Source organism: Leptodactylus fuscus, chromosome 1 (genome assembly GCF_031893055.1).
Source record: "Leptodactylus fuscus isolate aLepFus1 chromosome 1, aLepFus1.hap2, whole genome shotgun sequence".
In the NCBI taxonomy this organism is placed as follows: Eukaryota; Metazoa; Chordata; class Amphibia; order Anura; family Leptodactylidae; genus Leptodactylus; species Leptodactylus fuscus.
In genome coordinates this window covers 240,863,904-240,935,992 of record NC_134265.1, presented here as the reverse complement: position 1 = coordinate 240,935,992, position 72,089 = coordinate 240,863,904, and the positions used below count along the sequence as shown (strand labels likewise).

At 42.6% G+C, this 72,089-nt stretch overlaps 2 protein-coding genes across 2 annotated transcripts; both read left to right on the top strand.

The window, feature by feature from the left end:
• The first annotated feature begins 5,279 nt into the window (after positions 1 to 5,279).
• On the top strand, positions 5,280 to 8,983 carry LOC142195377 (uncharacterized). Its single transcript, XM_075265124.1, has 2 exons — positions 5,280 to 5,336; positions 7,638 to 8,983. The coding sequence occupies exons 1-2, from the start codon at positions 5,283 to 5,285 to the stop codon at positions 8,739 to 8,741; spliced, it is 1,158 nt and encodes a 385-aa protein (XP_075121225.1). The 5' UTR covers positions 5,280 to 5,282; the 3' UTR covers positions 8,742 to 8,983.
• A 31,019-nt stretch (positions 8,984 to 40,002) lies between these two features.
• LOC142217132 (uncharacterized) lies at positions 40,003 to 50,665 on the top strand. Its single transcript, XM_075285326.1, has 6 exons — positions 40,003 to 40,056; positions 41,373 to 41,423; positions 44,662 to 44,742; positions 46,037 to 46,078; positions 49,573 to 49,710; positions 50,273 to 50,665. Exons 1-6 carry the CDS (start codon positions 40,003 to 40,005, stop codon positions 50,663 to 50,665), a joined length of 759 nt encoding a protein of 252 aa, XP_075141427.1.
• The last annotated feature ends 21,424 nt before the right edge of the window (positions 50,666 to 72,089 follow it).

Below are 72,089 nucleotides of genomic sequence, written 5' to 3'. Positions count from 1 at the left end.
TTGTAGCCGCAACTGAATACCAGTGCAATGCACCGGCATCCAGTCGCGCACTCCGCTCCGGATTAGGCCCAATGAATGGGCATAGTCGGGAGGAGGGAGTGTCTTCAGGCAGAATCACGAGGCAAATCAACCTGAAGAATGAGCATGAACTGACCGGCTCCCATTGATTTCAACAGGAGCTGTCTTTTTGGTCAGGATTTTGAGGCGGATACGGCCTCAAAATCCTGACCAAAAAACCCTGTGTGAACTTACCCTAATACTTAAAGGTGTAGGTCCCATAGGTGGAACCTGTAGCTATTACACATCACGTTACGTCTAAGATGGGAATTGCCCTTTATTTGTGTATGTTGTGTACGGGATATAATGGTTTCCCTTGTCACATTGTATCTATTATATATCAACAACTGCATAAATAAAAACAAAGTGTCCGATTCTACTTCACATTGAATTTTTAGAGAAAAGTTTGCAACTGTTAACTTTGATAAAGCCCCTATTGATGTGTTCTCCTGACTGTTCCTCATAGAAGGCCGGGGTGGCTGAGCGCTTGATTTGATGAATATGCCAAAAAGCATAATTAAACTGTAGAGGTCTTTGGAAAGTAGCCTAGTGAGTAATGTCATGCCAGGAAGCAAACAATTGGAATGATTAGTATGTACAATGTGGATTATAACAATGATTACAACAACCTGGTTGGATTGGTGGATGGCAGGATTACACAGAGTTTAAATGTGCCCGCTTACCTGCAATAAACCTGTGTGTAGCCAGCACTGTGAGCAGAACAAGCACTGCCTGTAGCATTGGATGAGCAGGTATGTTTGGAACATATTTCAGATTCTGATATTAAGATATTTTGAGTTTATTTTTTGGAAAATACTTTGTTACTAGTTATATGGGCCATCTAGTAGAAGTTATGAGGTTTTCATAAACATTGTAAAACAATCCCAAAATAGTTAATGTTTAATGTTGCAACAAACCTCTGTCATATGTGTTTCCTACAGAAATACTGATTTATAGTTACACATCTGTAACAAAATTAGTTTTATAGCATAATATATATATAATGCTCTGGAAAACTAGCAAAGATGAGAAATGCACTAAAATTCTGCAAAAATTGTTTGCAAAGGAGGACACCACATGACTTACTTCATAGTGACATAGAGCACATGAAATGACATGCAGTTTGTACATCATGTTCAGCCAGGTATAGGGTTGGTGTTACATTATGACCTTGTTAACATTATAATTTGTTTTAAAATATAAATATTGGACATGACTTTTGTTTGTTCTACTGTTCTGCGACAGAGTCATATGTCACTCACCTTCCCTCTTATCCTCTCTTCTTCCTTCCAGATGTTATCTCCCCTGCAGCCTTCTCCCCGTCCATTCCACACTCCCTCCACCAATATTCTTTCCAGTTAATAGTCTTGTATTTATTTATCTTTATTGTAAAACCAATAAAAATTTTAATGAGAAAACATTTCTAAATATTATTTGTAGGATCAAACCATGCCTCATAAGATACCACTGTTAATAAGCCCTAAGTTTTCATATTTAACAGTACGTAAAAATAAACTCACCCAGATACTAATTTTATGTGACAACAGTCTATGCACTGACTTCCTAGTGAGCTTGGTCTTGTGTGTATACACAGCAGCCAATCAGAGAAGGCAGAGGAAAGGAGGCGTGTCTTAGACTACCTAAGCCTTCATGTAGGCATTGTAGTTACGGATCATTGCTCTACACTAATGGAGCTTAGCTAAATAGCAGGCTAGCAGTAACCTGTAAAATAATAGCAGGTAAGCATTACCTATAGAAAATAAGTGAATAGAAGGTACACATCATCTATAGTTACCAATGTGTGTATAATTTGGGGGCTAATTGACCTGTCAATATAGCACCAGAAGGTTATATCCTTCACAGTAATATAACACCTTTACATTTTATAGACTGAGGCTTAAATTTTATAATTCCAGGCAAAATATTGTGAAGATAGCCTATACCATGGATAAAGTGGAGGAAGCCTGTTTAGTATCATGTTTAGTATCTATCCATAACAGTATACTCTGATATATTTTTTTTCTAATAATTATATGACCTTTTATAAAATATAATAAGATAAATAGATAAAGAATTATAAAACATTATTGTGAGGCTATGTTTGCTTTTTAGACTTTCTTAGTGCCACAGAAACACACAGTAAGTATGGCATTCATCTCATTTCTTAGAGGACAATCATTTCTAGCATCCCACAGGCAGCCTCCAGTATTTATACATCCAGCACCCATGTCTCCAAAATCCCTAGAGATGAATTTCCCTCATGACATGACACAGTTCACATAATTGGCCATCCATAATCTTAGTGACCAGCAATGTAGGGGATTGTAGAGTTATAGGATGGACTGATGTCTTCATCCAACCTCCTCTACTATGTAACTATGTTTCTTGACAATTTGTATTATCTGGTAACCCTATGGTAATGTGTCATATTCCTAGTAATTGTCAGATTCAGCTTTTCCTCTTTGTCCAGTTATACACACATAAACGATGAGAATGCTCCAGAAGATTATCGGGCATACAATAAACTTTGTACATGTTAATCTTCCAGTGTAGTCGCACCCTCATGTGGTGATGCCATTTTGGCTATGTCTCAGTAATTCAATTGCTTTGTGAACTTATTCATCTGTACCTTTGCTTTTAGCTTCTAAAAATGACCACACAGATGCTTAGTTCAGAACCACAGAGAGTGACCATGTCATACAGTTGTTGGTTAACTTTTCTGTGTTTGGGACACTGTTTGCCATTTGAAGCACATGGTCCAACCATTAAATTCTGAGATACATTTCAATATTAACATGTCTACTTGTGGAAATTTGCAAAAAAATAAGATTTTGCTTGTCAGCTTTTGATGTAAGGAACTCAGATATATTAGGAGTGTATAACATATATTTCAATGGCTTTATGATCATGCCAAGTGGTAATGTAATTGGTGGCATTGCCCTATAATAGTCTCAAGCGTACCACACACATAGTTGTTGTTGTGTACTTCCAAGGATAGTCCCAGTAATTACAGACTTCTCTGTACTAGTTCTTAAAGTGACAAAAGCTGAACTTCACTTGTACACATTGACCAGCTCTTTCATGATGTGAAAGATGTAATTATCAGAATCATCTCTAATTCCGTATAGAAGAAAACAATATGAGTACACACATGGAGGTCTTAATATGATACTGAAGGAGACAACAGCATTCACCAAATTATGTCAAGGACTGATATAAGATTATACCTATCAATAGCAAAATCGTGACCAGCAAATCGCCAGTGAAGTGCTCCTAAAAAATCAATATTGCCAGGAAAGTATGGTGGTATAATCTTATGGCAGTCTAGAGTAACAAGTTAAAAGTTCTAGACCGAGAAGAGAAAAAATGCACAGCACTAAACACTGATAGTGTGATACTGTAGCTGATATGGAAATATAAAAATCAATAAATTGAAGGCTCACCTTCTGTGGTTGTGACAATAGTTCACAGCCACTATGTAGACATGTAAGTGAGGACCTCCAAGGTAAGGGAGGAACCTTTCCAAGTGGACTGACCCCAGTAAGCAGCAGAAAAACCTCTGTAATGCCGAATACGTGGTACAGGCATCTGGAACATCCAATGGTCAAGGAAAAAGGAGGCAGAAGGTGCGCTGGTCCAAGTCAATTCTTTATTCAACACAACGCATTTCAGGTTAATCACCCTTTTTCAACTTGAAAAAGGGTGATTAACTTGAAAAGTGTTCTGTATTGAATAAAGAATTGACTTAGACCTGTGCGCCTTCTGCCTCCTTTTTCCTTGACCATTGGAAGTTGAAGGGTCTGTCCCTGATGATCTAGAATAATAAAGTAGTTATTGTTGAATTGTCACCTTTTTTTTTTTTTTTTTGAAATACTGTAGGTCTGAAATTTTGCACATATAAAAAAAAAAAAAGACTAATAATAATAATGAGTGGGGGTCTGACTCCTGGGCCCTGCACCAATCAACTGTTTTTAGCACAGTGTACGAGGCCTGAAGCTGTCATAGCGTAGCACTTCTGTATGTTCTGCTAAAAACAGCTGGGCTGGGTGTTGGACTCCCACTGATCTCAAATTAGTGATCTATCCTAAGGATAAGTCATTGATTTTCAGTCTTTGACAAACCCTTTATAGAGGTCAAAGACGCAAGTATAGGGATAAATGATAAACTTCTGTCTGTCTACCATAGCCACTAGATAGAGCTCACTGCATATAAACGTATACATTTCTCACTGGAACTAATGGGAACTGAACATTTTCAGTCATCTATCATAGTAGAAGGAGGTGGAATCTCCCCCCCCCCCCTTTTCCCCTCACCACTTCAAATGGTTTATGCTAGGTTCACACTAGCGTTCACCTGTCTGTTCTGAGCTTTCTGTCTTCTGCATTCTAGAAGTTGGAAAGCTCAGACCGGGTCCGGCCGGACACTGCATGTCCGACTCTGTGTCCGGATTAAAAAACCCGGTTTTGTGGCGGAGAGCCTAAAACGCTCACCGCCGCTCACGGCTGGACAGCTTTCTCACCCATTCAAATGAATGGGTGAGAAAGTCTCCTGCAGGTTTCCATCTCCTGCCTCTGTTTTAGGCAGGAAACGGAAACCTGAACTACGGAGAGGAGAACGCTGATGTGAACGAGCCCTTACACGCAATATGTATCACTTACTGATATGCTGTATCCTGGATGCCTCTGTTAGTCAGTCTAGGAGTCACATAACTATGCTCTTTGCTGTATTGGATGTTACCCATGTTTCTTTTCCATTGGTTTCCCTCTCCACTGTCTCTGCAATGATTGTGTTTCTCATGCTGTGCAGCAAAACAATAGAACTGCAGCGAGTAACAGAAAAGCAGAGGCCAGTTGTGGATAAAGACTATGAGTATTTACAGCACTACCTTATACTTTGTAATAAGGAGGCATGCTTGCAGAGATAAATGAAAACAATGTATATGGCAGTAGAAAGGAATCATGGGAACGTTAGTCCTTTACAAGGTAATTCAATCCACAACAAAACCCTCACAGCCTAAAAACTAGGGTGCTACACAGCTGGTAAGTTAAGGAAAATGAAAAATACCTGCTATACATCTGATCTATGGTGTAGCACCTGGTGGACACACATACAGTATAGATACTTTCCTATATTTTTTTTATTTCTTATCATGGACATTTATTTATTCATGTATTAATAGAATCATGTAATTGAAATAAAATATTTTTTACCTTCCTGTTTCAAGAATGAAAACCCTTTTCATCTATGGATATGTCCTTGGTTTAACCCTTGCATCACCAGTAAGTAAAATTAAAAGTAACAAATAAACATTACCAATTTTTTTTTACTAAGTCAAAGTTTATCTGTTTCGAGTTACGAAGTCTACATTAAAGTGCGTATCACCAAAATGCTTTGTTTACTGTGGCTTTGAAGCGATCATTATAAAATCATATTATTATATTTGTGCTTTTTTTTACATAGCATTACTCTCACATGCATAAAGGGGCTCTATCAGCAAAATCATGCTGATAGAGCCCCACATATGCGTGAATAGCCTTTAAAAAGGCTATTCAGGCACCGGTAATGTTATATTAAACTACCCCACCCCCCCACCCCCCGTTTTAAAATAATACCCTAAAAAAGAATGTGATCAACTTACCCATCGTGCACGGTGGGCGGGCATTCAGGGTCCGCCGTCTTCTTCATCCACGCCTCCTCTTCCTGCGATGTCCTCGGGTCCTGTCTTCCTCCGGCGCTTGCGAACTGACATTGCTAAAAAAAAATGGCGTGGGCACATGCGCAGTAGCCGTAGTAGAAGCAGCATGCTACTGCGCATGCGCCCAAGCCATTTTTCTTTAGCAATGGCAGTTCGCGAGCGCCGGAGGAAGACAGGACCCGAGGACATCGGAGGAAGAGGAGGCGTAGATGAAGAAGACGGCAGACCCTGAATGCCCGCCCACCGTGCACGATGGGTAAGTTGATCACATTCTTTTTTAGGGTATTATTTTAAAACTGGGGAGTAGTTTAATATAACATTTACGGTGCCTGAATAGCCTTTTTAATGGCTATTCACGCATATCTGGGTCTCTATCAGCATGATTTTGCTGATAGAGCCCCTTTAACATATATTCCAAGTAAGCCCTGTTACATATAGTGCTGTGTACATTTTTTAGGCAGTTGTGGAAAACTGCTGCAAAGTAAACTATAGTATACTGTCAAATAGCAGTGTTAAAAGTTTATCTTTGTCAAAAAAACTAAATTAAATAAATTAACATAATTGAAATCTAAATCACATTAATATTTGATGTGAGTAACCTGTGGAAATGATGATACGGCCCCCACAGAGTCCTGATCTCAACATCATAGTCTGTCTGGAATTACATGAAAAGACAGAAGGTTCTGAGCAAGCCTACAATAGAAGATCTATGCTTAGTTCTACAAGATGTTTGGAACAACCTCCCTGCTGAGTTCCTTCAAAACCTGTGTGAAAGTGTATCTGGAAGAATTGATGCTATTTTGAAGGCAAAATATATATATATATATATATATATATATATATATATATATATATATATATATATATAATTTAGATTTCTCTTTTGTTCTTTCATTTTGCATTAATAATCTATTAACACTTCTTTTTTTGAAATCATTACTTTGTAGCATTTTCAAGCACATGCCTAAAACTTTTCCGCACTACTGTACATTGAATGGATGGTGCTTACTGATACCTAAAGGTGGCATTCATGGTCCATATTTCCATTTTTTTATATTGTGTGTGGTATATGAACAATTTATAATAATTCACTTTTTTTTAGCCTAATCTATTTTATGTATATTGTCAGGATCTGGGGTTCTAGGTGGGGTGGCATAGACACACAAGTCCAGTTTCTTTAGTCCAAAACAAAGGTAGAGTTTATTTTCACTCAAAAAGGTAGTGCAGCAACAAAAGGAAATAATACAAAAATAAATACCTGCCTGGCTAGGCTCTAACTAAACATAGAATAGCTTACCTCACCTAGAATAACAGAAATCAAAAGCCAGTAGAATCATTCAGGACACAACTCCAAAAATATGACCTCTCTGTCAGCTCCCCAGCCAAGCTCTGCCCAAAGTGTTGCTGCTGGAGCTGACTTCTTAAGCCTCCTTGATGAGGAAACTCTCAACAGCTGAGTTGCTGCCAGAACATCCCCAAAGTGTGGACTGGAGGAGGGTGGAATGACAGGTTCCACTACCAACCTACCTGCCATTCCTAAAAATCCAGCCCAGAAACAGGAACTTTGAAATAACACTCAGCAGACAAAATGATCTGCTGAGAAACATTCCTTCTGGAGTTTTTTCATCTCACCCACCTTTAGTAGTCTGGATGAGATGTACACCCCCTCCATTACCTGACCTGCCATGGGCTTACAGTATACATTATTAAAAGTTAAGTTTTAGTTGTTCTATTATGTAACATAAGGCAAACTTTCAAGACAACTCTCCACATAATAAATAAATTCCATATAATACAGTAGAGATACATCTTGCTTGGCAACATTTTAGTTTACTTTTGTGATAAATAACATATATATATATATATATATAAATTTATTTTTAAGATTACAAGATTTCAAGAATGCAAAGAAGGAAGGAACATCAACAATACTGAGAATGGAGATCATCAAGAAAAAACTGCACACATACAAATGCAGCCACATATAAAGGCAAAAACATCTAAAGCATACGCCACGATGCAGCGGTCATTAAATTTCTCTGTTACTAGTATGCAAGAAAAGAAGGATGATTCAGGGGTTAAGAAACAAACATCAAACACTGAGATAAAGAGTCCTATAATAAAGTACCACCATAGAAGAGATCTGAGTCATATAACACAAAAAATTCCAAAAAGGCGAAATGGTGGAAAGAAACATAGACCAAATAAAATCAGTCAAGGTCCCACTGTTTACAACACATCAAGAAAAATACAACGCATGTTCAAACATAACCTGGAAAAAGGAAGCATCATAAAACAATTACAGAAAAGAAGCATTGACTATGAAGACACTCCCAATGATCCATACCACTCACCAGACATTTCTTATGATTGGGACATGCAAGAAGACGTCAATGAAAATGATAATTCACAAGAACAGAAAGACTTAACCATAAGTACAGAAGATTCCACATTAGATATGAATGAAAATACTGACACCACCGACTCAGATGAATCTGATCACACAAGTTCGAATGAGTCAAGTGACCCCAGAGGATCCCCCGAATCTAGCAGCCCTACGGGGCCAAATGAATCTAGTAGTTCAAATGAGTCTAGTCCCAATACTAGCTCCGAGGAATCCATCAGTGATGTCACTACTGAACCAATTGTTTTAAATGAAGCAAGTGACTCTCAAGGATCATCTGAGCTGAATGTTCAAGACAGCGCTTTCACAACTCCAGTCTCTGAGACCACCAATGAGCTAAGTGAATCTAAGCTTTCACATGAGTCAGGGAGCTCAGACAACTCAAGTCAGTCTAATGAACAGAACAAATCTAGTAATTCAAGTGATTCTAGTTCCAATGAATCTAGCGATTCAAGTGATTCTAACACGTCTAGTCATTCTTCAGAGTCCACTGCACAATCAGATAACAGCACAGAAAACAGTAGTCAGAACATAGAAGACACCATGATCACAGATGACACTGAAGAAAATGAGATACAGAGTTGATTTTTAACTTACCTCTAACATGAGTGTTACTTTAAGTGGATGGGGTTAGAAACCAAGCCATCGATACTTGTTATATCAGAGCATTGTGCACCAGTCGGTAGATGGTAGATCATCATTATGTAAGTTTATATTAATCAAGTGATCTATTTGTCACACATGTATATCCGACACTACAAAATATATCAATTCCAATAAAAGCATCCTATAAAGTTTGAGATTCACTTACTGAACCTTTCTATTTACAGGAAATACTCCACAGAGTTCAGATTTCTTTCTATACTGTTCTATAAAGTTCTATAAAGTTGTTTGAACTGTTCCTTATACAGTGGTGGTACGATATCTGGTAGCTGCTTTGACAAGTCACCCCTCACAGAGACCCACATATCCATTCATGTGGCCTGGTATTGTGTTTAGACAAGCCCTTCTCTTGGTCATGCTGCCCTGAGGTCAAGAAGCAGCTCTGTCTTCCATGTAGAGATGGAGGATGAGGATGAGAAGGGTACGTTCTCCTCTCATTTGCTTGTGCTCACAATGTCTTCTGTCTGCCATTACTTATCTACAGTCCATAAGTACAGACAGTATTGAGTGTGTATAGGTAAGGTGTTGATTCAACCATTATATATATTCCTGTTTCTAATCCATGGAAATTGGAGAGCCCAGAGGATCCCCATGTTTAATAATACTGCTTCAAGCGCTCTTGACCTGGGTGTCGCATAATGGCTTTCTAATCCATATGGTGCTCAGCTAACAGCTTTCATATTACATACTATTATATAGATGCAAATTGGTGTTACACTAATAATACTGCTGTAGTATATGGTCAGCTCATACAGTCCTATGAAAAAGTTTGGGCACCCCTATTAATCTTAATCATTTTTAGTTCTAAATATTTTGGTATTTGCAACAGCCATTTCAGTTTGATATATCTAATGACTGATGGACACAGTAATATTTCAGGATTTAAATGAGGTTTATTGTACTAACAGAAAATGCGCAATATGCATTAAACCAAAATTTGACCGGTGCAAAAGTATGGGCACCTCAACAGAAAAGTGACATTAATATTTAGTACATCCTCCTTTTGCAAAGATAACAGCCTCTAGTCGCTTCCTGTAGCTTTTAATCAGTTCCTGGATCCTGGATAAAGGTATTTTGGACAAACAATTCAAGTTCAGTTAAGTTAGATGGTCGCCGAGCATGGACAGCCCGCTTCAAATCATCCCACAGATGTTCAATGATATTCAGGTCTGGGGACTGGGATGGCCATTCCAGAACATTGTAATTGTTCCTCTGCATGAATGCCTGAGGATTTGGAGCGGTGTTTTGGATCATTGTCTTGCTGAAATATCCATCCCCGGCGTAACTTCAACTTCGTCACTGATTCTTGAACATTATTCTCAAGAATCTGCTGATACTGAGTGGAATCCATGTGACCCTCAACTTTAACAAGATTCCCGATGCCGGCATTGGCCACACAGCCCCAAAGCATGATGGAACCTCCACCAAATTTTACAGTGGGTAGCATGTGTTTTTCTTGGAATGCTGTTTCTTTTTCGACGCCATGCATAACGCCTTTTTTTATAACCAAACAACTCAATTTTTGTTTCCAAAATGAAGCTGCCTTGTCCAAATGTGCTTTTTCATACCTCAGGCAACTCTATTTGTGGTGTACGTGCAGAAACGGCTTCTTTCTCATCACTCTCCCATACAGCTTCTATTTGTGCAAAGTGCGCTGTATAGTTGACCGATGCACAGTGACACCATCTGCAGCAAGATGATGCTGCAGCTCTTTGGAGGTGGTCTGTGGATTGTCCTTGACTGTTCTCACCATTCTTCTTCTCTGCCTTTCTGATATTTTTCTTGGCCTGCCACTTCTGGGCTTAACAAGAACTGTCCCTGTGGTCTTCCATTTCCTTACTATGTTCCTCACAGTGGAAACTGACAGGTTAAATCTCTGAGACAACTTTTTGTATCCTTCCCCTGAACAACTATGTTGAACAATTTTTCTTTTCAGATCATTTGAGAGTTGTTTTGAGTAGCCCATGATGCCACTCTTCAGAGGAGATTCAAATAGGAGATCAACTTGCAATTGGCCACCTTAAATACCTTTTCTTATGATTGGATACATCTGGCTATGAAGTTCAAAGCTCACTGAGGTTACAAAACCAATTTTGTGCTTCAGTAAGTCAGTAAAAAGTAGTTAGGGGAATTCAAATCAATAAAATGATAAGGGTGCCCATACTTTTGCACCGGTCAAATTTTGGTTTAATGCATATTGCACATTTTCTGTTAGTACAATAAACCTCATTTCAATCCTGAAATATTACTGTGTCCATCAGTTATTAGATATATCAAACTGAAATGGCTGTTGCAAACACCAAAATATTTAGAACAAAAAATGATTAAGATTAATAGGGGTGCCCAAACTTTTTCATAGGACTGTAAGTGGTATAATGCATGCAATAGCTATCTCATGCTGCTCTCCTCCAGGGAAAGCTCCCATAGTCTAGTGGTATACATTGCAATTGCATGAGGTAGAATTTATGGGAGATACACATGGGTTATCAGCAGCCACATTTCATGGCAAAGCTCACATTGTTTTAGGATAGACCAGCTGAAAAACACATGGGCTTGTACTGTATGTAGTGTATACACACAAAACCATGCAGCCATTAACATTGAACAGTCATTAAACAATCATTTTTCATGATGTAATAGATCAGTGGCGGCTGATTTGGCCATGTTGTTTTCGGTTACATCCAGTCAGCACCATAGCCACATCATGGTCTGGCCTTGCCCTAAAGAAGCACTTAAAAAATTAAATTAGGTACACTAGGTACTCAGATTGTGTAGCATTGCTGAACTGCCTACTCTGTTCTGGATTGACCTCATAAGTAAGTATACCAAGCTATACTTGCATGACAGGGTCTCATTTGGTCTTCTTTGGGTACATGCCTACAGATAAGATATGAGATATGATCCTGGAGCTTTCCCAGAACATATAGCAAACAGACACTGGAAACTGCTACTGCTACTATAGACTTACAAGTGAGGAGAGACAGACTGATCTCTTCTCACTAGAGGTACAATGGTCAAGGATCTGCGGGAGACTGTTTTGTGTCAAGAGGCCTAGACTTGGGATATTTTAACAGAAAGTGGCAAAAGGGGAGATATTACTTGACCATCGCATATTCCAGGTTGAATAGAGACATATCTGTCCCTTTTGGCCTTCCTTGAGTTCTTTCCAAGTGCTTCCAGACTGTGCTCAGCCTTCACCTAGGCTAACCCTGTGTCCTGTTGTTTTTCAATACTATTCAGTAATGCAGAAGGTATGGACCCACTGTGCCACAAAACCAGTTTGGCTTTGGGCTACTCCTAAGTGACTTGTCTGCATGGTCAAAACTCCCTTGATATTCACCTTTTAACCTCTGTACATGAATTTGGACTTTACTGCAGAGTACCACTACCACAGCCACTACCTCTAGAAGTAGTCCCGGTCCTAGTAACAGCTGACCCAGACACGTCAAAAGAACATTGTGCACAGCATTGAGGTACAGGCAGAAATATTGTTAAGGAACAATCTTAGGTCAGTGTAGGCAGGATACTTATATTATAAATGTGAACGTTTGAGTGTTTGTTCCTCAATCATGCAAAACCGGCTGAACAGATTTGAATGAAATTTGGCACACAGATAGATTGTAACCTCAATTAAAATATACAGTCCTATGAAAAAGTTTGGGCATTAATCATTTTTAGTTCTAAATATTTTGGTGTTTGCAACAGCCATTTCAGTTTGATATATCTAATAACTGATGGACACAGTAATATTTCAGGATTGAAATGAGGTTTATTGTACTAACAGAAAATGTGCAATATGCATTAAACCAAAATTTGACCGGTGCAAAAGTATGGGCACCTCAACAGAAAAGTGACATTAATATTTAGTAGATCCTCCTTTTGCACAGATAACAGCCTCTAGTCGCTTCCTGTAGCTTTTAATCAGTTCCTGGATCCTGGATGAAGGTATTTTGGACCATTCCTCTTTACAAAACAATTCAAGTTCAGTCAAGTTTGATGGTCGCCGAGCATGGACAGCCCGCTCTCAAATGATCTGAAAACAAAGATTGTTCAACATAGTTGTTCAGGGGAAGGATACAAAAAGTTGTCTCAGAGATTTAACCTGTCAGTTTCTACTGTGAGGAACATAGTAAGGAAATGGAAGACCACAGGGACAGTTCTTGTTAAGCCCAGAAGTGGCAGGCCAAGAAAAATATCAGAAAGGCAGAGAAGAAGAATGGTGAGGACAGTCAAGGACAATCCACAGACCACCTCCAAAGAGCTGCAGCATCATCTTGCTGCAGATGGTGTCACTGTGCATCGGTCAACAATACAGCGCACTTTGCACAAGGAGAAGCTGTATGGGAGAGTGATGAGAAAGAAGCCGTTTCTGCAAGCTCGCCACAAACAGAGTCGCCTGAGGTATGCAAAAGCACATTTGGACAAGCCAGCTTCATTTTGGAAGAAGGTCCTGTGGACTGATGAAACAAAGATTGAGTTGTTTGGTCATACAAAAAGGCGTAATGCATGGCGTCCAAAAAAACAGCATTCCAAGAAAAACACTTGCTACCCACTGTAAAATTTGGTGGAGGTTCCATCATGCTTTGGGGCTGTGTGGCCAATGTCGGCACCGGGAATCTTGTTAAAGTTGAGGGTCGCATGGATTCCACTCAGTATCAGCAGATTCTTGAGAATAATGTTCAAGAATCAGTGACGAAGTTGAAGTTATGCCAGGGACGGATATTTCAGCAAGGCAATGATCCAAAACACAGCTCCAAATCGACTCAGGCATTCATGCAGAGGAACAATTACAATGTTCTGGAATGGCCATCCCAGTCCCCAGACCTGAATATCATTGAGCATCTGTGGGATGATTTGAAGCGGGCTGTCCATGCTCGGCGACCATCAAACTTAGCTGAACTTGAATTGTTTTGTAAAGAGGAATGGTCCAAAATACCTTCATCCAGGATCCAGGAACTGATTAAAAACTACAGGAAGCGACTAGAGGCTGTTATCTGTGCAAAAGGAGGATCTACTAAATATTAATGTCACTTTTCTGTTGAGGTGCCCATACTTTTGCACCGGTTAAATTTTGGTTTAATGCATATTGCACATTTTCTATTAGTACAATAAACCTCATTTCAATCCTGAAATATTACTGTGTCCATCAGTTATTAGATATATCAAACTGAAATGGCTGTTACAAACACCAAAATATTTAGAACTAAAAATGATTAAGATTAATAGGGGTGCCCAAACTTTTTCATAGGATTGTAAATCTCAAGTATGGGATGTCCATAAACCAAACAAAGTTGCACCTTCCAGGAAGCATTCAACTTTGGAATTCAATAGTGCAAAACATTTTTCTGGTTTCCTTGCTCTGTGGTCCAATATTATGCAGTGCTTCACTACTGTGGTTATGTACCTTCATTTTCTACTACAGTGAGCTTGGCTAGTGTTTTCCTTGCAAATAGAGGAAGACTGAAAGGGCTGGACTTAGATCCCCTCACCATATAAGCTCATTAATTCTCCAGAAGGTAGAACATATGTATCCATTTTGCGCTGTTCTTTATTTTTTCACAATGTGCTATTATAATGTGAAAGAGTCAGGAGGACAGAGCAGACTGTACACAGAGGGCTAATAGAACTATACTACAGTATTTATAGGGTTAATAATACTTACAAAACAAAGGCATAAAAACCAAAAGTTGCTGGTATTAGATCTTATGGGATCCTTTTTCAAAGGTCAAACAGCCTTTTCAGTGGCGTAACTACTGGGGTAGCAGGGGTAGCGGCTGCCACAGGGCCCAGGACATTAGGGACCTGGCGATAGCCACTACCGCTGCGTTTTTTTCCTTTTCTTAATAGGCCGTTACAGGCTGTAGTTACTCCAGCCGGTAACGGGCCCTATTTACTTACAAATCCAGACAGTGGCCGGGATTGGTAAGTGACGCTACGGGCCCCACAAACATCATTATTATACTCAGGGGTCTTTTCAGACCTCAGAGTATAATGATTGGAGGTCCAGGGGTGGTAAGTAGAGATGAGCGAACAGTGTTCTATCGAACTCATGTTCGATCGGATATTAGGCTGTTCGGCATGTTCGAATCGAATCGAACACCGCGTGGTAAAGTGCGCCATTACTCGATTCCCCTCCCACCTTCCCTGGCGCCTTTTTTGCTCCAATAACAGCGCAGGGTAGGTGGGACAGGAACTACGACACCGGTGACGTTGAGAAAAGTAGGCAAAACCCATTGGCTGCCGAAAACATGTGACCTCTAATTTAAAAGAACAGCGACGCCCAGGTTCGCGTCATTCTGAGCTTGCAATTCACCGAGGACGGAGGTTTCCGTCCAGCTAGCTAGGGCCTAGATTCTGGGTAGGCAGGGACAGGCTAGGATAGGAAGGAGAAGACAACCACAACAGCTCTTATAAGAGCTAAATTCCAGGGAGAAGCTTGTCAGTGTAACGTGGCACTGATGGGCTCAATCGCCGCAACCCAGCTTTCCCAGGATCCTGAATGGAATACACTGTCAGTGTATTCCCGTATACCCGATATATACCCCCGATACCCGTTCCAACGGTGTGCCCCCCACCTTCACCCCAGAAATACCCTGCAAGTCCCCTAGCAATAGAATTGGGGCTATATACACCCACAATTTTTACTACTGGTATACAGTGCCATTGTCTGACTGGGAATTCAAAGAATATATTGGGGTTATAAATACCCTCATTTCTTGCTACTGCCATATAGTGCCAGTTTCTGACTGGTAATTCAAAGAATATATTGGGGTTACGTGCACCCACAATTTTTACTACTGGTATACAGTGCCATTGTCTGACTGGGAATTCAAAGAATATATTGGGAATACAAATACCCTCATTTCTTGCTACTGCCATATAGTGCCAGTTTCTGACTGGTAATTCAAAGAATATATTGGGGTTACGTGCACCCACAATTTTTACTACTGGTATACAGTGCCATTGTCTGACTGGGAATTCAAAGAATATATTGGGGTTATAAATACCCTCATTTCTTGCTACTGCCATATAGTGCCAGTTTCTGACTGGGAATTCAAAGAATATATTGGGGTTACGTGCACCCACAATTTTTACTACTGGTATACAGTGCCATTGTCTGACTGGGAATTCAAAGAATATATTGGGGTTATAAATACCCTCATTTCTTGCTACTGCCATATAGTGCCAGTTTCTGACTGGGAATTCAAAGAATATATTGGGGTTATAAATACCCTCATTTCTTGCTACTGGTATATAGTGCCATTGTCTGACTGGGAATTCAAAGAATATATTGGGGTTACGTGCACCCACAATTTTTACTACTGGTATACAGTGCCAGTTTCTGACTGGGAATTCAAAGAATATATTGGGGTTACAAATACCCTCATTTCTTGCTACTGCCATATAGTGCCAGTTTCTGACTGGTAATTCAAAGAATATATTGGGGTTACGTGCACCCACAATTTTTACTACTGGAATACAGTGCCATTGTCTGACTGGGAATTCAAAGAATATATTGGGGTTATAAATACCCTCATTTCTTGCTACTGCCATATAGTGCCATTGTCTGACTGGGAATTCAAAGAATATATTGGGGTTACGTGCACCCACAATTTTTACTACTGGTATACAGTGCCAGTTTCTGACTGGGAATTCAAAGAATATATTGGGGTTACAAATACCCTCATTTCTTGCTACTGCCATATAGTGCCAGTTTCTGACTGGTAATTCAAAGAATATATTGGGGTTACGTGCACCCACAATTTTTACTACTGGTATACAGTGCCATTGTCTGACTGGGAATTCAAAGAATATATTGGGAATACAAATACCCTCATTTCTTGCTACTGCCATATAGTGCCAGTTTCTGACTGGTAATTCAAAGAATATATTGGGGTTACGTGCACCCACAATTTTTACTACTGGTATACAGTGTCATTGTCTGACTGGGAATTCAAAGAATATATTGGGGTTATAAATACCCTCATTTCTTGCTACTGGTATATAGTGCCATTGTCTGACTGGGAATTCAAAGAATATATTGGGGTTACGTGCACCCACAATTTTTACTACTGGTATACAGTGCCAGTTTCTGACTGGGAATTCAAAGAATATATTGGGGTTACAAATACCCTCATTTCTTGCTACTGCCATATAGTGCCAGTTTCTGACTGGTAATTCAAAGAATATATTGGGGTTACGTGCACCCACAATTTTTACTACTGGTATACAGTGCCAGTTTCTGACTGGGAATTCAAAGAATATATTGGGGTTACAAATACCCTCATTTCTTGCTACTGCCATATAGTGCCAGTTTCTGACTGGTAATTCAAAGAATATATTGGGGTTATAAATACCCTCATTTCTTGCTACTGGTATATAGTGCCATTGTCTGACTGGGAATTCAAAGAATATATTGGGGTTACGTGCACCCACAATTTTTACTACTGGTATACAGTGCCAGTTTCTGACTGGGAATTCAAAGAATATATTGGGGTTATAAATACCCTCATTTCTTGCTACTGCCATATAGTGCCAGTTTCTGACTGGTAATTCAAAGAATATATTGGGGTTACGTGCACCCACAATTTTTACTACTGGTATACAGTGCCATTGTCTGACTGGGAATTCAAAGAATATATTGGGGTTATAAAGACCCTCATTTCTTGCTACTGCCATATAGTGCCAGTTTCTGACTGGGAATTCAAAGAATATATTGGGGTTACGTGCACCCACAATTTTTACTACTGGTATACAGTGCCATTGTCTGACTGGGAATTCAAAGAATATATTGGGGTTATAAATACCCTCATTTCTTGCTACTGGTATATAGTGCCATTGTCTGACTGGGAATTCAAAGAATATATTGGGGTTACGTGCACCCACAATTTTTACTACTGGTATACAGTGCCAGTTTCTGACTGGGAATTCAAAGAATATATTGGGGTTACAAATACCCTCATTTCTTGCTACTGCCATATAGTGCCAGTTTCTGACTGGTAATTCAAAGAATATATTGGGGTTACGTGCACCCACAATTTTTACTACTGGTATACAGTGCCAGTTTCTGACTGGGAATTCAAAGAATATATTGGGGTTACAAATACCCTCATTTCTTGCTACTGCCATATAGTGCCAGTTTCTGACTGGGAATTCAAAGAATATATTGGGGTTATAAATACCCTCATTTCTTGCTACTGGTATATAGTGCCATTGTCTGACTGGGAATTCAAAGAATATATTGGGGTTACGTGCACCCACAATTTTTACTACTGGTATACAGTGCCAGTTTCTGACTGGGAATTCAAAGAATATATTGGGGTTACAAATACCCTCATTTCTTGCTACTGCCATATAGTGCCAGTTTCTGACTGGTAATTCAAAGAATATATTGGGGTTACAAATACCCTCATTTCTTGCTACTGCCATATAGTGCCAGTTTCTGACTGGTAATTCAAAGAATATATTGGGGTTACGTGCACCCACAATTTTTACTACTGGTATACAGTGCCAGTTTCTGACTGGGAATTCAAAGAATATATTGGGGTTACAAATACCCTCATTTCTTGCTACTGCCATATAGTGCCAGTTTCTGACTGGTAATTCAAAGAATATATTGGGGTTACGTGCACCCACAATTTTTACTACTGGTATACAGTGCCATTGTCTGACTGGGAATTCAAAGAATATATTGGGGTTATAAATACCCTCATTTCTTGCTACTGCCATATAGTGCCAGTTTCTGACTGGGAATTCAAAGAATATATTGGGGTTACGTGCACCCACAATTTTTACTACTGGTATACAGTGCCATTGTCTGACTGGGAATTCAAAGAATATATTGGGGTTATAAATACTCTCATTTCTTGCTACTGGTATATAGTGCCATTGTCTGACTGGGAATTCAAAGAATATATTGGGGTTACGTGCACCCACAATTTTTACTACTGGTATACAGTGCCATTGTCTGACTGGGAATTCAAAGAATATATTGGGGTTATAAATACCCTCATTTCTTGCTACTGCCATATAGTGCCAGTTTCTGACTGGGAATTCAAAGAATATATTGGGGTTATAAATACCCTCATTTCTTGCTACTGGTATATAGTGCCATTGTCTGACTGGGAATTCAAAGAATATATTGGGGTTACGTGCACCCACAATTTTTGCTACTGGTATATAGTGCCAATTTCTAACTGGGAATTCAAAATGCTCAAGGCTCCCGGAAAGGGACGTGGACGAGGCCGTGGGCGAGGTCGGGGGAATGGTTCTGGGGAGCAAGGTAGCAGTGAAGCCACAGGGCGTCCCGTGCCTACTCCTGTGGGGCAGCAAGCATTGCGCCACTCCACAGTGCCAGGGTTGCTTGCCACATTAACTAAACTGCAGGGTACAAACCTTAGTAGGCCCGAGAACCAGGAACAGGTCTTGCAATGGCTGTCAGAGAACGCTTACAGCACATTGTCCAGCAGCCAGTCAGACTCTGCCTCCTCTCCTCCTATTACCCAACAGTCTTGTCCTCCTTCCTCCCAAAATTCCCAAGCTTCACAGAACAATAACCCCAACTGTCCCTGCTCCCCAGAGCTGTTCTCCGCTCCTTTCATTGTCCCTCAACCTGCCTCTCCACGTCACGATTCCACGAACCTAACAGAGGAGCATCTGTGTCCAGATGCTCAAACACTAGAGTCTCCTCCATCTCCGTTCGATTTGGTGGTGGATGACCAGCAACCCACCCTCATCGACGATGATGTGACGCAGTTGCCGTCAGGGCATCCAGTTGACCGGCGCATTGTGCGGGAGGAGGAGATGAGACAGGAGTTGGAAGAGGAAGTGGTGGATGATGAGGACACTGACCCGACCTGGACAGGGGGGATGTCAAGCGGGGAAAGTAGTGTGGATGTTGAGGCAAGTGCAGCACCAAAAAGGGTAGCTAGAGGCAGAGGTCAGCAGCTTAGGCGAAGCCAGGCCACACCCGGAATCTCCCAAGATGTTCCAGTTCGTACCCAGCCCCGAAAAACTCCCACCTCGAGGGCACGTTTCTCGAAGGTGTGGAGTTTTTTCAAGGAATGCGCCGAGGACAGATATAGTGTTGTCTGCACAATTTGCCTCTCGAAATTGATTAGGGGCTCTGAGAAGAGCAACCTGTCCACCACTTCAATGCGCCGTCATTTGGAATCCAAGCACTGGAATCAGTGGCAGGCAGCAACGGCAGGACAAAGGCCGCCTGCCGTTCACGCCACTGCCACTGCCTCTGCCACTGCCTCTGCCTCTGCCACTGCCACTGCTGACTGTGCTGGCGATGCACTCCAGAGGACAAGCCAGGACACCACTTCATCTGCCTCCGCCACTTTGTTGACTTCTCCCTCATCCTCCCCTGTTCCTGTCTTATCTCCTTCTCCTGCACCATCAAAGGCACCATCAGGCGCTTCTTTACAACAACCCACCATCTCTCAGACATTGGAGCGGCGGCAGAAATACACTGCTAACCACCCACATGCGCAAGCCTTGAACGCCAACATCGCTAAACTGCTGGCCCAGGAGATGTTGGCGTTCCGGCTTGTTGAAACTCCCGCCTTCCTGGACCTGATGGCAACTGCGGCACCTCGCTATGCCGTCCCTAGCCGTCACTACTTCTCCCGGTGTGCCGTCCCCGCCTTGCACCAGCACGTGTCACTCAACATCAGGCGGGCCCTTAGTTCCGCGCTTTGCACAAAGGTCCACTTGACCACCGACGCGTGGACAAGTGCATGCGGACAGGGACGCTACATTTCACTGACGGCACACTGGGTGAATGTAGTTGAGGCTGGGACTGCTTCCCAAACTGGCCCGGTGTACCTCGTCTCCCCGCCTAACATTCCTGGCAGGGACACGAGAAGAACACCCCCCTCCTCCTCCTCCTCTACCACCTCCTCCTCCGCCACCGCCTCCTCCTCCGCCACCGCCTCCTCCTCCGCTGTTAGATTGACCCCAGCTACGAGTTGGAAACGTTGCAGCACTGGCGTTGGTAGACGTCAGCAGGCTGTGCTGAAGCTGATCAGCTTGGGGGACAGACAGCACACTGCCTCCGAGGTGAGGGATGCCCTCCTCGATGAGACGGCAATATGGTTTGAGCCGCTGCACCTGGGCCCAGGCATGGTCGTTTGTGATAACGGCCGGAACCTGGTAGCAGCTCTGGAGCTTGCCGGACTCCAACATGTTCCATGCCTGGCCCACGTCTTCAACCTAGTGGTGCAACGTTTCCTAAAGAGCTACCCCAATGTTCCAGAGCTACTGGTGAAAGTGCGGCGCATGTGCGCCCACTTTCGCAAGTCGACAGTAGCCGCTGCTAGCTTAAAATCTCTCCAGCAACGCCTGCATGTGCCACAACACCGGCTTTTGTGCGACGTCCCCACACGCTGGAACTCAACGTTTCAGATGTTGAATAGAGTGGTTGAGCAGCAGAGACCTTTGATGGAATACCAGCTACAAAACCCTAGGGTGCCACAAACTCAGCTGCCTCAGTTTCACATCCATGAGTGGCCATGGATGAGAGACCTTTGTGACATCCTACGGGTCTTTGAGGAGTCCACAAGGAGGGTGAGCTCTGAGGATGCGATGGTGAGCCTTACAATCCCGCTCTTGTGTGTTCTGAGAGAATCCCTGATTGACATCAGGGATAACTCAGATCACACAGAGGAGTTAGGGATAGCATCCAATCCGTCACAGCTGGAGAGTAGGTCCACACATCTGTCCGCTTCACTGCGTTTAATGGAGGAGGAGGAGGAGGAGGAGGAGGAGGAAGAAGAGTTGTCCGATGATGTGATGGTGATACAGGAGGCTTCCGGGCAACTTCGAATCGTCCCATTGTTGCAGCGCGGATGGGTAGACATGGAGGATGAGGATGAAATGGAGATTGAACTTTCCGGTGGGGCCAGAGGAGTCATGCCAACTAACACTGTGGCAGACATGGCTGAGTTCATGTTGGGGTGCTTTACAACCGACAAGCGTATTGTCAAAATCATGGAGGACAACCAGTACTGGATCTTTGCTATCCTTGACCCCCGGTATAAAAACAACATCTCGTCTTTTATTCCGGTAGAGGGGAGGGCCAATCGCATCAATGCTTGCCACAGGCAATTGGTGCAGAATATGATGGAGATGTTTCCAGCATGTGACGTTGGCGGCAGGGAGGGCAGTTCCTCCAGTAGGCAACCAAGTTCTCACCGGTCCACACAAACGAGGGGCACACTGTCTAAGGTCTGGGACACCTTGATGGCACCCCCTCGCCAAAGTGCCGCCACGGAGGGTCCTAGTGTCACCAGGCGTGAGAAGTATAGGCGCATGTTGCGGGAATACCTTTCCGACCACAGCCCTGTCCTCTCCGACCCCTCTGCGCCCTACACGTATTGGGTGTCGAAGTTGGACCTGTGGCTTGAACTTGCCCTATATGCCTTGGAGGTGCTGTCCTGTCCTGCCGCCAGCGTCCTATCTGAGAGGGTGTTCAGTGCAGCCGGTGGCATCATCACTGACAAGCGCACCCGTCTGTCAGCTGAGAGTGCCGACCGGCTCACTTTGATAAAAATGAACCACCACTGGATAGAGCCTTCATTTTTGGGCCCACCTGTGTAAAGCACCCCAACATGAAACTCCATGTCTGTACTCAACCTCTCCAATTCCTCCGCATCCTCATACTCATCCACCATAAGCGTTGCACAATTCTGCTAATACTAGGCTCCCTCCACCCTGATTTCCCCAACTCTGCTGGTTAGAGGCTCCCTCCACCCTGATTTCCACCAACTCTGCTGGTTAGAGGCTCCCTCCACCCTGCTTTCCCACAACTCTGCTGGTTAGAGGCTCCCTCCACCCTGCTTTCCCACAACTCTGCTGGTTAGAGGCTCCCTCCACCCTGCTTTCCCACAACTCTGCTGGTTAGAGGCTCCCTCCACCCTGCTTTCCCACAACTCTGCTGGTTAGAGGCTCCCTCCACCCTGATTTCCACCAACTCTGCTGGTTAGAGGCTCCCTCCACCCTGCTTTCCCACAACTCTGCTGGTTAGAGGCTCCCTCCACCCTGATTTCCACCAACTCTGCTGGTTAGAGGCTCCCTCCACCATGAATTGGTCCAAACTGGGCTGTTTAGCTGCTCCCTCCACCATGAATTGGTCCAAACTGGGGTTTTTAGAGGCTCCCTCCACCATGAATTGGTCCAAACTGGGCTGTTTAGAGGCTCCCTCCACCATGAATTGGTCCAAACTGGGGTTTTTAGAGGCTCCCTCCACCATGAATTGGTCCAAACTGGGCTGGTTAGAGGCTCCCTCCACCATGAATTTGCCCAAACTGGGCTGTTTAGAGGCTCCCTCCACCATGAATTTGCCCAAACTGGCCTGTTTAGAGGCTCCCTCCACCATGAATTGGTCCAAACTGGGGTTTTTAGAGGCTCTCTCCACCATGAATTGGTCCAAACTGGGCTGTTTAGAGGCTCCCTCCATCATGAATTGGTCCAAACTGGGGTTTTTAGAGGCTCCCTCCACCATGAATTGGTCCAAACTGGGGTTTTTAGAGGCTCCCTCCACCATGAATTGGTCCAAACTGGGGTTTTTAGAGGCTCCCTCCACCATGAATTTGCCCAAACTGGGCTGTTTAGAGGCTCCCTCCACCATGAATTTGCCCAAACTGGGCTGTTTAGAGGCTCCCTCCACCATGAATTGGTCCAAACTGGGGTTTTTAGAGGCTCCCTCCACCATGAATTGGTCCAAACTGGGGGGTTTTAGAGGCTCCCTCCACCATGAATTTGCCCAAACTGGGCTGTTTAGAGGCTCCCTCCACCATGAATTGGTCCAAACTGGGGTTTTTAGAGGCTCCCTCCACCATGAATTGGTCCAAACTGGGGTTTTTAGAGGCTCCCTCCACCATGAATTGGTCCAAACTGGGCTGTTTAGAGGCTCCCTCCACCATGAATTTGCCCAAACTGGGCTGTTTAGAGGCTCCCTCCATCATGAATTGGTCCAAACTGGGGTTTTTAGAGGCTCCCTCCACCATGAATTGGTCCAAACTGGGGTTTTTAGAGGCTCCCTCCACCATGAATTTGCCCAAACTCTGCTGGTTAGAGGCTCAATCCACCCTGATTTTCAAAACAAATGTTGGTGCCAACCTCAACTTACTACAAGGGCCAAATTCACTGCTGGTGACAAGCTCTCCTCACTGCAAGTGCCAAATACACATGTTTCAAGGTGTTTTCCTACTGTCAGAGAGGTGGTATTGAGTGTGTAAAGTGTGTAGTTGTTAGGCTGTGATGTTGGGGTAATAGAGGGTCTTTGGTGTGTTAGATGCCCCCAGACATGCTTCCCCTGCTGTCCCAGTGTCATTCCAGAGGTGTTGGCATCATTTCCTGTGGTGTCATAGTGGACTTGGTGACCCTCCAGACACGGATTTGGGTTTCCCCCTTAACGAGTATCTGTTCCCCATAGACTATAATGGGGTTCGAAACCCGTTCGAACACACGAACAGTGAGCGGCTGTTCGATTCGAATTTCGAACCTCGAACATTTTAGTGTTCGCTCATCTCTAGTGGTAAGGTAACATAAAAAACTGTATTACTTATCTCTCCGGGCAGGGTTCGCGCCTACTCCTGTTACTCTACCTGACGTCACATGACCCGGGTCTGCATCCCAGGTCATGAGACATCCCGGACGTCATTGAAGATGACTGACACCACCGAGGACTGCACCAGAGCCAGAGATAGGTGGAGGGAAGGAGGATGAACCGATATCCAGAGCGCCGAGATACAGGCCCTGGAAGCATTTACCATATGCTGTATGGAGGATCTATGGTAGGCCTTAAAGGAAAAATCTGAGAGGTGGTCAGGAAGAAGGCAGGCATCTCCCACTAGGAGGGTACCCTCTGCAAAGTCAGCAAATCTAGCTAAGAAACCATCTAGAACTTCCGCCTGGTTAGGGTTAGGAAGAGAAAGATCGGCAGAGTTAAACATGGGGCCTGCCAACTCCCCCTCAACAAACAGGAATCAACCTGAACTATCAGAGGAGGCAGAATTAAACTACCATGAGACACAGCGCCCTATCACGATACTAACTTCCTTGGACTTGGACTCTGGGTAACAACTGTGATACGCATCAGGGTACCTGGGGGATGAGAAAGTGGGGGCAGTGCCCTTACAGAAATGCGTCTCCTGGATAAACGCGACATGGGTTATCTAAGTCCACCGTAGGTGGAGCAAGGAGGATCACCTATCGGTGGTGTTGAGACCGTCAACATTGAAGGAGAAAAACACCAAGAAGTCCATCACCGGCCACCAGAGAACTACAGAGGGGAAGAAACAAATAAACAACACACAAAACAACAACATTAGAGAGAAAAGAAATAAAAAGGGGGGAGAGGGGGGGGGGGAGGAAACAAAAAGGGAAAGGCAAAGGAAAGAGAGAAGCACAGAAAAACCCAGCAACAATAAACACTAAATCCTGGTCTAAACTAACCTAAGAACGGTCACAAAAAACAGTGGGAAAACCCACTAAAGCAGGTCTCGGGAGCACAGCACCGCAGCAGGCGCCCAGAGAGCTGCCAAATCTAACTACTAGGGGGGAACGTAATACAACAACATGGTGCTACCCATTCCCCAGGCAGTAAAACTTAGATGCCCGTAAGGCAGAGAATGAAAAACAGGGGTCCAGAACCGGAGACGGGAGGACGGCCCGAGAAAACAAAAGGGTGGGATAAACTACAAAAAGTGATCCACACAACGAACAACAGACCCCAAACAGCGGGTCAACCAGTCGCAACATGGAGCCACAGAGCAAATGATTGGTCAGGTCCCACCGACCATCATGAACTGAGGCCAGCCGCGGCCCCCGCCAGGGTAAAAATACTAACGGACAGAGAGGAAGGAAAGCACAAAGATAAGGCACAGCAAAATCCAGCAGCAAATCAAGTCAAAGTACCGGAAGAACAACAGTGCTGTCTATTTCTGAGTTTTTGTTGCATTGTGCATTTGGAAGAGTGTCGGACTCCATTTTGGTCATGCACGCCACTCATCTTCATAAAGCTAATTTTAATTAGCGCATGATATGGTTAAATTACACTTACATCCCTTAATTCATTTATAGGCTCAGGTCCTGAGAGAGTACATTTTTTGGTATATGCTAAGTATCATATGGCTTAAAGAGGACATTTCACTATCTCCACCAAGTCCAGCTCCTTACATCATTTAATAGCTGCTGCTCCACTGATTCTGGAACACTTAGAATGTTTTCTCTAGCCCCCACCATTCTCAAGCATTCAATGATGTTAGTTTTGGTGCCTGATATGCTATTTAGACTCTGTCAGGAGGGCGGTATCAGGCACAAACAGACAAGGGGGTGTGATTCTGAGCTCTGACACTGGCTGCCTGATTGGAGCTCTGAATCTCACCCCCTGCCTGACACTGTCCTTCTAACATTACAGAGCTTAAATAGCACATCAAGAACCACAGCTAACTGCGCTTGTTGCTCAGGAATAGTGAGGGCTCTTTAAATACACTGGCCTGTAATTTACTGGAGACAAAGGTCCATAGAGAGATGTCATTATAGTGCAGAGTCCCACCTAAAATAGGTTGCCTTGGCAGATGGACTTATACAGTTGTATCAAAATTTTAACCAACAACCTCATTTTCATGTATTTTTTATATAAAGTATATATTAGCAGTAATGGCTGGTGGTAGCAGAGTGCTATTGTGATGTAGAAATGCCCCATTTTATGTGAGAACGCCCCAATGTTATTTTACTTAGCTTATGTTGCATTTACCAATTCAAAAATCCCCACTGATGTTAAAAAAATTACTTATTGCAATGACACAATGCCTCATTGTGATGTCACAATAACACATTGTGATTTCACAGATCCCACTTTATGTCACAAAAAACTATTGTGATATCAAAATACTCCATTGCGATTTCAAAATTAGCCATTGTGATGCAACAATTAGATAAGATAAGTTAATCCTTTAATAGTCCCACAGTGGGGAAATTTCAGTATGTTACAGCAGCTTAGTAATACAGATACAGGGATAATACACAGTAATATATTACGGAAGCAGACACACATAAGCTGAGAAGAGAAGATATACTAGGAGTCCATAGCAGCTAAGGAACAGAAGAAGAAACAAGGAAGACTTCATAATTATAATCATTAGTTTTCTGTATGGAGTGATGTTCGCTTGGTCTGATGTAGATTATACAGCCTGATCGTGGTTGGAAGGACTTGTGATAGCGCTCCTTCTCACACTTTGGGTGAAGCAGACGGTCACTTACAGTACTGCCAAGTGCCATCAAGGTCTCATACATGGGGTGGGATTTATTCTCCCGCATGGAGGTCACCACAGACAGTATCCTTCTGTCACCCACCACCTGTACTGGGTCCAAGGGGCTCCCCAGGACAGAGCTGGCCCTTCTGATCAGCCTGTCAAGTCTATTTCTGTCCCTGGTTGATATACTGCTCCCCCAGCAGGCCACACCGAAAAAGATGGCTGAAGCAACCACAGAGTTGACAAAGTCCCTAAGAAGTGGCCCCTGGACTCCAAAAGCCCTCAGCCTCCTGAGCAGGTAGAGTCTGCTGTGGCCCTTTCTGTACAGCGCCTCCAGGTGATCAGCCCAGTCTAATTTATTATTGAGGAGCACACCCAGATACTTATAGGTCCTGACTATCTCAATGCATGTTCCTTGGATCTCCACCGGGGTCCGAGCACTTCTCCATTTACTAAAGTCCACCACCATCTCCTTGGTCTTCCCAGCATTAATCCTGAGGTGGTTCCGCTGGCACCATTCAACAAAATCCTGGTTTAAGTCTCTGTATTCCCTATCGTCAACATCAGTGATAAGGCCTACTAGTCTGTAGTGTACAGTGTGAAGAGAAATGGGGCAAGAACTGTACCTTGTGGTGCCTCCATACTACAGATCACAGTGTCAGACACACAGTCCCAGGCTCTCACATACTGAGGGCGGTTTGTGAGGTAATCTAGTATTCAGTTGGACAGGTGCTGGTCCACACCACCAAGGTTCAGCTTCTACCTCAATAGCCCTGGCTGAATGGTGTTGAACGCACTGGAGAAATCAAAGAACGTTATCCTCACAGTGTTCCCGGGTTTCTCCAGGTGAGAGAGAGCTCTGTGAAGAAGGTGGATGATGGCGTCATCTACCCCAATGCCCAGCCGATAGGCAAACTGGAGGGGGTCCAGAGCGGAGCTCACTAGGGGGCGTAGGTATGTCAGGACCAGTCTCTCTAGGACCTTCATCAGGTGGGATGTCAGTGCTACAGGTCGGCAGTCTTTGTAGCCCATCTCTACACACTTGAGACTCTTTGAGGATCAGATAGTCAGGTTGCAGTTGACTGCAAGTCCATGGGGGTTGGGTCTTGGTGTGTGAGGGGAGGGGGGTTGGCTTGACCAGCATGTGAAGGGACAGTTGGTTTGGAGTCAAATCTATTGAAGAATAGATTAAGCTCATTAACCCTGCTGTTCTGTTCGGGTCAATATGACCCGAAATGATTTTTGAGACCCTGCAGATTTTTTTTAATGAGGATTTGAAACTAGTGGTTCCTTGACTTTTCCTCATTTGTGGAGCTCTACATTTTTTTTTTGTTTTTGTTTTGTTTTTTTGTTTACTTTTTGCTACACGCTGATTGTTACACTTGTACTGTTCGGGTCAATATGACCCGATAGCATTTTATACTGTTCTACAGGTCTCTGATTATTTCTGACTGCAAAAGTTATGTTTTTTTATGTGTACTTCATCTCCAAATGGTGGTGGTTTCACTATTCTTATCAGTAAGCAAGTAATTATCTAGTCTGTTTGTGAGAGAGCAGACTGGTTGTCTATCATTCAAAGGGTAAAAGTTTGTGGAATTGCGAAACTGGTCGCCACATATTTAGAGCTACAATGTGTCTTGAAAGGTTTCATGACATTTCGAGAGTACTGCGGTTTGATTCTAAAACAGATAGAATGGAAAGAAGAGCTAAAGATAAACTAGCCCCTATTAGAAATGTTTGGAATCAATGGGTAGAGATTCTACCAAAATTGTATAACAGTGGTGAAAATGTAACTGTTGATGAGCAACTGGTGGCACTCCGAGGTAGGTGCCCATTCAGACAATATATACCAAGTAAGCCAGCAAAATATGGCATCAAGATCTGGACACTTTGCGACAGCAAACGTTCATATGCTCTAAATGTTCAAGTGTATACAGGAAAAGCCCCCGATGAAAGACCTGAAAAAAATCAGGGTATGCGTGTTGTTCTAGATTTGACTCATGGACTAAAAGGACAAAATGTCACATGTGACAACTTTTTTACATTCTATCAACTAGGCCAGATGTTGAAGAAAAAACAACTTACAATGCTGGGTACGATGAGAAAAAACAAACCTGAACTACCGCAAGGTATCCTTAGCAAGAGAGAGGTGGACAGTTCAACTTTTTATTTTTCTGGAAATACAACTGTTGTTTCTTATGTTCCGAAAAAAACCAAACAGGTAATTCTCATGAGCACAATGCACCATGACAATGCCGTAAGTGATAGAGAAGACAGAAAGCCTGACATTATTTTGGATTATAATGCCACAAAGGGAGCAGTTGATACTTTAGAGCAAGTAATATCAACATATACATGCAAACGCAAAACCAATCGGTGGCCAATGATTTTATTTTATAACATACTGGACGTTTCTGCATACAATGCATTTGTCTTATGAAGAGAAATCGACCCCGAGTGGAACCGGAATAAGCTGCATAAAAGAAGATTATTTCTTGAGGAATTGGGAAAATCCCTGGTGAGGCCATATATTGAGAGCAGAAAAGTGACCCCCAGAAGTGAGGGAGCAGCAGCCATTGTAAAAAGTGTCCAGTATGCTCAAGAAAGAGACTCCACATCCACGGCCTCCACCAGCACAGCTACCAGCAAAAAAAAGGAAGAGATGGAGCTTCTGTCCATCCTCCTGTGACAATAAGACTAATCTGACATGTGCTGGATGTTCAAAATATCTGTGTAAAGGACGTGTGTCTTATTATTGTGCTCAATGTAAAAACTAGAGATGAGCGAACACTAAAATGTTCGAGGTTCGAAATTCGATTCGAACAGCCGCTCACTGTTCGAGTGTTCGAATGGGTTTCGAACCCCATTATAGTCTATGGGGAACATATACTCGTTAAGGGGGAAACCCAAATTCGTGTCTGGAGGGTCACCAAGTCCACTATGACACCCCAGGAAATGATACCAACACCCTGGAATGACACTGGGACAGCAGGGGAAGCATGTCTGGGGGCATAAAAGTCACTTTATTTCATGGAAATCCCTGTCAGTTTGCGATTTTCGCAAGCTAACTTTTCCCCATAGAAATGCATTGGCCAGTGCTGATTGGCCAGAGTACGGAACTCGACCAATCAGCGCTGGCTCTGCTGGAGGAGGCGGAGTCTAAGATCGCTCCACACCAGTCTCCATTCAGGTCCGACCTTAGACTCCGCCTCCTCCGGCAGAGCCAGCGCTGATTGGCCGAAGGCTGGCCAATGCATTCCTATGCGAATGCAGAGACTTAGCAGTGCTGAGTCAGTTTTGCTCAACTACACATCTGATGCACACTCGGCACTGCTACATCAGATGTAGCAATCTGATGTAGCAGAGCCGAGGGTGCACTAGAACCCCTGTGCAAACTCAGTTCACGCTAATAGAATGCATTGGCCAGCGCTGATTGGCCAGAGTACGGAACTCGACCAATCAGCGCTGGCTCTGCTGGAGGAGGCGGAGTCTAAGATCGCTCCACACCAGTCTCCATTCAGGTCCGACCTTAGACTCCGCCTCCTCCAGCAGAGCCAGCGCTGATTGGCCGAATTCCGTACTCTGGCCAATCAGCACTGGCTAATGCATTGTATTGGCGTGATGAAGCAGTGCTGAATGTGTGTGCTTAGCACACACATTCAGCTCTACTTCATCGGGCTAATAGAATGCATTGGCCAATTAGCGCTGGCCAATGCATTCTATTAGCTTGATGAAGCAGAGTGTGCACAAGGGTTCAAGCGCACCCTCGGCTCTGATGTAGCAGAGCCGAGGCTGCACAAGGGTTCAAGCGCACCCTCGGCTCTGATGTGCACTTGATGGTGCACTTGGTGCACTTGAACCCTTGTGCAGCCTCGGCTCTGCTACATCAGAGCCGAGGGTGCGCTTGAACCCTTGTGCAGCCTCGGCTCTGCTACATCAGAGCCGAGGGTGCGCTTGAACCCTTGTGCACACTCTGCTTCATCAAGCTAATAGAATGCATTGGCCAGCGCTGATTGGCCAATGCATTCTATTAGCCCGATGAAGTAGAGCTGAATGTGTGTGCTAAGCACACACATTCAGCACTGCTTCATCACGCCAATACAATGCATTAGCCAGTGCTGATTGGCCAGAGTACGGAATTCGGCCAATCAGCGCTGGCTCTGCTGGAGGAGGCGGAGTCTAAGGTCGGACCTGAATGGAGACTGGTGTGGAGCGATCTTAGACTCCGCCTCCTCCAGCAGAGCCAGCGCTGATTGGTCGAGTTCCGTACTCTGGCCAATCAGCGCTGGCCAATGCATCCCTATGGGAAAAAGTTTATCTCACAAAAATCACAATTACACACCCGATAGAGCCCCAAAAAGTTATTTTTAATAACATTCCCCCCTAAATAAAGGTTATCCCTAGCTATCCCTGCCTGTACAGCTATCCCTGTCTCATAGTCACAAAGTTCACATTCTCATATGACCCGGATTTGAAATCCACTATTCGTCTAAAATGGAGGTCACCTGATTTCGGCAGCCAATGACTTTTTCCAATTTTTTTCAATGCCCCCAGTGTCGTAGTTCCTGTCCCACCTCCCCTGCACTGTTATTGGTGCAAAAAAGGCGCCAGGGAAGGTGGGAGGGGAATCGAATTTTGGCGCACTTTACCACGCGGTGTTCGATTCGATTCGAACATAGCGAACACCCTGATATCCGATCGAACATGTGTTCGATAGAACACTGTTCGCTCATCTCTAGTAAAAACGCATGAACATGTTCAGTTTTTTCTTTTTTCTTTCTAAAATGGTTGAAGTTTTTATGATTTTTCATTTGTTGATTTATAAAATTTGTTTTCAAAAAGATAAATTTCATGTTTTAGTAATAGTAATGTAAAGCTTCTTTATTATTTGTGTGCAGAATGTCAACAATCGAAGATAATTGCAAAAAGCCTGTGTAACCTTTTTATGAAAAAAAATAAAAAAATTTAAGTGTGAATTTAAATTTTTCTTTTGTTTATGATCAAACATGTTCACATACAGTATTTCAATGAAAAAAGTATTCAAATAAAACAATTAGAGTAGCTAAAAATCAAGAATTAATAGGTCGGGTCATATTGACCCGGGAACAGTACAAGTGTATAGCAAATACGAACAGAACAGCAGGGTTAAACCATTTTCTGTCACCTTCTATCTGAGGACCAGCCTTTTGTTTATGTCCAGATATCACCTTCAGACTGTCCCACACCTTCGAGATTCTATATTCCCCCATCTGTAGTTCCCTCTTCCGCCTGTAGATGGCTTTCCCTTCACTAATCAGTTGTCTCAGCTATTTCTGCACCTCCCCCAGGCCATTTTTGTCCCCAGATATAAAGATTCTCTTTTTCTGCTTGAGAAGGGCTTTAATCTCAGAGTTGATCCATGGTTTGTTATTGGAGAAACACATCACTTTTCTAGTTGATACTGTGCTGTCCACACAGAAATTAATGTAGTCCATTATGCACTTTGTGAGTCCCTCAATGTCCTCTGGAAATGAGTCTTGAAACACTTCCCCTAATGTTATATCAAAACAGTCCCTCAGAGTCTCAACACTTTCTTCTGACCAAATTTTCACTGTACGGGTAACCGCTGGTTCTCTGCGCACCAGTGGAGTGTAAGTGAGTCGCAGATGTACCAGGTTGTGATCCGATCTGCCTACGGGCGGTAGGGCAGATGAGTTATATGCATCCCTTACATTGGCAAAGAGCAAGTCCAGCGTTTTGTTGTTTCTTGTGTGGTAGGTTACATACTGTGCGAAACCTGGTAGAGTGGATGTTGGAGAGTCATGGTTGAAGTCTCCCGCCACCAGAAGGAGGGTATGGGGATGAGATGATTGCAGCTCGCTCACAACAGCATGTAGCACCTCACAGGCAGCATCAGCTTTAGCAGAGGGGGGACATATGCAGCTTGCACGATAACATGTGATAATTCCCTTGGCAGGTAATTAGGTCTCATGCTCATGGCTAGTAGTTCAATATCTTTTTTACATGATTCTTACTTAACTACAATATATCCAATATACCCTATTATTATATTACACTATAGGGTTGAGCCGATCTTGACTTTTCAGGATCGATTTTGAAATAGGATTTCCGATCATTTTTCATTCAAACCTGATCTCGATCCCAATTCCGATCCCAATGTAAGTCAATGAGATTTTTTTACTAATCGGAGATCGGATTTTAAAAACAATCCTATTCACTATACAACAAGGAATCTAACAATTAAACGCTTTAATTGTTAGAATCCACTCTGTGTAGTGATTTTTTTTTAATCACTAAGTAGCCAGTGGATTTTTTTTTTAATCCTCTGGATACTTAGTCCACCCTGGTGACCACTTACCTGCAGAGATGGTTGGTCCGGTGCCCCGGTGTTCTTGTTCTTCTTCGCATCGCTGCCCCCTGCCTCCCAGGTTAGGAGAGTGTGGACGGGTACTGGGACAGGAGACGTCACGTCTCCCCGCCCTGTACCCGCCCACACTCTCCTAAGCCACAAGCCCTGCATTCTTCCTAGCTCTTTAACACTAACCTGGGAGGCGGGGGCAGCGAGGCGAAGAAGAACGAGAACACCGGGCACCGGACCAGCCATCTCTGCAGGTAAGTAGCTAATAGAGATGTTAGCTAGTCTCCCATTAGAATGAATGGACGCAGCCGGCACGCAGGGGGTTAAGGCTGTGTGACGGCTGCTTCCATTCATTCCTATGGATCCGCAGCGGAGCCTTCACACTGAGTATATACTCTGCTCAGAATGAGCGGAGCGTATACTCAGTGTGAAGGCTAACGTTGTTAGCTTTTCCCACAATGCTTGGACAGTAGCAAAGCATTGTGGGAAATAATCACCGATCTCGATCCCACCTAAAAAGATTGTGTTTGGAATTCCGATCGCAATCGTGAAATTTTCTTGATTGCCGATCGGAATCTGATCTTTTCCGAACACGATCGCTCAACCCTATACACTACCCATTATACCCATAGAAATGTCATTATAACATACTATGATGTCACAAAGGTCACTATGATGTAAAATGTCCTTCTGTGATGTCAATATACCTAAATGTGATGCCCTGATGTGATGTTAGAGAGTTGACGATGTAATAATGATTCAATATAAAGTCACAATGCCCCATTGTAATGTGACCATTCCGACTGTGATTTCACAATGCCCCATTGTCATGTCACAATGACACATTGTGTTGTCACATTTACCCCTTGTGATGTCAGAATTACAGATTTAAGCATCATTCAGGGGGCTGCAGGATTGAATCCATTTACTGAAACATTAAAAATATTATAAAAGTATATACTATATACCCGTGATGGTGAACCTATGGCACACATGCCAGAGAGGGCACGCAGAGGCCTCGCTGCTGACTTGTCATTCCCCAGATCACTCAATAACGGGCACTCCGGTACAGGATTCCCCGTTAGTGAGTGATCATTTCCTTCAGCTGTATGTACCGTAGCTGGGACCGCAGAGTGTGACCTCTGCCCCAATGTAGACGTGATAACGTAAGGATTCGAACCAGCGCTGCAAGGCTACAGTGCTATCCACTGAGCCACTGTGCTACACATATTACTATGTGGGAAGAAGGCTACTGTGGAATATATAACACTGTCTGGGGGCCCAATGTGGAGCATATAATACTATGTGGGTGCCACCGCGGGGCATATAATACTGTCTGGGGGCCACTGTGGAGTGGACTATACAGGTGTGGAAGTCTACTGGTATGGGTTATCTTTATGCCATTTTGTAATATTACTCTGTGTTTCTAGCTACTACCTGAGCTACATTTTCCTTTTTGGACTGTGCATATTAACTTTTTGTATTCATTCATGTGTAGTTCATTTGCTATGTATTAGCTTGCCTTATCATATCATACACATTGGTATAGCTATTTCCATTTAATTACCATGCTTTTCGGTTGCTGGCATGTCCAGTTCTAAGATTTTTATTGGTCTCTTTCTCCCTTTCTTATACTTTTATATTATTCTTATGTCCATTCTGCTCATTTTTTATTATTTTATTGAGTAATTAATAAATGTGTTTTTATACAACTTGTGGAATTTTTTTTCTTTGTGTGTGCAATTTTCAAGTCTCACTATTTGCATTGCCTTGTGTAAATTACCAAACTAGTCTTTAGTAAAACAGTACCATAAATAGCTGAACTCTCTCACTCGCTCTCAACAAGAATGAATCAACACTCTTCAAGGTTTAGAGGAGAAAACTGCAGTAGCCTCCTGTTCACACTCTTTTGTATTCCACAGTTAGGGCAGGTTCACACCTGTACCCAACTCCGCTGTGCAGGTTTCCGTTTTCTGCCGGCAGAAGATGGAAACCTGCATTCACAGCCCGCCGGTGAGCACCCGTGAGCGTTTTGTGAAGTCCGCGGCGACACCATTTTGTTTTGTTTTTCATTCGGACACAAAGTCCTGCATGTCTGACTTTGTGTCTGGTTAAAAAAAAAAAAAAACGGTTTCACCGCGAAGAGCACAAAATGCTCACCGGCGCTCACGGCCGGACACTTTTCAAACCCATTCAAATGAATGGGTTTGAAAACTGCCTGACGGTTTCCGTCTCCTGCTCAATTTCTCGGGCAGGAAACAAAAACCTGCATAACGGAGTTCGGGCACAGATGTGAACCCGCCCTTACCCATAAAAGCTGAAGTAATGGACTTAACATAGTCAGTTTGTTTCCTGACAAGTTAACATTTGCTGTAGATCTAACTCCAAGTTAGCTCTGACTACCATGAGTTTGTTGTTGAGGCAATAACCTAATAACCTATCTGGATAAGAACTGGACTTACATGGTGTATTTTTGCTCACAAATGAACACAAAAATGCTTGGATTTTTGTTGAAAAAAACCCTTAGTTTTAAGAAACACATCTAAAATGAATGCATTTTTGTATGCCCTTTTGAGCAAAAAAGAACCTGTAAATTAAGCCTTAGTTTAATGCCTTTACTACATTTTTGAGGATAAATGTGGAACACCAACAGAGTGAACAGGAGGATATTGCAGTTTTCTCTGTGCACTGTTTTCACTCTAAATATTGTTGGATGGAGGTAAAGGTTGGTTCACACTAGCGCTTGTATTCCATCCGGAAGGAGTCCACATGGACACCCCCCAGACGGAATACAATCGCAATTGCAAGCGATGTGCTGGCAAAGCACATGGAGCCCAATAGTCTATGGCGTCTGTGTGCTTTGCCAGCACATCACTTGCAATTGTGATTGTATTCCGTCCAGAGGGTGTCCATGCGGACTCCTTCCGGACGGAATACAAGCGCTGATGTGACGCTTTTTATGCTACCTATTAATCTATAGTCTTTCTTGTAATGTATTGATTGTGACTCCTGGAGAACATGTGTGTGCATGTTGGCAATACTGATGGTTTTTGTATCTATGGTCGTGATGGAGAACCTATGGCGCGCATGCCAGAGGTGGTACTCAGAGCACTCTCTGTCAGCACCCATCTGTGGAGCAGATTATACTGTTTGGGGCCCACTGTGGAGCAGATTATACTGTTTGGGGCCCACTGTGGAGCAGATTGCACTGTATGGGAGCCACTGTGGAGCCGATTGTACTGCGTGGGAGCCACTATGGGGTAGATTGTACTGTGTGATGGCCCTTCACTATTTTTATCATGCAGTATCTGTTTTATAGCAGACAAGTGATATCATTACTGACCATCCACACAGTATTAAAGTTCATTTGCCATGTTGACACTTTGTGATAAATTAGTGGGTTTTGGGTTACAGTTTGGGCATTTGGTCTCTAAAAGCTTCACCATCACTGATCTAGGAGGAATGGACAGTGTTGGGTGTGAAAGATGACTGAGTGGAAGGTTTGCAAAACGATGGGTGAGAGAAAATAGATTAACCCCTTGCAGTAGCACTCATGTCTTGTTCTTTGAATGTGCATACATGACACCTTTTAAAAACTACAGAGGAATACTCAGAGCATTCATCTACAGAATAATGATAACTATAAGTACAAAAGAAAGTGAAATAGCAAAACACACAATTATTTAATCATTAGCTTTTCTAATCAAATTATATACTGCGTCTTCCCAAAAAGTTGAGGCAGTTTTCTAATTTACTGCATCTATATCTGTTAACATTAATATTTTAATGGTTATGATATATTTAGTGTAATTATTAAGAATGGAGGGACATTGTGACCCCTGCTAAAGGGTGTCAAAGGGTGGGTTTAATATTGCTCAATTAAAAAAAACCATTCACTGATATGCTGTACGTTTCTATGTTATTTGACTTGTATTATTTAAAACTAATAAAAAATTATTGAAACAAAGAAACCATTCCCCCATGTTTTGTCTTCCTGAGTGCCCGTCAGAATGGAGTGTGCAGGCAGAGATTGGTAAGTGACATCACCAGCTATACCCACCTGTTTATTTCATGAGATTGTCTGACATCGACTTACAGATGTCAACACAGCGTAGGTAAGAATTTACCAGTACTATTATCTCCAGCTTTCTAATGGATGAAATTGATATTCTGAAAGTCAACCAAGGAAGTTGAAAATGAAGGAAGTAAAGACATTTCAAAATCAAAGTGAATATTTTAGAGGCATTTCTGTACAGCTTATATGTACATATGTTACTCATATAGTAACCAGACACGTAAATCACGACTGGTCTGTGTAAATTACCTCTATAGAAGGCAATTTTGCTCAGAATCTGAATATTCAGAAGACAAAATACAAATATATTCATTTTGTATATATACTTGGTTCTTAAAAGCTCCTTACTTAAAATAGTTTTTGGAGGGAAAACTAGATGAAAGGCTTTTTATTGCCCTCTGCTATACTCTGAAACATCATTATATGTTGGCATTGGTGACCAAACCCTTCCAGTAAACTTAGACCTTCAATTATATGGAAAGAAACAAACATGCTGGCATTGTAGGGACGATTTCAGTAAACTGTGTGGCCATAGCAAGTGTTGACATTGCAGGTTCTTATGGTGAGAACGCGCGTGGTGATGTCACTCCTGTGGTTTGATTGGCTGGACATGAACAAAGAGGGAGTTTATATTGCAATATGTCCTACAAACCCAACAAGCTAAATCTGTGCTCTTCACTCTTAGCTTCACGACTCTTTGAAAAAGGTAAGAAGGACTTTGTCCCTTTTCTAGCGTTCATTCACACATCTTCTGTTTGCCTTTTCTTGTATCTTTTTCTCTGTACCTACTGTCACTGTAATGCCTCTACCATGGAGCTTTGTGTACCCACATTTTGTATTTTATACTATTATCTATGCTGCTGTAACACACTGAATATCCCCATGGTGGGACTATTTAAGGATTATCCTATCTTATCTCTTATGTATTTTATCCTGAATTACAAGAGAAACTACATTGATGAAATTAACTTTATATACCTGTTTGTCCAACTTTTCTAAAATCTCTTTTTAAGGTCATCTAATATCCTCACAGCCATTGGATCTAGATGTTATTTCAGCTATAGTGGTTTCTGGGGATTGGGAGGTGTCTATGGATTGAGGGCCTTATGGATGTTTTCAGACAACATATGTACAGGCATTGTTTATTTCGCTTCAGCCAACAAAAGATGTTAGTTCTACAATGTTTAGGGTTTAAAGTTGATTTTGATGTTTCATTAAATTTGTTATCACAAATAAAATTACAGGTTTGATCTCAAACTTAAAGGGGAAATCCACCCAAACATGATCTGTTGACATATATTAGCTATGGATGGAAAGATAACAACAATGTTCATATGAAGGTAGTAATATGATTTCCTGGAGGATGGTGCCGCAGCATGCATCTGACGGAACAATTAACTATCAATTTTGTTCTATAGTAGTCATAATCTAATAATCCTCTAATGGATTATGTACATTATACTGTATAGAATTAATTTCCAATTATCACAAAAATTGTAAAAGTTTCATTAAAATGCTACATATTTCTAATGAACGTGCACAGAAACAATGCAACCTGTCTACAATTGTTTATATAAAAATTACTCTGTATCACCTACCAATAAATCTCACCTTTCCACCTAACCTCTCTGAGCTAATTGAACAATTTGCATTTCAATTTCTAATGTTACAGTATTTTAGCTTTATAGGCAATCCATGTATTTTGTGATTGAAATTGTTTTTTCTGATTCATAAATTAAGCAATGTAAACCAAATCTCTGAATTTTGCATTGAATAGCTGTTATAAGCTGTTCAGCCTAATATAGAACCAACTGCATTATCTTAATGCAAATACATTTCTTCTTTTCTTTTATACTGAAAACATTACTAACTGTGCTAAATCTATAGTCATCCATAGACAAGTAACATAAATCTTCCTAATTCCAAAATGTACCAGTCTGTAAACTTTTACATAATAATGATGATAATAATAATAATAATAATAATAATAATAATAATAATAATGATACCAACATGTTCTGCAGCACTTTACTTTTGATGAAATGTGCACATTCATTAGATATATGTAGCATTTTAATGAAACTTTTACAATTTTTGTGATAATTGGAACTGACTTCTATGCAATGTAGTGTACATAATCCATTAAAGGGATAAGCACCAGTATCATTTCTCACCTGTCCATTGGCTAGGTGGTAAAGTTTAAATCAGTAGGGTCTTCTATTGACCTCTGCATTTAATTTCCTTCCACAATCATTGGTTTAATTTTCCATAAACTTGTTAACTTATGTTGTATGAGCCATAAAGTGGAGAACACAAGTTCTCACAATACCTTAAAATAAGAGATGCAGGGACCTGGACTAGGCCCCTTTCCTGGGGGCCCATAGAAGTCATCTCGGCTGCCTTTATAGCATTTATGCCTATTTATATCTAATGTAACATAAACTTCTTAAGCGTGTGTATTTGTTGTTTTTTATTAACAGAAACATGAAGACGGCACTCATTTTTATCTTTCTTTGGGGTCTCACCAGCGCCTTCTATGTGAGTGAGAAACATTTAGTTGTAACAATATAGCTTGTACCTCCTTATCTCACAGTATTACATCTATACTACTTACATGTGCAATGTGTTGAAGGTTAATATTAACAAAGACAGATGTAATCTCACATTTGTACTGACTACTGAAGTGCCATAATGGTTTTCTAATTAGTTAGTTTGCATCAATGTATTCTTGTCAGCCCTGTCAGCAATGCCAGAAATATTTTATTCATCCTACACTAAATACAATTTTAATTAATTCTCATTTTAATGAAATTAATAATAATTAAAGAGGACTTTTCATCATCTCCAACAAGTCCAGCTAATTACACTAACTAACAGGTACTGCTGACACAGATGGATATTTTTCCATAGCACCCACTGTTCCTGAGCTATCAACACAGTTTTGGTGCCTGATACACTATTTAGGCTCTGTACTGTCAGGAGGGCGATGCCAGGCAGGCAAAGAAGTGTGATTCACAGTTCTTATACTGGCTGCCTCTAATTGGAGCCCTGAATCACACCCCCTGCCTGACACTGCCCTTCTGACATTATAGAGCTTATATAGCATATCACACATCAAAATTACCTGTGCGTATTACTCAGGAACAGTGGAGGATAGAGAGAAAACTCCAACTTCTCTGAAATCAGCGGAGCGGCGCCTATGGACATGCTAAGAACTTGAATTGGTGGAGGTGGTGAAAGGTTCTCATAAGATGCAATTTACTGCGGAAGTGTATACAATGTCATGGTGACATCTGACACCACTGATGTAAACAGTAAACATACGTTAAAGTAATTATAGCTCTTTGTAGATTGAAAACGTGCAGATTCGTAATACAGAAATAAATTATATACAGTCACAATTTCAAGTAAATGGCAACTGAGCTGCCACAGTATAGAGCATCCATTACACAGTGTACGGAGCCACCTGATTGTGGAGCTGTACATTGCACCCATCTGATATTGATCTAATAATGATCTATCCTAAACCATCAAAATCCAGATGGTGAACCTCTTTAAACTAAGCTAAATATAAGAAATAACAACTGTACAACATGGCTGATCTACCGGATTAAAAAATCTGGTCATGTGATGGATGATCAAGTGTTGAGGATTTAATACAGAAATTATGGTGAAAAATACTTTTTCTCATTAAATAATATGATATTTTTAATCAATCCAAAAAAATTGTCACTCTTCATACGGTTTCTTTCCATAATATAAATGTGAACAGTTGTAAAGTCAAAAGAATTAGAGGAAAAAATGATTTTGTTACAAATGTTATGTACAAACGTTATTTTGTTGTTTTTCTTAAGATAAACCGTTTCCAAAGAAAATGGAAAGGAGATGATTCTGATGAAAAAGGGGTAGGTGATTTATTTTCTATAGCATCATAATTATCTTAATATGTTGTGTGTGTTTCCATCCCATTGCCTTATTCTATGGCTTTGTGTTTTTCAGTTCATAGCATAGCGTATCACGGTATTGTACAGCATTTTGTGGGTGTCATAATAAAGATTTTGGTAACCATTTAAAATATGGGAAAAATAAGGTAACCTCGGTTTCTATATAGTAATAAATTACTCTGCCACTAAATTCTAATAGCTTAGATAAGGTAGGGTATGTACGTGGCATGTAATGCCCCCGTGCCAGTAGACGGCACATGTAATTCATTATCCGGCTGCGCCTCATCCAGATTTAGGCACATTCTGCTTCATTTTTGTGCTTAGGTGAAACCTACACAAGCTGTGCAGATATTTTAATATCATTTCTGCCACATTTGTGACGTAAACAATGATTTATATGGTGTGGGTGATGGCCCGGCCCACACCTCACCTGTGCCCTGACCACTTTTGGAAAAGTAGCAAGGACGATGCAAAAACGCCAGTTGCAACTATTCACACTGATTTGCTACCATTTTACACCAAAACAGTAATGTAACAATAATAATGATTATTCCCCATGGTTCCTATATATAAACTGTAAAATTATACTCAGATGTAACCCCTTAACACCCAGAGCCAAGTAGATTCTTAATTTGCATCAAAAAACAAACACAAATGGCCACACTGTGTAAAAGGCAGCAGATGTTTTGGCCCGTGGATGCGATTTTTAGCTGTGAGCAGGCAAAACGTTATTTAAAAGCATTTAGAACAAAAGCTGTAAGTGTATGTATGTGTGGGATCACCATCTATATATGTTTTGGCATAGAATACATGCAATTACATAATTATAGAGGAATACCACATTCACCTCCTGTACTTTGGAAATCACACAGTGAGTGATCATTAAAGTGAATACATAGCCCAGGGTAAATGTGATGGCACTTATGTTATAGACATGCAAAACCTATTTTCAAAGGCAATCTCTTTTTTGATGGACTAGACCTTTCTATGACCCTCAACCACTGTTTTAACTGCTATATAACTTGTGCATGCAATATGGTTAGATATATATTCCTTCCCTTACATATCCTGCCACTGTCCATGTCATACTCACTGAACTATGTCATTAAATTGTACCTTCTCTGTGCATAAAGCAGGCATATAGTAGATAGAAGAGCAGAAAAACACAAAGAGCACAGGCTCAGATATATAAAAAATTCATATATTTATCAAGAGAAACATTTAGTATTGAGCAACAATACAATGTGGTCTGTCTATTATATGATTGTGTATATATTAATGTAGTATCGAATAGTACTTCCAACATTGTTACTTATAGTAGGAGTCTAACTTCCAGCACCCCAACCAATCAGCAGATGGAATGTGCTGGAGCACTACGTAAGAGCAAACAGCACCATATATCGTGCATCTTAGTCACTAGTGGTGTAACTATCACAGTCACAGGGGGTGTGGGGCCTGTGGCCAGTATGAGATGGCAGATGAAAACATGGTTCTCCAACTGTTATACACATTGGTAATGGACATGTCAAGCCCCTTTACAATAGATGCCAGCCCAGATGAGGTGACTAAAAATAATAAATACTTATACTCACCTCTCCTGTGCTTCTAACGATTCCCAGCATCCTCTCTGGGGCTCTTGCAGTCTGTGACTGAGGTCACACCCCAGACACTGCTGGGATGTGTGACCTCAGCATGCCCCATGTGACTGCTGAGGCCAAATCATAGACTCCAAAAGTAATGTCTGGGATGCGTCATCTCAGTCACAGGTAGAAGAGGACTGAAGAGGATGCTGAAGAAAGCCACGTGGAGCAAGGATGCCCAGGAACGGTGAGGAAAGGTGAGTATAAGTGCTTGTTATCTTTAAACATTTCTCCTTGGCCTCTACTTAATATACTGTGGGGTCTAAGTAGACACCAGAGTATAATATTAGTACCAAAGCAGAGGACTAAACCTCTTGAATATTTGGGGAAATTCAGGGGGTTCATCTGAAGCAGCTCTAGAGGGACTCTTGAGAGCATATTATACAGTGTGAGTGATACTATAGAGCACATTATACTGTGTGGAGGCCACTGTGATGCAAATAATACTGTGTAGGGGCCACTGTGGAGCAAATAATACTGTGGGGGGCCATTGTGGAGCATATCATACTGTGTGGAGTCACTGTGGAAAATATATTGTGGGGGGGTCACTGTGGAGCATATTATACTGTGCGGGGGCCACTGTGGAACATATTATAATATGTGAGGCTATTGTTGAGCATATTATCATGTGTGGAACCTCTTCACTATTCACACCACACACCATCAGTTTTATAGCAACCATGCACTATTATTACAGGCTGTTATGATTGCATGGTTTCTATAAAACAGATACTGTGAAATGTAAATAGTGAAGGAGTCCCAGCGCTCGCAAAAGCGCCACAGTACCTTCAAACAGTTGATCAGCAGGGGATCTGGGCGTTGGACCCCCACCAATCTCTTATGTCTCTTTGAGAAAAAATAGGACTGATTGATGGGAGAATTTCTACACTGTGCAGAAAATATGAGCAGCAAAAATGCTGTGGTTTCCTAAACTGCGCCGATTTTGGAAATTGCAACATGTCCATTATAACTATGGAAATGCCATCGGTTTTACCTATGGATATAATTGAAGCAAAATGTCGCAGATGCTTTTCTGTGAAAAGTGCTGTGGGAAAAACTATGATGTGTCTCCACCGTGAATTTTCCCGTAGCATTTTTCGCTGCAGCCCACTACGTAGGGCCTTAGACTTAAAGAGGTTGTTCAGGATAAATTTTGTGCTACAATGTGGTATTTGGTGTTATATAGGCAACACTGTGGAATTCGGTTGCCATTATTGAGGGTATTGTGTGCTACACAATGACTTTTGTTTGATGCGCTGTTGTAGTGTTTCTTTGCTAGTGAATCCTTCCTATATATTTCGCATTCCTTTTGTAGCCATTCTTTTTTAGCCAAAATATGCAGCAAAATTTGCAACAAAAAAGACTGTGTTTCTGCAAAGTGAGACCTCAACTTTAAAGATATTTACAAAATGCTTAAATGTATACCCTGTAACAGTATCATTATCTACAGTCAGTTAAACAAATAATAATAATAATAATAATAATCAATTTTATTTATATAGTGCCAACATATTTCGCCAACAAACAGTTGACCCAATTTTTTCTTTTCTATCCTTTAGGCACTAAGACATAGATACAGCAACAACTTCTTCAGACACGTGTATTTTCAAGCACCCCCAAAATATATAACATATGCTAAGGTAAGAACAGTTGATTATAAGCAACATTGCAATATATCTTATCAAAAGAAAAAAAGCCTCTTCATGTTCTTATCAAGCGGTTTCCCTGCTCCATCTCCTAAACTACCTTTGACTCTGAAAAATTACTGCAGGTCAAATGACTCAGATTACACATGTCTAAGGAAATCTGTAGAGGAATGATGGAGTGAGCAGGGAGTGAAGGAGACAAGAGAAGAAAGACAGTCTGATGCTGGAGCTAAATAGGAGCTTTCAATCTATAGCATTTCCATCACATCAGTACTGTTCAGTACTACTCTATATATGTCCTGCATGATCCTGGGGCTGTTTCTGAGTGAGACAGTTATGAAGCAGATTCTCCTGTGTTCACTGTGTGCAATGTATGGCAGTTAGTCACCACCCACCAGCTCAGAGAGAAATACAAACTCCAGATATAGCATACAGAGAGGAAAACTACTAAAAACTGAAAAATATACAGTAAGTCATATAAGATAAGATAATTCTCTAATAGTTCCACCATGGAGAAATTCAGTGTGTTACAGTAGCATGGATATTACAATAATATATTACAAGAAAGAACACATACAAGCTCAGAATAGCAGATAGAAAAGATACTAGGAATCATGGCAACTAAGAAGAAAAAGAAGACTCAGGATCAGTTAGTTCTCTGTGCGGTGTGTCTCTGATGTTGATTATATAGCCCGACCGCAGTTGCGAGGAAGGATCTCTGATAACGCTCCTTCTCATACTTGGGGTGAAACAGTCAGTCACTGACAGTACTGCCCAGTGCTATCATGGTCTCATACATGGGAGGGGAGTTGTCCTTCAGCATGGAACTCACCACGGACAGTATCCTTCTGTCACCCACCCATTGGGTCCAGTACAGGAGGAAATGGTGACCGAAAATTGTGTTACTCCTTGAGTACCTACACAAACACAACAAATTACTCTGAAAAGATCAATTGAAACAACATTTCTATTAAAGAGGACCTTTCATCAGTTGGGGCACATGCAGTTTTATATACCGCTAGAAAGTCAACAGTGCGCTGAAGTCAGCACACTGTCGGCTTTCACGATCTGTGCCCCAGGTGAAGAGCTATCGGTGCCGGTACCATAGCTCTTCACTGTCAGAAGGGCCTTCCTCACAGCAGCGTCTATAGGTCTATACTGTGAGAGCGATGAGGAACACCTCCCTCTCCTCCTGATAGTGCTCGTCCAATACTGTAAGTCAAGATCTGATGATTCTTTCCTTTAAAAAAAAATATCCTCAGACCACATGACATTTTTTATATTTTAGGGAAGTGATTCTTCAGAGGAGAATGAAGATAGCTCTGATGAGGTATGTACATGATCCCCCCCCCCCCCAACTCACATTTCTCTATTTATACATTGCATTTACTTCAAATTAAAATGTATAGAAATATGTTTCATAATAAAGATACAGTACATTGCTTTTCTAGAATAGAACTACTGAAGTGGTTTGTTTAGTATGTTGCAATGGCCACTGATCATACTCTCTCCCACAAATTACTGGTGATCACTTAACTCTTTACTGACAAGACTGTTTTAGTAAGAATTGGCTTAATTTATATAATCTACAGTAGATCAGGTTCTGTATACTTTCTCATAATTCTCTGCAGCAGCCAAGCTTCTCTCCTGTTGTCTTTTGGCCTTTGTCATTTCATTGGTGATTTCTAAAGGGGCTCATCAAGGTCATGGCGCTTGTATCAAAGCATCATAACTTTGACTCATCCCACGTGATTTCTGAGGCCCAAACACAGACCTCAGCAGTGACACGGGGCTGCTGATGTCACCCATGAGGCTGGAAGAGGCCAGAAAATCCTGGGAGAGAAGACCGACAGCCACTTTGAAGCCCGGCAAGGTGAGTATGAGCTGTTTACTATTTTTAACCCCTTCCCGCTAGAGGCATTTTTCTCATTTAGATTTTTGTTTTTGACTCCCCACCTTCTAAACCCCACTTTGTTATTTTTCTGTTCACAGAGCCATGTGAAGGCTTAGTGTTTACGGGACAAATTCTACTTTGTAATGGTACCATTTAATATTCAGTACTGAGAAGCTGGGGGGAAAAATCTGAATCGGCAGCGGTGTACTTTTAAATTATACAATTTTGGGGAATGTCTGATGTTTTGATCACTTTTAATTCAAATTTATTTGGGAGGTGAAATGGCGAATAAATTACATTTTGGCACTTTTTTTTTCCCACTAAGGCGTTCGCCGTATAGGAAAAATAATTTTATATTGGGCATTTTCAGACTTCTGGATGTATAATTTGTTTATACAGCAAAAACAAATTTCTCCGGCAACTCTCCGATGATAAAATATAACTTTTAATCAGAAAACATCATAAAATGACAAAAAATTTGATGTCGATCACAAAATAAAGAAAAGAAATGTAAACTCCCTAAAAACGCAGACGCATTGCGGAACCATCGTTCCTTCCTCAGTGAGGAAGGAACGATGGTTCCGCAATGCGTCTGCGTTTTTTAGGGGGTTTACATTTCTTTATTTTGTGATCGACATCAAATTTTTTGTCATTTTATGATGTTTTCTGATTAAAAGTTATATTTTATCATCGGAGAGTTGCCGGAGAAATTTGTTTTTGCTGTGGAGATATTACACTCAAGGAATAGAGTGTGTTGCCATGCACCCTGAAGAATTTAACCATTGAAAAGCCGATGTCTGAAATCAACCTGTGGGTGAGCTGAACCTTTTTTGTACCTTTTTTTGCTATAATTTGTTTATGCTTGTCTATCTTTATTTCTATCTAGGGAAAGGGGGTGTGATTTGAATTTTTACTTTTTAAACTTTTTTATTAGCCCTTCTAGGGAGCTTGAATCTGCAAGTCCCATAGACTGCAATACAACTGCACTTGTTAAAGCTGACGTTGCATGATTTGATATAGCTGGAGCCCCACATTGTGAAAGCAATGTGCCACACAATGCATTAGCGCTGGTAGCTATGGCGGCTGCTCTGCAGCAGGGCGGCCCCATCTTTAACCCCTTCCCGACAGCTGCACAGTGAACGCTGTGAAAATGAAGCCCATAAGAAAATCACACAAATGCACTTTTTCTTCAAATCAAACCCATTATGAACTTTTTTCCAGCTTCACAGTACACTGTACAGAATAATTAATGGTAGCATCATGAAGAAAAATTAGTCCCACAAACATTAAGACCTCATATGGCTCTGAGAACGGAGAAACAAAAAAGTTATGGGGTTTGGAATGGGGGGGGAGTCAAAAACGAAAATCAGAAAGTGCCGTCAGCGTGAAGGGGTTAAAGACCCGACATCCGCATTAATAGTACGGCAGATGTAGGGAAGGGGTTAAAAACCTCCCCAGGGCCTCCAATTATTATACTCTGGAGTCTGAGTATAAAAATATAAAAATATTTGGAAATCTGGTTCGCTCATCCCTAGTAATAAACTGCTGAATTGTGTTTCCCATTCGGTGTCCATGTTTATATCTAAAATGTTGCATTTATATTTTTCCTTGGTAAGGGTTAGGGTTATGGGTGTAGTTGGTCATGATTTTATAATTTAGTTTTTTATAAATTTTATATCCAAGTAAGGTCTAATAACTATATTGATTTTAGTAAAACAATGTGAACAACTTGTACAATTCAAGATGGAACATAAAATATACAACAATGGTAGCAGGAGTTTTACCTGGAAGAAATCATCTACTTCTACGCATGATAACATTTTTAAATAAGATTTTTTAATTTACTAAATTTGTATATCCACAATACAAAACAATGTAGGGTGCAATCTTCTATCCTGTTTTTAAATCCTGTGGTTTTATGACTCATCCTAAGGATCTTTTCCCAGCAATGTATTCTTGCTTCTAAACCACCATAGAGGTTAACCTCAAACACAACAAAAGGCAGAGATAGAGTGTCTTGGCTGTATACTGGAGTTTCCAGATGACTCTGCTAAGAATGAAGACAGAAACCAATATGACATACTCATACTGATGTGATAAGAAAGCATCAATATATCCATGGAGTAGGGAATATTAGTATGCAAACAGAAGTAAAAAGACAATTGGCATAAACTGACTGATATACTACATTGCCCTTTCCCGCATATACAGTATACAATGTTTTTGTTAGGGAATTGCTAGGATAGCAATTCCCCAGTAGCTGCTGGAAACCCTGGAGGAAAGGGGGCACAAGAGACAGTGATCCCTAAACTGAAGCCCCCCCACTGTCCCTTCCTCTTACCTGCCCCTATCCTACGCAATAGGCGGCAACTTGGAGACAATCCCTACCTATACATGTGGCAGACAAATCGCAGACAAGACAATAACAACAAAAGGAGGTCAGCTAGCCAGGGGTCAGTAACAGTCGAGCAATGAAGTGTCAAAATCAGAATCCAAAAGAATAGTCAATAGGAAAAGCCAGAGGTCAAGAATCAGAATATAAGTAATACCAGTGAGAGAAAAAGCCAGTATGCACAAGACAATAGCAAGCACCAGTGTGAATGTGAGCAAAGACTAAATAGGGAGGAAGAATCCACCCTGGACCTGCTAGGCAGGCTGTCAATCACAGAGCAAGGCTAAGTTTAACTATTAGAGGAGCAGAGAGAAATGAAGGTGAAGGAGACGGGTGTGGTGGGAAATCAATTACCAACTAGAGTCGTGTTCACACAGTACAACCAAAAGCTCTAACCAAGGAATTAAACTGCACACGCCTCGTGCACCACAGCATGCGAGCAGAGGGCGGTGCAGTGACCCAAACAGGCAGAGATGTTACAATTTTATTAGTATTTTTCAGGTATTGCATCAGTTTTTTTTAACTTATCTGATCGTAGCAGGAGGAAGCAGTAGATGCTGGTAAAAATGGAAATAATGCTGCATCCGAGGAAGCAGAGGAATCAGAAGGAAATGGGGCAGAGGAAGACTCAGAAGGAGCTGAGGAGGAGGAGAATGAAGGAACTTCTGCTCCAGAGGTGACAAGACTTTATATAAATTTATGGAGGAGATTCATCAAAACTTGTACTGGAAAAAAAACTGAGCAGGTTCCCATAATAAACTTTCAGATTGCAGACTTCAGTTTTAACTGACTTGTAAAGATAATGGGAAAAATATACAAATCTGTTTTCCAAGATGTAAATAAGAAAACAATGCCTCTGCTTGATGTCCTCTAGGGGCAGCCCCCTTAAACATCATGCATGACTTTTTCAGCAAGTCTTAAAGCTATGATGCAAGGTTTAGCCAATCTAGTATTTCTATTCCAAAAGGAACAGAATCCCAGCTGTGGACAGCGCTGTTTCGATCTGTTGGATCTCTTCAGAACAGCGTAGGGATACTAGTTTGGCAGAGTGAGACATTATAGACCAGGATCAGGGGATAATAACACTTCTTAGGGAGTGTGCACCTTTACAGGCGTATGAAGTCTTACGAGCCTTTTTCGCTCCACTGAGGGATTATGGGAAAAATATGCAAATATGTTTTCCTAAGGAGCGTTATTATCCTCTGATCTTAATATTTATTGTTTTCTCCTGTTAATAGGTAGAAGATAGTACTGCGAGCCTGAATGAGACCTCAACTGAAGATGGACTACAGTCAAGCACAGCCCAGGAAAGTAGTACTGAAGCACAACCCACACAAGCCAGTACCATGGAGGAAACAGCTAGTGTTCCTACTGAACTCCCTAAGAGTAGTGATTATGATAACTTAGGTACTGAGGAAGGTAGCAATGGTGAGGTTCCAAGCACCGCACCTGTATATGAACCAGAGAATAATGGGTATTATTATGAAAATGGTTATTATTATCATGAGAATGAAGTTGACCCTAGAGGAGTAAAAGGCGATACTTATGGAAGGTATGAGGATGATTATCACTATAGAAATTACCTGCATCAGCTCTATGCTCAACAATACCATCAACATTATTATCAGTAGATACAAACCAATGGAAATGAGCACATTGTATGAGTGTTACGATCTGTTAGTACATTCTTTTTAATTCCTCAGTTGCTATGTGTTTAGTAATACAAAAAGTTCCTAAATTTTGATCATTCAATAAAACGCTGTGTTAAATATATTGGTAATTAATTGGATCAGTCTCATCTGATTGTCCAACTCAGGTATCTTCCTTTCCTTTTTCTTTAGTACTACAGGTTCCTCTATCACTGGAAGAGCTATTGATGGTCCATTATTGCAGAGATCAGGAATTATCTTATATATTACAAAATTGTACATGTATTTTTATGTATGTTGAATTTTTATAAAGTTTTCATTGGGAGACAGTGAATAAAAGCCATTCTCCAAATGAATTCCATATTGTGAAGAAACGTAACAAAATTTGGTGAATTAATGGTTAATGAACCACTTGATATTTTTGTGGTGAACTTTTCATGGGCCATCATTAGCAAACACAGCAGATGACATCTGCACTGAAAGTATTTGCATATGTGTGATAACGTAAAGCCCTGAGTGACTATTTCTTCATCTCTTTGATACTTAATGAAGCGATAAATGAAAATATAAACTTATGTATGCTGTTTCAAGTGTATTACATAGAATATGAAAAAATCTTAATAAAATATTTGCTCTGTATTCATGAGTTGCGTTATTTATCAGGTTAGAAAAAAGAATAATTAAGATGCAATTTTTCCAGCAGAATTTTATCAAAATCAGGAAATAAAAATGTAAATATGATTTAATGAAGTGGTAGCTACCGTTTTAATAATCTTTAAACCAAATACACAAAACTTTTAAATACAGTATAGCTAACAGAAAAAACTGTGTCCTTATCTATTTATCAAACCTCTTTTCTCCCCACCATCCTTAAACTGACATTCACTCTGAAATCTCTGCTGAATCAGTTTTGGTTTCCCAAGATTAACTGTTAGGTTACTGAAGTATCAAATTATAAAAGCCCATAAAAGTCTATGGAGAGGAGGGGGGATAGGGTGAAGAGACAAGAGAAAACCAAAGAAATGTTGCTGATACAGCTAGTAATAGGGCTTTTATTTTCTCACTTTTCTCACTCAAAGTGCTTTATTTAAAACTAGCCTCTGCCCACGACTTCATCTGCATGTTGTTGGCATCGATGATCCACCTATATTCAGCAAATTGCTGCTGTAGATAGTTTGCCTGCTCCGGCGTTTTGGCATCTCTCAAGCTGTCCTGCTGCTGAACTTGTTCCTCGCACCGTGCCTGTGATTGTTAGGATGCCATATAATAAATGTGTTGTTGATGTCGACGATCCCCCTCAGCTCCGCTTGAGGAGAACTCTGTTGACTTCTGGCTACCTTCATAGGTCTCATTGTTTTAGAATTTTGTGACAAATTAGATTTTCTTTTTCCCATCATGTTTAAAATTAGCAAACTGTCAATTAGGATTAAAGGTGTTTTCCCATGTAAGTGTGTCAGCATGTTGCCTGGAGCAGATCAGATAATATGCAAATGCTCAGGTTCAGCTGTTTTTGCATGATTGAGTAACAAACATCCAAACACACAAACTTTCACATTTATAATATTAGCAGGATAGGATAATATTACTATGCTGCATCTGAGTTAAATGAATAAGATACAATTATAGAGCAGGTTTTAAAGTGTTAAAGAATTGACTTAGAAAAAAATCCACTAAAAAAAATCTCTTTATGGGAGCAGATGTGGCACCGAGGCGTGACAGCTACAGGATTTCAAGAAAATTTTGTTACCTTGTCAGCACATCAGGCCTGCCAACTGAAAAATCTGGAAAATCTTCCCTGATAAGTTTAACACTTGGGACCGACCAGCTCGTCATCCTTTTATGGGAGCACATACCACAATAATATAGCATTGGTAGAGTGACAATTTACAGAATTTCAAGAAAAAAAACCTGTAATACTGTCAGTGTGCCTATTGTTGAAAAGTGATAACTAGAGATGAGTGAACAGTGTTCTATCGAACTCATGTTCGATCGGATATTAGACTGTTCGGCATGTTCGAATCGAATCGAACACCGCGTGGTAAAGTGCGCCATTACTCGATTCCCCTCCCACCTTCCCTGGCGCCTTTTTTGCTCCAATAACAGCGCAGGGTAGGTGGGACAGGAACTACGACACCGGTGACGTTGAAAAAAGTAGGCAAAACCCATTGGCTGCCGAAAACATGTGACCTCTAATTTAAAAGAACAGCGACGCCCAGCTTCGCGTCATTCTGAGCTTGCAATTCACCGGGGACGGAGGTTTCCGTCCAGTTAGCTAGGGCTTAGATTCTGGGTAGGCAGGGACAGGCTAGGATAGGAAGGAGAAGAGAACCAACAGCTCTTATAAGAGCTAAATTCCAAGGAGAAGCTTGTCAGTGTAACGTGGCACTGACGGGCTCAATCGCCGCAACCCAGCTTGCCCAGGATCCTGAATGGAATACACTGACAGTGTATTCCCGTATACCCTATATATACCCCCGATACCCGTTCCAACGGTGTGCCCCCCCACCTTCACCCCAGAAATACACTGCAAGTCCCCTAGCAAGAGAATTGGGGCTATATACACCCACTATTTTTGCTACTGGTATATAGTGCCATTGTCTGACTGGGAATTCAAAGAATATATTGGGGTTACAAATACCCTCATTTCTTGCTACTGGTATATAGTGCCAGTTTCTGACTGGTAATTCAAAGAATATATTGGGGTTATAAATACCCTCATTTCTTGCTACTGCCATATAGTGCCAGTTTCTGACTGGTAATTCAAAGAATATATTGGGGTTACGTGCACCCACAATTTTTGCTACTGGTATATAGTGCCATTGTCTGACTGGGAATTCAAAGAATATATTGGGGTTACAAATACCCTCATTTCTTGCTACTGCCATATAGTGCCAGTTTCTGACTGGTAATTCAAAGAATATATTGGGGTTACGTGCACCCACAATTTTTGCTACTGGTATATAGTGCCATTGTCTGACTGGGAATTCAAAGAATATATTGGGGTTACAAATACCCTCATTTCTTGCTACTGCCACATAGTGCCAGTTTCTGACTGGTATTTCAAAGAATATATTGGGGTTACAAATACCCTCATTTCTTGCTACTGCCATATAGTGCCAGTTTCTGACTGGTAATTCAAAGAATATATTGGGGTTACGTGCACCCACAATTTTTGCTACTGGTATATAGTGCCATTGTCTGACTGGGAATTCAAAGAATATATTGGGGTTACAAATACCCTCATTTCTTGCTACTGCCATATAGTGCCAGTTTCTGACTGGTAATTCAAAGAATATATTGGTGTTACGTGCACCCACAATTTTTGCTACTGGTATATAGTGCCATTGTCTGACTGGGAATTCAAAGAATATATTGGGGTTACAAATACCCTCATTTCTTGCTACTGCCATATAGTGCCAGTTTCTGACTGGTAATTCAAAGAATATATTGGGGTTACAAATACCCTCATTTCTTGCTACTGCCATATAGTGCCAGTTTCTGACTGGTAATTCAAAGAATATATTGGGGTTACGTGCACCCACAATTTTTGCTACTGGTATATAGTGCCATTGTCTGACTGGGAATTCAAAGAATATATTGGGGTTACAAATACCCTCATTTCTTGCTACTGCCATATAGTGCCAGTTTCTGACTGGTAATTCAAAGAATATATTGGGGTTACGTGCACCCACAATTTTTGCTACTGGTATATAGTGCCATTGTCTGACTGGGAATTCAAAGAATATATTGGGGTTACAAATACCCTCATTTCTTGCTACTGCCATATAGTGCCAGTTTCTGACTGGTAATTCAAAGAATATATTGGGGTTACGTGCACCCACAATTTTTGCTACTGGTATATAGTGCCATTGTCTGACTGGGAATTCAAAGAATATATTGGGGTTACAAATACCCACATTTCTTGCTACTTGTATATAGTGCCAGTTTCTAACTGGGAATTCAAAATGCGCAAGGCTCCCGGAAAGGGACGTGGACGAGGCCGTGGGCGAGATCGGGGGAATGGTTCTGGGGAGCAAGGTAGCAGTGAAGCCACAGGGCGTCCCGTGCCTACTCCTGTGGGGCAGCAAGCATTGCGCCACTCCACAGTGCCAGGGTTGCTTGCCACATTAACTAAACTGCAGGGTACAAACCTTAGAAGGCCCGAGAACCAGGAACAGGTCTTGCAATGGCTGTCAGAGAACGCTTACAGCACATTGTCCAGCAGCCAGTCAGACTCTGCCTCCTCTCCTCCTATTACCCAACAGTCTTGTCCTCCTTCCTCCCAAAATTCCCAAGCTTCACAGAACAATAACCCCAACTGTCCCTGCTCCCCAGAGCTGTTCTCCGCTCCTTTCATTGTCCCTCAACCTGCCCCTCCACGTCACGATTCCACGAACCTAACAGAGGAGCATCTGTGTCCAGATGCTCAAACACTAGAGTCTCCTCCATCTCCGTTCGATTTGGTGGTGGATGACCAGCAACCCACCCTCATCGACGATGATGTGACGCAGTTGCCGTCAGGGCATCCAGTTGACCGGCGCATTGTGCGGGAGGAGGAGATGAGACAGGAGTTGGAAGAGGAAGTGGTGGATGATGAGGACACTGACCCGACCTGGACAGGGGGGATGTCAAGCGGGGAAAGTAGTGTGGATGTTGAGGCAGGTGCAGCACCAAAAAGGGTAGCTAGAGGCAGAGGCAGAGGTCAGCAGCTTAGGCGAAGCCAGGCCACACCCGGAATCTCCCAAGATGTTCCAGTTCGTACCCAGCCCCGAAAAACTCCCACCTCGAGGGCACGTTTCTCGAAGGTGTGGAGTTTTTTCAAGGAATGCGCCGAGGACAGATATAGTGTTGTCTGCACAATTTGCCTCTCGAAATTGATTAGGGGCTCTGAGAAGAGCAACCTGTCCACCACTTCAATGCGCCGTCATTTGGAATCCAAGCACTGGAATCAGTGGCAGGCCGCAACGGCAGGACAAAGGCCGCCTGCCGTTCACGCCACTGCCACTGCCTCTGCCTCTGCCGCTGCCACTGCTGACTGTGCTGGCGATGCACTCCAGAGGACGAGCCAGGACACCACTTCATCTGCCTCCGCCACTTTGTTGACTTCTTCCTCATCCTCCCCTGTTCCTGTCTTATCTCCTTCTCCTGCACCATCAAAGGCACCATCAGGCGCTTCTTTACAATAACCCACCATCTCTCAGACATTGGAGCGGCAGCAGAAATACACTGCTAACCACCCACACGCGCAAGCCTTGAACGCCAACATCGCTAAACTGCTGGCCCAGGAGATGTTGGCGTTCCGGCTTGTTGAAACTCCCGCCTTCCTGGACCTGATGGCAACTGCGGCACCTCGCTATGCCATCCCTAGCCGTCACTATTTCTCCCGGTGTGCCGTCCCCGCCTTGCACCAACACGTGTCACTCAACATCAGGCGGGCCCTTAGTTCTGCGCATTGCACAAAGGTCCACTTGACCACCGACGCGTGGACAAGTGCATGCGGACAGGGACGCTACATTTCACTGACGGCACACTGGGTGAATGTAGTTGAGGCTGGGACTGCTTCCCAAACTGGCCCGGTGTACCTCGTCTAGCCGCCTAACATTCCTGGCAGGGACACGAGAAGAACACCCCCCTCCTCCTCCTCCTCCACCGCCTCCTCCTCCGCCACCGCCTCCTTCTCCGCTGTTAGATTGACCCCAGCTACGAGTTGGAAACGTTGCAGCACTGGCGTTGGTAGACGTCAGCAGGCTGTGCTGAAGCTGATCAGCTTGGGGGACAGACAGCACACTGCCTCCGAGGTGAGGGATGCCCTCCTCGATGAGACGGCAATATGGTTTGAGCCGCTGCACCTGGGCCCAGGCATGGTCATTTGTGATATCGGCCGGAACCTGGTAGCAGCTCTGGAGCTTGCCGGACTCCAACATGTTCCATGCCTGGCCCACGTCTTCAACCTAGTGGTGCAACGTTTCCTAAAGAGCTACCCCAATGTTCCAGAGCTACTGGTGAAAGTGCGGCGCATGTGCGCCCACTTTCGCAAGTCGACAGTAGCCGCTGCTAGCTTAAAATCTCTCCAGCAACGCCTGCATGTGCCACAACACCGGCTTTTGTGCGATGTCCCCACACGCTGGAACTCAACGTTTCAGATGTTGAATAGAGTGGTTGAGCAGCAGAGACCTTTGATGGAATACCAGCTACAAAACCCTAGGGTTCCACAAAGTCAGCTGCCTCAGTTTCTCATCCATGAGTGGCCATGGATGAGAGACCTTTGTGACATCCTACGGGTGTTTGAGGAGTCCACAAGGAGGGTGAGCTCTGAGGATGCGATGGTGAGCCTTACAATCCCGCTCTTGTGTGTTCTGAGAGAATCCCTGATTGACATCAGGGATAACTCAGATCACACAGAGGAGTCAGGGATAGCATCCGATCTGTCACAGCTGGAGAGTAGGTCCACACATCTGTCCGCTTCATCGCGTTTAATGGAGGAGGAGGAGGAGGAGGAAGAGTTGTCCGATGATGTGATGGTGATACAGGAGGCTTCCGGGCAACTTCGAATCGTCCCATTGTTGCAGCGCGGATGGGTAGACATGGACGATGAGGAGGAAATGGAGATTGAACTTTCCGGTGGGGCCAGAGGAGTCATGCCAACTAACACTGTGGCAGACATGGCTGAGTTCATGTTGGGGTGCTTTACAACCGACAAGCGTATTGTCAAAATCATGGAGGACAACCAGTACTGGATCTTTGCTATCCTTGACCCCCGGTATAAAAACAACATCTCCTCTTTTATTCCGGTAGAGGGGAGGGCCAATCGCATCAATGCTTGCCACAGGCAATTGGTGCAGAATATGATGGAGATGTTTCCAGCATGTGACGTTGGCGGCAGGGAGGGCAGTTCCTCCAGTAGGCGACCAAGTTCTCACCGGTCCACACAAACGAGGGGCACACTGTCTAAGGTCTGGGACACCTTGATGGCACCCTCTCGCCAAAGTGCCGCCACAGAGGGTCCTAGTGTCACCAGGCGTGAGAAGTATAGGCGCATGTTGCGGGAATACCTTTCCAACCACAGCCCTGTCCTCTCCGACCCCTCTGCGCCCTACATGTATTGGGTGTCGAAGTTGGACCTGTGGCTTGAACTTGCCCTATATGCCTTGGAGGTGCTGTCCTGTCCTGCCGCCAGCGTCCTATCTGAGAGGGTGTTCAGTGCAGCCGGTGGCATCATCACTGACAAGCGCACCCGTCTGTCAGCTGAGAGTGCCGACCGGCTCACTTTGATAAAAATGAACCACCACTGGATAGAGCCTTCATTTTTGTGCCCACCTGTGTAAAGCACCCCAACATGAAACTCCATGTCTGTGCTCAACCTCTCCAATTCCTCCGCATCCTCATACTCATCCACCATAAGCGTTGCACAATTCTGCTAATACTAGGCTCCCTCCACCATGATTTCCCCCAACTCTGCTGGTTAGAGGCTCCCTCCACCCTGATTTCCCACAACTCTGCTGGTTAGAGTCTCCCTCCACCCTGATTTCCCACAACTCTGCTGGTTAGAGGCTCCCTCCACCCTGATTTCCCCCAACTCTGCTGGTTAGAGGCTCCCTCCACCATGATTTCCCCCAACTCTGCTGGTTAGAGGCTCCCTCCACCCTGCTTTCCCACAACTCTGCTGGTTAGAGTCTCCCTCCACCCTGATTTCCCACAACTCTGCTGGTTAGAGTCTCCCTCCACCCTGATTTCCCACAACTCTGCTGGTTAGAGGCTCCCTCCACCCTGATTTCCCCCAACTCTGCTGGTTAGAGGCTCCCTCCACCATTATTTCCCCCAACTCTGCTGGTTAGAGGCTCCCTCCACCCTGCTTTCCCACAACTCTGCTGGTTAGAGTCTCCCTCCACCCTGATTTCCCACAACTCTGCTGGTTAGAGGCTCCCTACACCCTGATTTCCCACAACTCTGCTGGTTAGAGGCTCCCTCCACCCTGATTTCCCCCAACTCTGCTGGTTAGAGGTTCCCTCCACCATGATTTCCCCCAACTCTGCTGGTTAGAGGCTCCCTCCACCCTGCTTTCCCACAACTCTGCTGGTTAGAGTCTCCCTCCACCCTGATTTCCCCCAACTCTGCTGGTTAGAGGCTCCCTCCACCCTGATTTCCCCCAACTCTGCTGGTTAGAGGCTCCCTCCACCATGAATTTGCCCAAACTGGGCTGGTTAGAGGCTCCCTCCACCATGAATTGGTCCAAACTGGGTTTTTTAGAGGCTCCCTCCACCATGAATTTCCCAAAACTTGGCTGTTTAGAGGCTCCCTCCACCATTAATTGGTCCAAACTGGGCTGGTTAGAGGCTCCCTCTACCATGAATTTGCCCAAACTGGGCTGGTTAGAGGCTCCCTCCACCATGAATTGGTCCAAACTGGGCTGGTTAGAGGCTCCCTCCACCATGAATTGGTCCAAACTGGGTTTTTTAGAGGCTCCCTCCACCATGAATTTGCCCAAACTGGGCTGGTTAGAGGCTCCCTCCACCATGAATTGGTCCAAACTGGGTTTTTTAGAGGCTCCCTCCACCATGAATTGGTCCAAACTGGGCTGGTTAGAGGCTCCCTCCACCATGAATTGGTCCAAACTGGGTTTTTTAGAGGCTCCCTCCACCATGAATTTCCCAAAACTTGGCTGTTTAGAGGCTCCCTCCACCATTAATTGGTCCAAACTGGGCTGGTTAGAGGCTCCCTCCACCATGAATTTGCCCAAACTGGGCTGGTTAGAGGCTCCCTCCACCATGAATTGGTCCAAACTGGGTTTTTTAGAGGCTCCCTCCACCATGAATTGGTCCAAACTGGGCTGGTTAGAGGCTCCCTCCACCATGAATTGGTCCAAACTGGGTTTTTTAGAGGCTCCCTCCACCATGAATTGGTCCAAACTGGGTTTTTTAGAGGCTCCCTCCACCATGAATTTGCCCAAACTGGGCTGGTTAGAGGCTCCCTCCACCATGAATTGGTCCAAACTGGGTTTTTTAGAGGCTCCCTCCACCATGAATTTCCCAAAACTTGGTTGTTTAGAGGCTCCCTCCACCATGAATTGGTCCAAACTGGGTTTTTTAGAGGCTCCCTCCACCATGAATTGGTCCAAACTGGGGTTTTTAGAGGCTCCCTCCACCATGAATTTGCTCAAACTGGGCTGTTTAGAGGCTCCCTCCACCATGAATTTGCCCAAACTGGGCTGTTTAGAGGCTCCCTCCACCATGAATTGGTCCAAACTGAGTTTTTTAGAGGCTCCCTCCACCATGAATTTCCCAAAACTTGGCTGTTTAGAGGCTCCCTCCACCATTAATTGGTCCAAACTGGGCTGGTTAGAGGCTCCCTCCACCATGAATTGGTCCAAACTGGGCTGTTTAGAGGCTCCCTCCATCATGAATTGGTCCAAACTGGAGTTTTAGAGGCTCCCTCCACCATGAATTTGCCCAAACTGGGGTTTTTAGAGGCTCCCTCCACCATGAATTTGCCCAAACTGGGGTGTTTAGAGGCTCCCTCCACCATGAATTTTCCCAAACTCTGCTGGTTAGAGGCTCAATCCACCCTGATTTTCAAAACAAATGTTGGTGCCAACCTCAACTTACTACAAGGGCCAAATTCACTGCTGGTGACAAGCTCTCCTCACTGCAAGTGCCAAATACACATGTTTCAAGGTGTTTTCCTACTGTCAGAGAGGTGGTATTGAGTGTGTAAAGTGTGTAGTTGTTAGGCTGTGATGTTGGGGTAATAGAGGGTCTTTGGTGTGTTAGATGCCCCCAGACATGCTTCCCCTGCTGTCCCAGTGTCATTCCAGAGGTGTTGGTATCATTTCCTGGGGTGTCATAGTGGACTTGGTGACCCTCCAGACACGGATTTGGGTTTCCCCCTTAACGAGTATATGTTCCCCATAGACTATAATGGGGTTCGAAACCCGTTCGAACACACGAACATTGAGCGGCTGTTCGAATCGAATTTCGAACCTCGAACATTTTAGTGTTCACTCATCTCTAGTGATAACAAATTGACTTTATAAAAATGCCACCAAAAATTATCCCTATATGGGCCAAGAGTAACAATTATAGAATTGCAAGAAAATTTTCTGCTACATTGTCATGGTGCATGGATTGCTAAGTGAAAAAGTTGGGTAACAATATTATGAACGTTTTACTTTCATGCTCCTTATCTCACCGTCCACTACAACTTCAAACATGAGGCTACCATCATTTTATAGACAAAGCATTGTTACATTGTTATTCTTTTGTTTGTCAATGTAGATGTTGGGGCTCTGAGCCTCCTCAAATGGCTTCAGAAGGTGACACAGTTCCCTCTTGAGCCATGAGGCTCTAATGGAGTATTTCAAAATAATACATAGTCCCTGAGGCTTTCTCTATTCAGTAATCATTTACCATATTCTGCTCCCCAAACCCCAAAATGTGTCAACATGCCAAGCAATATGCACTTCACCTTACAACCATGGAATGAGGGTGGGAGAGTGGTGAATTTGGGGGATGGGAAATGGTCCATTGAGGAGGAACTGAAGGAGGCAAATGGATCTTACATGATGTCAAAACTGAGCCTTGCACCCATGGGGTGGTGTCCGTAGTAGCTCCTGTCGTTGCTATGTTTCTGGACAGTATCCAATGAAACTCAAAACATTGACCCATGAAAGCTATTTATTATCCCTGCCTATAATTGTTGCTTCATGTGTTGACGGTGGAAAAATGGATGGAAAGGAGCATATGGTAATATCAAGCAGGGGCAGCTTTCCTAAAGAGATAATGGGAGATAGGTATTCTCCATTAAGACTGTGCACATGCCATCAGTTGAACCCCTAAGTGGTACTGCAGCTACTGTAGCACCAGTACTTTGGCCAGGTATGAGGTAAGGATGCAGATACTGCTGTTTCCTAGACACATATTCTCTTATGGATGACTGACATTGGCATGGGGGAGGAGAAGAAGCAGACAGGGATAGTAATGATAATGACCATGTGCTAGCTTTAGATGTAACATGTCTAAAATGAAGATCATGGAGAGAAGAATTAGGATGGTCTTGCTCACTTTGCCCGATAGTGCCAATCAGTGCCGCACCTCCCATGAGGCGACCTGAAGCGAGCGCTTCAGACGGCGCTATGCCAGGGCCTCAGGGAGGGCGGCATTTTTGCTAACCTAAGACTGGCTTAGCACGGAGCGGTGGTTTGGGGAGGCCACTGGAGCAGCGCTGCTCCAGCAGCCTCCCCGTACGCTCAGGCAGAGTGCAGGCAGTCTCCGGGCCTGCTTTCTGCCGGCGAACGGTGTTAAGCCCCGCCCTCTGCTAAGCCACGCCCCCTCTGCTAAGCCCCCTCCCCGGCGGGGGGGGGGGGGGGGGGCGGCTTTCTGCACTTCGCCTCAGGCGGCGAAAGGGGCAGGTTCACCCCTGGTGCCAATGCCTTATTCTATTTTGCCAAATGAACTGGTGATGCCATATCATGGAAGTACTGAGCGACTTAGTTCTTACATATGTGCCTGCATGGCCATGGCTAATTTTCTGCTTGCAGATCTTGCACCTTTCCAAGGATTTGTTATTTGGTAATGTGCAAAAAAAATTCCCATAGGAAGATGAGCAAATGTAGCTGCTGCCATCAACACCAGCAGCAGTGGGAATATGTCAATGCCACCATCACCACCACCGGAACTTGCCTTTTACCTTCTCCAGGCAAGTTTTTTGAATAATGAGGCTGCACATCAGATTGAATTGTAACAATATCTGCTGCGACATCCCTTTTCCTCTGATGTCACCCCCTCATCCTAATTGTATTGCCAGGTCTTTTCCACTTTTTTGACTCATCATGGCAATGGGATTTTTCTATACCAGGGGCCCTCAACCTTTTTGATTAAAAACCTTTATTGATTAAAAGAAAAAAAAAAAAGTAAGACGAAGTGTGCCATACAATAATTGCAAGGATATCGACCTCTACATGAACATAATATGACACAATTCATATCAGAAACCAATTAGCTGGGGGGGCGGAGCCTGACCGCGCATGGAGAAGGACGCTCGGAGCTAGAGCTCCTTCAATTCGGGCCCATTACACCTCGTCTAGCCTCTTTATAGCAGCCCCAGATGGGCAAAACTAACAGGGATCGGTCCCTGGAAGGCCCGAGCACACCCAGGGTCTCCAAACAAGGCGATATGCAGAAGTTCCTGCGGAAAAAAACACTTACCCCTCCGGCGAGTACTCACAAGATGGCGCCGGCTTGCAGGCAAGACGGTGAGTTCCTGGAGGATTCGGAGGAAGACGGCACTCCTGATACAGATGGCGGAGATAGTGGGATTGTCAGCGTGTCCAAACTCTTTTTACAGAAAGCTTTGACCAAAGCTCTAGACAAAGCGGTGTCTGAGATCAAGACTGAAATACAATCTGTTGGACAACGGGTGCAGGCCTTAGAAGAAGCATATTCGGCGGTAAGATCGCACTCTGATATTATTGCAGACCAATTTCAAAAGCATAAGGACATGATAGACAAGTCTTTATTATTAGTTGAAGATCAGGAAAACCGTTCCAGACGTAAAAATATAAGGATAAAAGGCCTCCCTGAGTCTGTTTTAGCAGAGGACTTGCCCAAAATGGCGGACGATGTTTTTACAAATTTGCTGGGGAAAGAGAGGGCCCAGGGGATTGTAATAGAGCGCATTCATAGAGCCCTCAGGGCCAAGCCCAAACAAGGAGAACCACCGAGAGACATTATATGTGGCTTGCTGTCATTTGTGGACACTGCGGCATTATTATCTGCAGCCAGAGTGAAAGACCAGATACTTTATGAAGGTGCAGAGATTTCTCTATATCAGGATGTAGCCCCCTCCATTTTGAGCAAACGTAGGATGCTGAGACCGCTACTGGAGGTTCTTAGAGCGCGTAATATACCATACGCGTGGTTGTACCCATTTGGACTTGCTATCACGCTCCGGGGCAGACGCATTACGGTCCACACACCGGAAGACCTTGACCCGCTTTGGCATGTACTAGATATCGACCCCCTACCTATTCAGTCATGGTTACCTACTGCTGATATTGATCGGCTTCCCGACCTTCCTCCGTTATCCACGTGGAATGGATCAACAGCCAAGTCGCCGAGAATGAGAAAAGCACTTTCAAAATTGAAACAAGTTACGTCTTGATATGGACTCCCTGGTCTCAGGTTTATTTTCTCAAACTACGTGCCTTCTTTCTTATAATTACCTGGTTTGTTATGTGTATTGCAGGACATCCTAGAATATTACTCATGGTTCCGGACTGTCATGCACTTTTCTATGCTATGGTTTAGAGCTTTATTACTCAGCTACTTCACTATCACTATGGTTTGCTCTTTTTCTACCCTATTTTGTATTGTACTGCATATTGCCATTTGTTGTATTTTTGGCTCTTTTGCCCACGAGCCTGTTCTGAGACGAGGTGTTCTGGGCTGGATACCGATCAGGAATATACTCCTACCCCCACCTCATAGTTCACCGACTTGTGTTTATTGATACCGCTGATCCCTCGGTTTGTCCTGGGTCTCACTTTCTTGGTTCCTCTTTTTTGGCCCTTGAGGTGTAGAACTAGGGCACCCCTTGGAATCGCAAGCTCCCTTCCTGACCCCCCAACCCTCCTTGCCCCTCCGTACCTTTAGCCTCTTCTTATCCCCCCCCCCCTCCCCCCCCCCCTTTTTTGTTTTTATTGGGTACACATTGACTTCTTTGTCCCTTGGGGATTTTCGTCTGGTACGTGCTCATTACAGATTTGTCTTATTTGTGATTAAGCTTCTCCACTGTTCTTTAGAGGATGTCCCCCCCGGCTAGGACCGAGCCTTCTCCCACACAGCTTATAATTTCTTCATTCAATGTGAAGGGTCTCCACTCGCCAAATAAGCGACATTGGGTTATGAATCTGTCTAAAAAGATTGGAGCTGATATATTGATGCTTCAGGAAACTCACTACTCCCAAAATAGCATTCCGAAACCCCCTAAATCACTATATTCCCAGTGGTTCTATTCTAATAGCTTGGTTTCTAATTCTAGAGGAGTGGCTATCGCCGTTAAGAACTCCTGTCCTTTTATTGTTACAAGCCAACTCACAGACCCAGATGGCAGATACCTCTTTCTTAAGGGCTTTCTTCACGCTCGTAAGGTCACATTAGCTACATTTTATGCTCCGAACAAGAGCCAAATCCAGTGGTTATGTGATGCTATTCAGAACCTTTCGACTTTCTCGGAAGGTGAAATAATCCTGGGTGGTGACATGAATGTGGCTTTAGATCCCTTCATGGATACGTCCACCTGTAAGTCAGCTATCTCCCAGAAAGCATTGCGGAAACTTCACATTGCCTTGCAGGATGCTCAGTTGATTGATACCTGGAGGTTGGTGAACCCCAAAGTGAGAGACTACTCCTTCTTCTCCACTCCGCATAATTCCCACCAGAGGTTAGATTATGTATTTTGCTCCACATCCTCTGCATCCCGGGTAATCAAGTCGACCATAGGTTGTATTAGTGTGTCTGACCACGCCCCTGTCACTACCACCATTGCTTTCCCAGACCTTCCTTCCAGACAATGGACGTGGAGGCTTAATGAGTCTTTGCTAGATGATGCAAACATAACGAAACAAGTAGCGGATTCATTATCTGAATTTTTTAAAATGAATGATACTCCTGATGTGAGTTCCCCAATCCTCTGGGAATCCCATAAATGCTTCATTCGGGGAGTGCTTATATCGAAGGCTTCAGCCAAGAAAAAAGCTAGGCAGAAAGAGATTGATTCCTTGTTGGCCCAAATATCGGCCTTAGAAAGGATACACAAGCAACAAGCGTTGCGGAATGTTCACACTGAGCTGCTAGTTCTAAGGGAGAAGTTAAAAAAGGCATTGAATGAGACAGCTATGAAGAGTTTTTTATATTCTAAACTCAGAATTTATACACACGGCAACAAAGGCGGACGCCTTATGTCTGCCATGCTTAAAAAAGAGAAAGAAAAAACTCATATCGCTGCGATAAAAACTGCCTCTGGTGCTCTTGAGAGAGACGCTGAACGCATATCGGAGGCCTTTCGCGAATTTTATAACAATCTTTACAATTTAGACTCTAACGACACAGCCTCTCATACTTCAGATAGTAGTCAAGCGCTCACAAACTTTTTTAGCTCAATCTCACTTCCTAAGATACCCGAATCAGAACATTCTCAGCTACTTGCAGAGGTTTCGTCGGCTGAAGTCCTTAGAGTCATAAATTCATTCCCAATTGGGAAAGCCCCGGGACCAGATGGCCTTCCATTGTTGTATTATAGAAAGTTCTCAGAGCAATTACTACCTTATATCACTAAATTTTGCAACTCTCTCCTACAGGGACAGTCTATGCCACGGCAAACGCAGGAGGCACATGTTGTCCTCATCGCCAAGGAAGGAAAAGACTTGCAAGAATGTGGCAGTTATCGCCCGATATCTTTGTTGAACCTGGACCTCAAAATCTGGTCAAAACTCCTGGCGATGAGGATGAGATCTTTACTCCCAGGCGTGCTATGCGACGAACAATCGGGCTTCGTCGCGCATAGAGAAGGTAAAGACAATACTATTAGACTTTTGCACGCGATGTCCATAGCTAGAAGAGAAAACACCCCGTTATTACTGCTTAGTGTAGACGCCGAGAAGGCATTCGACAGGGTGAGCTGGAGTTTTATGGAAGCTACTCTCCTGTCGTTTGGCTTCCCGGCCAAGTTTGTCAAAGCTATTTTTACATTGTACGAACAGCCACATGCTAGACTGCGGACGAATGGTGTGTTGTCAGATTATTTTGCCATCTCAAACGGCACTCGTCAAGGCTGCCCGTTATCACCATCTTTATTCGTTCTTACCCTGGAGGTGTTACTGCAAGCTGTAAGGCAGAATGTTAGGATTCGTGGCTTTTGTGCTGGGGATGCATCGCTCCAAGCTGTAGCTTTCGCAGACGATATATTGTTCTGTATATCCAACCCAAAGTCAGGCCTACCTGAATTACTAAAAATTATTCACATGTATGGACAGCTCTCGAATTACAAGATGAATGTCTCTAAGTCTGAGACCTTAAATGTGTCTTTGAACAAAGCAGAAGCTGACAGATTGGCCAGTACCTCCCCCTTTACCTGGAAGGCTGATACTATTAAGTATTTAGGAGTTCACCTTCCAGCCGATCCCGGAAACGTTTATAGATATAACCATCTCCCTCTTTTGTCCAATATCAAAAAGCTGTTAAGGGAATATGATCTTCCCATGATCTCTTGGATAGGCCGCAGGAACCTCTTACAGACGTACATAGTCCCTAAAATATTATATACTCTCCAAATGCTTCCTGTCTATGTCCCACCCGAATTCTTTACCTGTTTACGCAGACTTTTCTCTTCTTATCTATGGAAAGGGAGAAAACCTAGATTGCCTTACTCTTTCCTGACTAGAGACAAGCGAGATGGTGGACTGAGTCTGCCGGATATCCACTTGTACTACAGAGCGATACAATTGTCCAGATGGATGGCCTACACCTATCCGTCAAAATGCCCCTCACTTACGACTCTAGAGAGTATTAACCACGGCCCTCGCATGTTATATTGGTTATGGTTGCCAGAACGCAGAGATCTCACGAAGACAGATGTGGATATTCTCTTGAAGGGCCCAGCAGAGACTTGGTGTCTCTATAAAGAAAGACTGGGAGGTGGTACCTCCATTTGTACGCCGGCTAGTTTACTCCCAAACCTCACCTCCTCTTGCAGGTTTCAGACGCCTCAGTGGTGGATGAGGCTCCGCAACTGGAAAGTATCAGATCTAATACAAAATGGCTCTCCGCTCTCTCAGGAGGAATTACAAGCCAAGCTATCTGTACCACATCTCACCTTCTTGGATTATGCTCATTTTGTTCATGTTGTAAATACCGCTCGGAAGCAGGTAAATCTTTCGAGATCACCCACTAATTTTGAGAAAAACCTGACAAGTAAATTAGACTCCAGTAGAAAGATATCGATGTGCAAGATGTTTTTATTGCAGCAGGAATGCCCTTCCAAGCCCACTTACTTGAGCTCCTGGGAACTGGAACTTGGAACTGCATTCACAGATCAGGAATCTGAATTTATCTTGACGCATTCCCACGGTTTCTCTAGGTGCGTGAGGTTGCAAGAGTCACACTTTAAGGTTGTATCGAGGTGGTACAGAACACCCCAGTGGCTGTTCCACAGACAGCTCTCAGAGTCAGATGTGTGTTGGAGATGTAAGAAGGCCCCAGGGTCGATGCTGCACATATGGTGGGGATGTGAAATTATACAAAAGTATTGGTGTGACATCTTGGAACAAATCTCTGTTATCACGAACAGCAAACACGCCTTCGGTCCGGCAGAAGTCCTCTTAGCCAAACCCTCTCTTGAGTACATTCCCTCTAAGAAAAATTTGACCACACACTTACTGGAAGCTGCTAAATCCCTTATACCACTACATTGGTTACAAGATTCTCCCCCTACTGTAAAAGCCTGGAAGGAAAAAGTATATCAAATAGCTAGGTTCGAGGAGCTAATCAGTTGGAAGGAGAGAACTCACGATAAATACTTGTGGACCTGGTCCCCTTGGTGGTCTTCTTCTACCTGATTCATGTCAATGGTTGCCCTATGACCCACCCCCCTCCTAATACCCCCCCCACTCCCCCCCTTTTTACCCCCTCCATCTACTGACTCTACACCCAATTTTTGAGATCAGTTGATATAAGATTGGCTCACAAACATCTTCATACTTCCCCACGTTTTCCATCGTTGGTTGGTGTTATGTTTCTGGTTTCTTTATGTTTATTGTCTTTTATTTCCTCACAAATTATTTACAGACTTTACCTTTTTAGGTATTGCGCTATGTCTACAGTGTACAATCCTTTTTGTTTTTGTATTAGAGTATGTATGTGGTGAACATTTCTTCTTTGTAAAATGTTGTAAAAAAAAATCATAATAAAATGAGAATTGAAAAAAAAAAAAAAAAAAAAAAAAGAAACCAATTAGCTGGTTAAAGGGAGTCTACCCCTTCCCCCAGGCACATTCAACTGTCACCACTGTGTTACAGAGAACATTAGAGTGATACACGACTTACATTTGCAATTTACATAATTTGTCTAGATTTAGAGAAACACTACTTTGAAGTCTTATGCAAATGAGGCAGTGTGTGCCCTGGGGGCGGGGCTCCAACTCCCTGGAGCACTGCTCTTTCTACTGGTAGAATGGTTGATGTCACAACAGTGGGAGGATCAACGGTCACGGGGTGGTGCAGACAGGATATGGTAAGGGTCTGAGTGGCAAGAGCTGTTTTTCCTGCACAAGAATTGTACACTTGCTATTGCTCCTCCACAAATTACAGATGATGACTTTTGGACCCTGGTACGGAACAACTTGTGATAATTTGCTTGTCGGAAGGGTGCCCTGTTTCAAAGAGGATTGTTCAAAGTAAATAACTTATAAAAAAATTATTTCTATTACATATTTTCTAATATAAAAAATGAAATATCTCAACTTCTATTATTCATTAGGTGAATTACTGGCTAAATGTGAATTTTGAGTGAATGTTGTTTATGCTGTATGTTGCTATTCTAAACTGTTACCATGAAAATTACAATACAATAATCCCACACCATTTGTTTGTGATGGTGGTTAGCGCCCTTAAAATACTAAACTATAATTAAGCTTTTCAGGAAATGATCTATGTGTTTCTGGGAAATAATTTCTAAGGGAAAAATTGTTGCTACATATTTCATAGACCTTTAATTAATATGATCTGACTTGAAGAATGCAAATATCCAAAATTCATATTCTTCATTGGTCTAAACTTACATTTCTATTCCCACCCTAATGACATATAGTAAATTATTACTTTCCATTGTCCTGTGGTGTTCTCCAGTAAACCACAAGTATCCCTCTATTTGTCACTGTGGTTAGCTGTTCTTGTATTCTCTATCTCATCTCCTTCTGCAATGTCTCCAAAATTCTTACGCAAAGGAAAATTTCCCCATTTGATATTAACAAAACACGGAATTTAGGTCTAAAAATATTCCAATCATTTCTTTTGTGCTGGCTGTGAAAATCCTCTATTTTTCATTATGCTGTTTTGTTTTTTTCTACTTGCTGCCACCACAGATGTATTTTAAGTCTGAAATAATCCTGTCACGTTCCTGTAAGCTGTTGACTTAGACTCCGGGGACACAAAATCTGATTGGCTGTCCCCATGTTTAAATTTCTGAAATAAGCAAAGTCAGTCTACAAATTCAGAGAGGATGAAGCGATAATAGATGGCAGGTAACATATTTTTTGGTATTTTAGTTTGTTGTATGATATATTTTTAATTCAATGTTACTATTGGATTGTATTCACTGGCTGCCTATTTGAGTAGTAGTATGGAGTAGTATGAAAACAATTAGCAAAGCTGTATCTTTACATAACATAAGATAATCCTTTAATAGTCCCACCATGGGACACCACACCAGGAAATTCAGTGTGTTACAGCAGCATGGATAATACAGTAATATATTACAAGAAAGAACACATTCAAGCTCAGAGCAGATAGAAAAAGAAACTATAGTCATAGCAACTCAAAATAAAAGAAGATTTCAGGATCATTTAGTTCTCTGTGCGGAGTGATCTTTACATGTATACCATATGTCAAAAAACTCAAAAGTCAAATATATACATATTTTTTATTTGGGACAGCAGTATGTTCCCCCTCTGCCTGTTTCCATTATTTGTATCTATGTGTCTTATACTTACTTTTACTACTATATTGTGTATGTTTTATTCTCTTTGATAAGTTAATTGCCATAGGTCATTTTAAAAGAAATAGTTAAAGGCTTGGGGGCTTCATATAATATTATTGCATTATTATAATAATTGTAATGTTAGTTAATAATAGTACATGTATCATGTAATGTTAGGAATGTATTGGTGACACAGTATACCTGTCAGGAAGGTATGCCATTCCACAACTATTGGGCTAAGGTGGTGAATGTACAATATACTGCAGTGTCAGACTTCTAATTAAAAGTAGCACTTATTGGTAGTAACGCGTTGTGACAATGGTCTATTGCAAGACTGTAGTACTCTAGGGGTAATGGGGGTGATCGCTTTGAATACTGTATTGGGTATATGTTTTCATGAAAGGATTTTTGTGCCCTTTTTTGCAGCTTATTGTTCAATTTCTCTAGATGATCACTGTCTAAAACAATCTTAGGCTGCATTCACACTGAGGAAAATGGTGAAGAAAATTCAACTAGTGGGGAAAAAAAAAGCTAACAGAACCCATTGAAATCAATGGGAGGCTTTTTTTTCCACGTGGAAAATTCCACAGCAAATTCCTCACCATTTCCCTCCGTGTGAATGGACTACAGTATTTTCTGTAATTGCAATTATTTATATTTAAGTAAAGATTATCTATCAGATCGGGGGGGTCACCTGAATCAAACAGTGCTTTCCCCTGAATCATTCCCTGAATTGCTGAGCTATTGCCTTTTTGTCAGTATGTAAATGAGATCTTTGGAGCAATGGTGGTGTCGCCATCTCTCCAAAAAGGTAAGTGGCAACACCTACATTGCTCCAAAGAATTTCATTGCATATTGGCAAAAACACCAATATCTCAGCAACAGAGGCACCAATCCAATTCACAAGGGGAAAAGACCAGCTTGATTCAGGGGACCCTTACTTATCTCTCTGCAGGACTGGGTTGATATACTGAGTTCTGGTGACAGGATAGGTGATAAGTGTCTGATCAGTGACCACATTAACCCCACCAATAACAAAAAATAGGGGTCATTTTACCTTAGAATGTATTAGCAATTGAATGTGTGCAATGTTGCATCTTTCAGTCTATGAAACTGCAAAGATAACCAAGTACGGTGCCCAGCGATTGCCATTCTATTACAATAGAAGACATGTCACATAGTTGTGGCCCTAGTGTTTGGAACCCCAGTCTGACAGATCAGACGCTAGGTGATAAGTTTTCATTATGGAAGACCCCATTATAGGAGATGTTTTTTTTACTGATTCTTTTGAAGCTATATAAAAAGTTTAATGATAAGAATTTACATGTAAATGGAGTAAAACATACAATAACTATAAAGTACATGTATCAAGCACGTAATACAGCTGTTCAGAAACTGATGAAATTGTTAAATTTCAATTGTCACAACTGACTTTCTATTCCAGAAATAAATACTCTTTATTTTGCATATAATTATTGTATTTTGTCTACAGTAATATTCAAAATGAAGTTTATTCTTGTATGGATCTGTCTTATTTCAGAAGCCTTTCCATACCCAGTAAGTATAATTGGTACTCTATGAATTTTGTTATCAGATGATATAAATGTGTTACTTTCTTTATGCAAGATACATCTCTGTACCATATATTTCTTTGCATTTCA

Excerpts from the sequence above, each read along its gene's own strand:
- LOC142195377 (XM_075265124.1), top strand. The coding sequence starts at position 5,283 with ATGAAAACCCTTTTCATCTATGGATATGTCCTTGGTTTAACCCTTGCA. Across the intron at positions 5,337-7,637 it reads GTTTAACCCTTGCATCACCA|ATTACAAGATTTCAAGAATG; the intron begins GTAAGTAAAATT and ends TTTATTTTTAAG.
- LOC142217132 (XM_075285326.1), top strand. The coding sequence starts at position 40,003 with ATGAAGACGGCACTCATTTTTATCTTTCTTTGGGGTCTCACCAGCGCC. Across the intron at positions 41,424-44,661 it reads ATGATTCTGATGAAAAAGGG|GCACTAAGACATAGATACAG; the intron begins GTAGGTGATTTA and ends TCTATCCTTTAG. Across the intron at positions 49,711-50,272 it reads AAGGAACTTCTGCTCCAGAG|GTAGAAGATAGTACTGCGAG; the intron begins GTGACAAGACTT and ends TCCTGTTAATAG.